Below are 72089 nucleotides of genomic sequence, written 5' to 3'. Positions count from 1 at the left end.
AGCAAAGATTGCCGCCATGTCCTGCATGTCGTTGGCCATACACAGTGGGATGTCGCTCCAGGACCTTTTGCTTCAGGACCTTTTGCTTCAGGCTAGTAAGATTCCCTATCCAATAAATAATTAAATGAATCTGTTGCTGTTTCTAGGCTCTCTCTTTGGTCTCGAAGCAGGGCAACTGCAGGGTTTGCAGGCCTGAGGGATGCAACCCAACACACATATATACTAAAATGTTTATAGATGAAATAATGTATGACATTTGTTTCAAAATAATTGGATGGTGGGTGAACTTGTGAAGTTATGAAGAAAATTAGATGGGTCATGCTTTGATAATTGTTGAAGCTGGGCGAGGTGTACGTAGAGATTCAAAATACTATTTATTATTGTGTAAGTTTGAAATATTCTATAATAAATAAATAGATAAATATTCTATAAATATTCTGGCTATAAAGTATAAACTTCTAGAACATGAAATTAGATAAGGTATTGTTTATATCAAATAATTCTGAAGAAAATTGAAGCTAAGTGTTTTGGTGGCATTAGACTGTATGCTTGTATAACATCTCAAGGTTCTTTCTATTGTTGGCTGTACTTCATTTCTTTAGAAAGCAACATTATATTTATCTAAGATTCTACAATGCTTTTAAAGATTTTAGTGCCAAGGAACATTATACTATAGTGACTTTGTTTTATTTTATTTATTTTTCTTTCTTTCTTATTAATTTATTTATTTTTTATACAGCAGGTTCTTATTAGTTATCTATTTTATACATATTAGTGTATATATGTCAATCCCAATCTCCTAATTCATCCCACTACCATCACCCACTCCCTGCTTTCCCCCTTTAGTGTCCATACGTTTGTTGTCTACATCTGCTATAGTGACTTTGTTTTAAGTGTGTCTTTGCTTTCAATATATCACTGCACTAGAGATAACTACACTTAAAACTACCCTACCCATTTAGGTCACTGAATATACTACCTTTCTTTCATCATATGGGTAGAGATCAAGATTATTTCAGTAGGACAAAAATCATAGATAATTTTAGCTTTCAGATATTAATAAACAAAGTTATTGAACTCATAATATTAATTGGCAGTTGCTTTTGCTTTTTTATGTGGGAAAATAAACTTGTTAAGAGTGAAAAAAATTTTTTTGACCTCAAGGTTGTATGTTGCCATATCATTGATTCCACAGCACTTACGTTTATTATGTTTTTAAAGGTCATAAAAATTATATTTATTCTTTATATATTTCTTAAGGAAGAAATACTATAATTATTTTGGCTTTATTTTTAAATGGTTTAATACACATTAAAATTAAAAAAATATTTTTTCATACATGTAAAGTAAAAGAAATCCAAGGAACATTTTCGTCCGAAATTAAGAAAAAGAATGTTACCAGTTCCTTTGAAGCCCCTTGTGTAATTTTTCCCATCCTTGCAGAGGTAACTGCTATTCTGAATTCTGCACTTATTCTCTCTTTTACTGTTTAAATGATATGCCCTCATCAATATATTGTTTAGTTTTTCAGGATTTTAAACATATATTAATGGAATCACGTTATATATATTCTTCTGTGACTTTCTTTTCTCGAAAGAAAAGACTATGTTGAAAAAGATTATTTCTAAGGTTTCTGAGGTTCACCATGTTGATGAATTTTGCTGAAGTTGCATCATTGCCATGTCATGAAATATTTTAATTTATAAATATAATCAATTTTATTTATCCATTATATTGTTGGTAGAAATTTGATATTTTAGTGTCTCCTATTAAAAACATTTTTGAGCATTCTTGATGTACATGTGTGAGAGCTTATTTATCCAGGTTTATGTCTGATATATATGAAAAATAATTTTTCTAGGAAATATGCCCAAATAAATATGGAATGATTGGGATACAGGGCAAGTGCATTTTCAGCTTTACTAGAAAGTGAAGAACTGTTTTCTCAAGTGGTGGTAAGCAATTTACATTTGTAACAGCAATACAAAAGTGTTCCAATTCCTGTACACTTACATTAGCAACTGATGTAACCAAAATCTATGCCAAACTGGTATATGTGAAATAGTATGCCATTGTGATCTTAATTTGAATTTCCTCAATTATAAACTTTATCCAGCATCCTTAAATGTTATTTGTGTATTTTTGTTTACATGGACTTGTTTATATTTTCCCCCATTTTCTAACTTGCTTTTTTTTTTTATTTAATCTTTTTCTTATAGATTTCTTAAGAGTCCTTTTATGTTCTGTCTTTTTATTCTCAGTAGGTGAGTTGCAAATATTTTATATTGGTTTGTGACTTGTGTTTTCATTTTATCTATAATGCCTTTTTATAAAGAGAAATTCTTAAGATGATTTGTTTTATCAGTCTTTTTATATTGTACACTATCAGTGTTTAGTTAAATTCCTTTCTTATGAAGAGATGGAAAAATATTCCATGCAAATGGAAACCAAAATAAATCAGTGATAGCTATCCTTATATCAGACAAAATAAACTTTAAGACAAAAATTATGAGACAAATATTATATAATTATACAATTATACTGTATAGCATAAAGGACTTGATTCATCAAGAGGATTTAACAGCTGTAAACATTCATGCACCCAACATCTGAGCGTGTAAATATAGAAAGCAAATATTAAGAGATCTGAAGGCAGGAATAGACAGCATTACAATTATAGTAGGGGACTTTGGTATCCCTATTTCAACAATGAATATATCATCCAGACAGAAAATTAATTTGGAAACATTGGACTTAAGCTGGGCTTTAGGCCGAATTAACCTAACATATATACAAAACATTCCAGCAGTAGAATACACATTCTTCTCAAGTGCACATGGAACATTCACCAGACTAGATCATATATTAGGTCAGAAACCAAGTCATTTGAAAATTAAGAAGACTGAAATTATATCAAGCATCTTTTCAACCACAATAATATGAAACTAGAAATTAATTGCAACAGGACAATTGGAAAACTCACAAATATGTGGAGATTAAACAACATGCTTGGGAATAACTAATGGGTCAAAGAAGAAATCAAAGAGCAACAAAAAAATATCTTGAAACAAATGAAAATGGAAAAACAAAACACCAAAATATACGAGATGCAGCAAAACCAGTTCTTAGAGGAAATTTTACAATAAACACTTATATTGAGAAAAAAGAAATATATCAAATAAACAACAGAATTTTATCTTGTTTTATTTTATAATTATTATTTTTAATTTAATTTTATTTACTTTTTTATACAGCAGGTTCTTATTAGTCATCCATTTTATACACATCAGTGTATACCTGTCAATCCAGTTCTCCCAATTCATCACACCACCACACCCACCTGCCACTGCTTTCACCCCGTTGGTGTCCATACGTTTGTTCTCTACATCTGTGTCTCAATTTCTGACCTGCAAACCAGTTCATCTGTACCATTTTTCTACGTTCCACATATATGCATTGATATACATTTGTTTTTCCCTTTTCTGACTTACTTCACTCTGTATGACAGTCTCTAGATCGATTCACGTCTCTACAAATAACCCAATTTCATTCCTTTTTATGGCTGAGCAATATTCCATTGTATACATGTGCCACATCTTCTTTATCCTTTCATCTGTTGATGGGCATTTAGGTTGCTTCCATGACCTGGCTATTGTAAATAGTGCTGCAATGAACATTGGGGTGCATGTGTCTTTTTGAATTATGGTTTTCTCTGGGTATATGCCCAGTAGCGGGATGGCTGGGTCATATGGCAATTCTCTTTTTAGTTTTTTTAAGGAACCTCCATACTGTTCTCCATAGTGGCTGTATCAATTTACATTCCACCACCAGTGCAAGAAAGTTCCTTTTTCTCCACACCCTCTCCAGCATTTGTTGTTTGTAGATATTCTGATGATGCCCACTCTAACTGGTGTGAGGTGATACCTCATTATAGTTTTGATTTTCATTTCTCTAATAATTAGTGATGTTGCTTTTCATGTGCTTCTTGGCCATTTGTATGTCTTCTTTGGAGAAATGTCTATTTAGGTCTACTGCCCATTTTTTGATTGGGTTGTTTGTTTTTTTGGTATTGAGCTGCATGAGCTGCTTGTAAATTTTGCAGTTTAATGCTTTGTCAGTTGCTTCATTTGCAAGTATTTTCTCCCATTCTGAGGGTTGTCTTTTCATCTTCTTTATGGTTTCCTTTGCTGTGTAAAAGCTTTTAAGTTTCATTATGTCCCATTTGTTTATTTTTGTTTTTATTTCCATTTCTCTAGGAGGTGGGTCAAAAAGGATGTTGCTGTGATTTATGTTATGGAGCGTTCTTCCTATGTTTTCCTCTAAGAGTTTTATAGTGACCAGCCTTACGTTTAGGTCTTTAATCCATTTTGAGTTTATTTTTGTGTATGGTGTTAGGGAGTGTTCTAATTTCATTCTTTTACATGTACCTGTCCAGTTTTCCCAGCACTGCTTATTGAAGAAGCTGTCTTTTCTCCATTGCATATTCTTGCCTCCTTTATCAAAGATAAGGTGACCATATGTGTGTGGGTTTATCTCTGGGCTTTCTATCCTATACCATTGATCTATATTTCTGTTTCTGTGCCAGTAGAATACTGTCTTGATTACTGTAGCTTTGCAGTATAGTCTGAAGTCAGGGAGCCTGATAACTCCAGCTCCATTTTTCTTTCTCAAGACTGCTTTGGCTATTCAGGGTCTTTTGCATCTCCATACAAATTTCAAGATTTTTTGTTCTAGTTCTGTAAAAAACGCCATTGGTAATTTGATAAGGATTGCATTGACTCTGTAGATTGCTTTGGGTAGTATAGTCATTTTCACAATATTGATTCTTCCAATCCAAGAACATGGTATATCTCTCCATCTATTTGTATCATCTTTAATTTCTTTCGTCAGTGTCTTATAGTTTTCTGAGTACAGGTCTTTTTTCTCTCTAGGTAGGTTTATTCCTAGGTTTTTTATTCTTTTTGTTGCAATGGTAAATGGGAGTGTTTCCTTAATTTCTCTTTCAGATTTTTCATCATTTTCATCATTGATTTGCGTATATTGAAGAATCCTTGCATCTCTGGGATAAATCCCCCTTGATAATGGTGTATGATCCTTTTAATGTGTTGTTAGATTCTGTTTGCTAGTATTTTGTTGAGGATTTTTGCATCTATATTCATCAGTGATATTGGCCTGTAATTTTCTTTTTTTGTAGTATCTTTGGCTGGTTTTGGTATCAGGGTGATGGTGACTTCATAGAGTGAATTTGGGAGTGTTCCTTGCTCCGCAAATTTTTGGAAGAGTTTCAGAAGGATGGATGTTAGCTCTTCTCTAAATGTTTGATAGAATTCACCTGTGAAGCCATCTGGTCCTGGACTTTTGTTTGTTGGAAGATTTATAATCACAGTTTCAATTTCATTACTTGTGATTGGTCTGTTCATATTTCCTATTTCTTCCCGGTTCAGTCTTAGAAGGTTATACCTTTCTAAAAATTTGTCCATTTCTTCCAGGTTGTCCGTTTTGTTGGCATACAGTTGCTTGTAGTAGTCTCTTAGGATGCTTTGTATTTCTGCAGTGTCTGTTGTAACTTCTCCTTTTTCATTTCTAATTTTATTGATTTGAGTCCTCTCCCTCTTTTTATTGATGAGTCTGGCTAATGGTTGATCAATTTTGTTTATCTTCTCAAAGAAGCAGCTTTTAATTTTATTGATCTTTGCTATTGTTTTCTTTGTTTCTATTTCATTTATTTCTGCTCTGATCTTTATGATTTCTTTCCTTCTGCTGAGTTTGGGTTTTGTTTGTTCTTCTTTCTCTAGTCCCTTTAGGTGTAAGGTTAGATTGTTTATTTGAGATTTTCCTTGTTTCTTGAGGTAGGCTTGTATAGCTATAAACGTTCCCTCTTAGAACTGCTTTTGCTGCTTCACATAGGTTTTGGATCGTCGTGTTTTCATTGTCATTTGTCTCTAGGTATTTTTTGATTTCCTCTTTGATTTCTTCAGTGATCTCTTGGTTATTTAGTAACGTATTGTTTAGCCTCCACGTGTTTGTGTTTTTTTACGTTTTTTTCCCTGTAATTCATTTCTAATCTCATAACGTTGTGGTCAGAAAAGATGCCTGATATGATTTCAATTTTCTTACATTTACTGAGGCTTGATTTGTGACCCAAGATGTGATCTATCCTGGAGAATGTTTTGCATGCACTTGAGAAGAAAGTGTAATCTGCTGTTTTTGGATGGAATGTCCTATAAATATCAATTAAATCTATCTAGTCTATTGTGTCATTTAAAGCTTCTCTTTCCTTATTTATTTTCATTTTGGATGATCTGTCCATTGGTGTAAGTGAGGTGTTAAAGTCCCCCACTATTATTGTGTTACTGTCGATTTCTTCTTTTATAGCTGTTAGCAGTTGCCTTATGTATTGAGGTGCTCCTATGTTGGGTGCATATATATTTATAATTGTTATATCTTCTTCTTGGATTGATCCCTTGATCATTGTGTAGTGTCCTGCCTTGTCTCTTGTAACATTCTTTTTTTTTAAGTCTATTTTATCTGATGTGAGTATTGCTACTCCAGCTTTCTTTTGATATCCATTTGCATGGAATATCTTTTTCCAGCCCCTCACTTTCTGTCTGTATGTGTTCCTAGGTCTGAAGTGGGTCTCTTGTAGACAGCATATATATGGGTCTTGTTTTTGTATCCATTCAGCAAGCCTGTGTCTTTGGTTGGAGCATTTAATCCATTCATTTTTAAGGTAATTATCGATATGTATGTTCCTGTGACCATTTTCTTAATTGTTTTGGGTTTGTTTTTGTAGGTCCTTTTCTTCTCTTGTGTTTCCCACTTAGAGAAGTTCCTTTAGCATTTGTTGTAGAGCTGGTTTTGTGGTGCTGAATTCTCTTACCTTTGGCTTGTCTGTAAAGCTTTTGATTTCTCCTTCGAATCTGAATGAGATCCTTGCTGGGTAGAGAAATCTTGGTTGTAGGTTCTTCCCTTTCATCACTTTAAGTATGTCATGTCACTCCCTTCTGGCTTGCAGAGTTTCTGCTGAGAAATCGGCTGTTAACCTTATGGGAGTTCCCTTGAATGTTATTTGTCATTTTTCCCTTGCTGCTTTCAATAATTTTTCTTTGTCTTTAAGTTTTGCCAATTTGATTACTATGTGTCTCGGCGTGTTTCTCCCTGGGTTTATCCTGTATGGGACTCACTGCACTTCCTGGACTTGGGTGACTATTTCCTTTCCCATGTTAGGGAAGTTTTCGACTATAATCTCTTCAAATATTTTCTCTGGTCCTTTCTCTGTCTCTTCTCCTTCTGGGACCCCTATAATGCGAATGTTGTTGCATTTAATGTTATCCCAGACATCTCTTAGGCTGTCTTCATTTCTTTTCATTCTTTTTTCTTTATTCTGTTCTGCAGCAGTGAATTCCACCTTTCTGTCTTCCAGGTTACTTATCTGTTCTTCTGCCTCAGTTATTCTGCTGTTGGTTCCTTCTAGTGTAGTTTTCATTTCAGTTATTGTATTGTTCATCTCTGTTTGTTTGTTCTTTAATTCTTCTAGGTCTTTGTTAAACATTTTTTTATCTTCTCGATCTTTGCCTCCATTCTTTTTCCGAGGTCCTGCATCCTCTTCACTATCATTATTCTGAATTCTTTTTCTGGAAGGTGCCTATCTCCACTTCATTTAGTTGTTTTTCTGGGGTTTTATTTTGTTCCTTCATCTGGTCCATAGCTGTCTGCCTTTTCATCTTGTCTATCTTTCTGTGAATGTGGGTTTTTTTTCCACAGGTTGCAGGATTGTAGTTCTTCTTGCTTCTGCTGTCTATCCTCTGGTGGATGAGGCTATCTAAGAGGCTTGTGCAAGTTTCCTGATGGGAGGGACTGGTCAGTTTTATTTTACAATTACACCTCAATGAAGCTCAAAAATTTTTTTCTTCTCTGAAGGTCATACAGATATTCACCTATATTGTCTTCTAAATGTTTGTAAATATTGCTTCATATATTTTAGTTATTAAATATTCTGGAATTGATTTTGGTTAAAATGTTAAGTTTCCATACTCAGTTTTCTTTTATTATTTATCTATTTCCACTGTCACTGTGTCACATTGTCTTATTTATAATAGCTTTAAAATAAATAAAACTATTTACCTCATAGGAAAGTGCTCCAATTTTTTTCTTATTTTTCTGAGATGTTCTGCCTCTTCTTTGCTATTATTCTTTCATATGAAAATTAAAACTGAACAAAAAAGCCCAAGCAAACAAATCTAAATCAAATATAATTGTGTTGACATTTTGATCAGAATTTTATTGCATTTATTGAACAAAATACAGAGTATTGGTATCTAAACAGTATTAACATTTCCATGAACATAATTTATTTTCCATTTATTTGTTTTCAAATGTTCTTCAATATAGTTTTAATTTTTTCACAAATTTTATGCATTTCTTTAATTGTATTTATTCCTGAGCACTTGTAACTTTGTTGTAATTTATAAACAGCTACTTGCATTTTAATTATATGCACTACATATTCATTGCTGGTGGATAGAAATGCAACAAATTTAAAATACTTTTCAAAAATAAAAATGATGAGTTATCTTTTGAGTCTAATCCTCATCCATAAATCCTTTCCAATTTTCTGTATAGGCAGTAATTTTCTTTGAAAATACCGATTTTATTCTCTATTTCTAATTCTTATACTATTCATTTTCTTTCCTTATATTTGTTTTCTAGCCAGGACTTTCAGCACAATGTTTAAAAGTAGCAGTAAAAGTAAGTGTCTATATCTCATGTTCTTAAAGGGAATACTAACTTTTCACATTAAATATGGTGATTGCTGTGGGATGGATATCAATTCCCTTTTTTAGATTAAGGTATTTCCTTCCATTGCTAGTTTGCTAGGAATAATGCCTACAGATATAAAAAGAGATATATAAAGATGATCTGGCATCCACTGGGATAATTTTATGATATATTTTGTTTGATAACATCTTGCTTAGAGTTTTTTCATCTGCAGTCATAAGTGTATATTTTGCAGATATATTAGACATTTCCCCCTTTAACTTTCTCCATCCGCTTCTGCTTTTTTTAAAGGCTAGGATAGCAGCATCATATTGCAGTATTTTTCCTCCTTTTCTATGTTCTGGAAAATTTTGTATAAACTTGGATTTATCTGTTCTTAGAACACTATCTGGTTTTAGCATTTTGTTATAAGAAGATTTTAATTACTTTTTCAATTACTTTTGTGGTTAAAACATTCAACTGATCTATTATTTCTTAATACATGGTGTACTTGTTTTAAATGTGAGCTAGAGTCCACAGATAATGTTTGACTCATATACACAGTACCATGTTCTTTTGTTGTTGTTGTTGTTGGTAATGAAGTTCCTGAATTTCATATTCCTTCACATTTAACTTGCTAATGAGGTACTCTAATTGTAATGTATGTCTCTCCACATATATTTCTTTTTGTCTGTCTCTTGACATATCATGTAATCAAAATTCATACTAGAGTACATGAAACACTTCATAGAAGAGCATAATTAAGATAAAAACATATTTACTACAAAACATATGTAATCAGCAAAGTAGCCTGCTCATTTTGCTGTTGATGAAATTATGATTCATGATATTACGCAAAACTGATGTTTAAGATAAATATTACAGGGGTTAGAATATGTAACTTTGAGTTGGAAAGTCTATAAATTGAAGCAAATGAAGGGCAAAACTGCCTGGTTAACATCTGCTGGGGGATAGCCTGGAAGATATAGCATATTAGAGCAGATTTTAGTGGTGCCTTTGCCATATCAATGGACAGAGGCCAGATTTATGACTGGCTTTTTTTGTTTTTTTTTTCCTAAAGGCTTTGTCTGGCCATTGGAACCTTCTTAGCCCACCTAAAAGACTGGCAGTGTCAGGAGATTAATGTCTCCTCCCCTTGCTGGGGTCCCCAGCTAAATGGTGGTTGATGTATAAATATCCCAGTTCTCTTTACTCTCTGATGGGATAACTCTAAAGTGAATGTTGTATAGTTGTTCCCAGAATTTCCCAGTTGTTGGAGGAGGTCACTCATAGCATATGACCACAGTTTGACTCATGAGTTGGACCCAGGCAATTGGATGTTTCTCACCCTCTCCTCTGTCCTTGGAATGTACGTTCTGCCCACAGTTCCCATAGTTTTCAAGGACTCAGCCTTGAGAGAGCCCTGTGTTACTGAGACCATCTGCACAGTGTATATGATTGAAGCTTGTTAAGGCCTCTATATGAACTTTTAAGATTTTGGCGGGTGGGTGAGGAAATCTACCTGTCTTGTGGCCGCCCAAGACAAGCCTCCTTTGTGAGTTTCCTTGTTTATTAAACCTGCTGACTACCAATATGGAGTGGCCTGCCTCTTTCTTTGGTCTCTCCTTGCCCTCTGTGTATGGGGCCGGTTTGCAAACCAACACCAGGTGGGATTAAGCTATTGTTTCCCTAAATGGTAAATTGATATATGCGTATGCTTTCTCGGCTGTCTTTCCTTCCCTGTCTCATTTCCCCAATCTCCTACCTGCATTACTGGACTTATATTCCAAATAAACTAATTGCACTTGAATACATTTCTCAGGGACAGTTTATTTGGAAATCTCCACAAAGCCAGAAATTTTCCAAGTAAGCAGGTCCTAAGGATATTTTTCTGTAACTGGACAACTGGCTGGCCAAATGACCATAGTAATTTGATTGCGGTCCTCAGTGACTATAATATCTGAAATGTTTTTGCATCACAATTATTAAGAATTTTCTCTGGAGTGAATTGAAATTGTATGCAGGTGTAAGAGGATACACTAATTTATACCATATTGTTAGCATTTGAGTGTTATTGAAATAACATTAATTATAAGGCCTGTAGAATTTGAGACCGTGAGGGCAAATTCTTAACCTGTCTCTACAATGGACATTATAATATTTCTTAAATATTAGAATTGTTATAAAGTCTATTAAATGAGATTGTATATGTAAATGGGAAAATGTAGTGATAGGGTTATTGAAAGCACTCAGTAAAAATTAATACTAATAATATAATGAAAAGAATGGAATATCAAAGCTTACTTATCTAGATAGTGCTTTAATCCTGCATTATTTTTCTGTAATCCTTTTTTTTTTCTTTGTGATTACTTGTGTAGATACTGAGGAGGCTATACTTTTGGAGATGTGTTTTCTTCTACAGTTGACCCCTTGAACAACATGGGTTGGAACTATGATGGTCCACTTATACCCAGATTTTTTTTCAGTAAATGCATATTACAGAACTACAGGTTACAAGTTTGGTTGAATCCTTGGATATGGAAGGGCAGATACAGAGGGCTGTCTGTAAAGTTATGGGCAGATTTTCAACTGCAAGGAGGGTTTGTATCCCTAACCCCTGTGTTGTTCAAGAGTCAACTATATTCCAGTAGATTTTCAGAAAAGTCAGTAAATTTTGGTGTCTGTTTACCATTTAATATAGATAGATTTAAAATAAAGAGCCAGTTTAGGAAGAAAGAACTCTCTGACATACTGTTAATCCTGTGAAGTATTAAGTGAGAAAAAAAGTGTAGATTAATACAGATGGCATGAACTGATAATTGTAAAGCAAACAACACAACATCATACCGCCTCAGCCAGTCTCTACCTAAAATAAGGGTGCATAAATTTACATGTGCATGGATAAATATCAAGTTTCTATAACTGCTTACCTCCAGAGTTTAGGCATGGAAGATTTTGGAGGAGAGATTTTTAATATATTTATGTATTTTTGCATTAGGCCACTAGTCACCATGAGGATATATTACTTTGATAATTTAAAATATATTTAATTTTTTTAGAGTGTGGAAAGATTGTCATTTCAATCATTCACGTGTATAAAAAGTGAACAAATGTTTTGTTTTTTTAATTTTATATTAAGAAAGTTAAACTTTAAGAAATCAAGAGGAAAGGCTTTATTCTCTAATATTCTTTTCTATGGCTTTTTTTTCTACTTCAATAGTTAAGACTGTTGGCATTTAGAAACTCAAACAAAGTTCCATGTCATAAACATTAATTTAAATACATGATAGTAATCATTTCAGGAAATTATTGGCTGGTAGCTAATATCTTTCTATGTGGCTTAGGCTATTACCAGCCTGTTTTTTTTTTTTTTCAAAAAGCGAACAATTTTCTTGTAGATATAAGTGCTGAAATGATGTAAAATACTTGTTTTGTTCCACATTTGCTTCAGAATTTCTTGGATTAGTGAGACCCACTAAAAGTAACTGAAATCATGAAAGTAGAGCCTCTTATCTGTCAGTTGCTAACTTATATGATTGCCATAAAGTAATGAGCCACATCCTTTAAGAGCGCAGATTTCATCCAAGAACTTAGTCATTGTAAATTCCATTAACATTTTGAGGTTCCTCCAAAGATGGGACTACACCACCAAATTCAATTTTATGAAAAAAAGTTGATAAAGTTGATGTAAAATGACATTTAAAAATGAAGACTATGGAAGTATTGATTTTTTATATTGTTTTAATACCCTGACTTAATCATTTAAAAATTCAACTAGTAGTGTATTTAGTGACATCCTTAGTCTCTGTCCACACAAAAAATACAATCTGACTATTTTAATAGCTCAATTTAATTTCTAAATGAAGTCTCAGAAAAAGAAAGTCGCATTGCTTCTTTGATTGAATTAATTTGTTATTGCTCATCCATCTGAGGTAGTCAAACTGGTGTATATGCATAGGTATGACCAGATTGTTCAAGAATTGTGTGTTAGGGAGGAGGCCTTAGGAAAATAATTTGCTCTATTCCCTCTTCCAGTTTTCTTCCAACCTTTACAGTTCAGGTTACTAAATCCTCAGGTATAGTCCCAGCTCTTTCACCAACCTGGGAGCAAAGCTTGTATTTACTGCCAAGTGTTGGAAGTCCAGTTGAGGGAGAGGTTTAAAACACCTTAGATTGGTGACCTCCGTGTGATAGACACCTTGTCAGTTGTCCTGCACGGATTTTGTGCTCTTATGTATTTACCATCATTCCAAAAATGTCAAAGTCATCTCTCTTCTATTGTCTGTATTTCTATGTACAATACCTTCCTGTTGGCTCCTTTCTGCTTCCATGCCTCATCTATTGCCTGGTTCTCAGTATTCTTTTCCGGTGCTCACTTATTGCTAATTCCCTCTTGCTGAATGCTCCTCTCACTAACTTGTTGGACACCATCACCTCTCAAAAAATTCAGAGACTCTTTCATTATTCCCACCGTTTTGGGCTTTTGAAAGTTTTACTTCCTTTTAATTTTAATTGCATATTCTACGTTTGATAGTTTCTGTTAACTATACAGAATCAATCAACGGTTATCAGCAGTAGCACCAAGAGCTAATGGGAATGACAAGAAGAGTTTGTCTTTTTTTGACTGAACTGTAAATAGTGCTTAGACAGTGGGATTATGGGTGTTTATAGTTTTAAAGTTCTTTAATATTATTTTATCCTTAGATGTACTCTGACACCTGTTCCCTTATTCATCTCCATGGCACCGAGACTGATCCTTATCTATGCTGTGCTTCTGTTTTAAAGTTTACCTTACTTTGATGTACAACCACTAGATCCTGAGCTCTCTTTATAAGGTTACTTGTGTTTCTTTGTGACTTTCAAAGTAGAGAAGACTGATAATAAAATTTAATGATTACATTTTTCCTTCTTTTATTTATTTATATATTCATACATTTGGGCTATGTAATAAACACTCAACCAAGCCTTGAAGACATAGGTTTGTGCAATATCTTTTCTCTTGGTATTCTCACAGTATAAAGGACAAAGGCTAACTTGCAAACAAATAATGAGGATACAGTGTGCTTGGTACTAAGGGAGAAAGCTATGGCATTGCTAATGGTGAGGCATTGCCCCCATCAGAAGCATGCTGTCAATTCAAGAGATTGGAAATGGGGTATAATTTGTTTACACAGATACTGATTCTACCTACTCCTCGGGGTTTCTAGGTTGTTTCTTTCATTGTATATCTCTTTCTTCCTACAGCAAGTTATCATCCAAAAGCTTGGCTCAACCACTTGCCAATAATCACATGTTTACATACAAAACAGAATAGAGAGGTTCCGTTCATTCAAGGTACGTTTAATGTCATGTCATCTGAAATTACTTCCAGGGCAGATATCTCTTCTTTCCTTCTCTTTGTGGTTCTTCTTTTTCTTCAATGGCTCTGCTTCTGCACCATAGTGTATACCACACAGGTGCTGAGTATATAAGTGTGGTAAGACAGCATTGGTTTAGAATCCTGACTTGACCATTTGCTAGTTCTATAGCTTCGGGTGAATTACTCAATCATTCTCAGCATCTTTTTATTCATGTGTAAAATGAGTTAATGTCAAATTTTCAGCTTCAATATGCAATTAAGTAAGAATACAGAGAATAGTACCTTGAAAACAGTAGGAACAAACTAAGTTATCTGAATCATTCCCTCCTATTCCACTGACTTACCAAAACAGCTTTGAAACATACTGGAACAAGTAGATGCAATATTCAGTGCACACATTATCTTGCAATTTGGTTGAACTACTTTAGGAACAATAATTGTAATGACACAGTAAAAATAAAGCTGGTGAGGAGAAGGTCAGAAAGTGATTCTGATAGCTTTTCAATACTTAGGTAAGTTAAAACAACAAAGACATATAGTAACAATCAAAGCATGACTGGGCTTCACAAATCTACAATATGTGTGTTTCTTCTTTCTGGAAAGTGCAAGTAAATAATGTCCTTTTTAGTATTTACTATGGGCTAGTTACATCCTATATGCTATCATTAAATGTTAGGCTTATTATTCCCATTATCATACAAGCTAAATTTGGTATTGAGCACATGCACACAGAGCAGAAGCTCTGGGGAAGTCAAAACAGACAGCAGGCGAGAACACCAGAATCACAACTAGCTGCTGGACAATCATCGACAGGAAGACACTGGAACTCACCAAAAAAGATACCCCACATCCAAAAACAAAGGAGAAGCCACAATGAGACGGTAGGAGGGGTGCAATCACAGTAAAATCAAATCCCATAACTCTTGGGTGGGTGACTCATAGACTGGAGAACACTTAGACCACAGAAGTCCACCCACTGGAGTGAAGGTTCTGAGTCCCATGTCAGGCTTCCCAACCTGGGGCTCCGGCAACAGGAGGAGGAATTCCTAGAGAATCAGACTTTGAAGGCTGGCAGGATTGGATTGCAGGACTTTGACAGGACTGGGGGAAACAGAGACTCCACTCTTGGAGGGCACACACAAAGTAGTGTGTGCATCGGGACCCAGGGGAAGGAGCAGTGACCCCATAGGAGACTGAACCAGACTTACCTGCTAGTGTTGGAGGGTCTCCTGCATACGTGGGGGGTGGCTGTCACCCACCATAAGGAAAAGGACACTGGCAGCAAAAATTCTGGGAAGTACTCCTTGGCGTGAACCCACCCAGAGTCCGCCATTAGCCCCACCAAAGAGCCTGGGTAGGCTCCAGTGTTGGGTCACCTCAGACCAAACAACCAATAGGGAGGGAACCCAGCCACACCCATCAGCAGACAAGCATATTAAACTTTTACTGAGTTCTGCCCACCAGAGCAACAATCAGCTATACCCACCACCAGTCCCTCCAATCAGGAAACTTGCACAAGCCTCTTAGATAGCCTCATCCACTAGAGGGCAGACAGAAGAAGCAAGAAGAACTCCAATCCTGCACCCTGTGGAACAAAAACCACATTCACAGAAAGATAGACAAGATGAAAGAGCAGAGGGCTATGGGCCAGATGAAGGAACAAGATAAAACCCCAGAGAAACAACTAAACAAAGGGGAGATAGGCAACCTTCCAGAAAAAGAATTCAGAAGAATGATAGTGAAGATGATCCAGGACCTCGGAAAAAGAATGGAGGCAAAGATCAAGAAGATGCAAGAAATGTTTAACAAAGACCTAGAAGAATTAAAGAACAAACAAACAGAGATGAACAACTCAATAACTGAAATAAAAACTACACTAGAAGGAATCAATAGCAGAATAACTGAGGCAGAAGAACGGATAGGTGACCTGGATGACAGAATGGTGGAATTCACTGCTGCGGAACAGAATAAAGAAAAAAGAATGAGAAGAAATGAAGGCAGCCTAAGAGATCTCTGGAACAACCTTAAACGCAACAACATTCGCATTATAGGGGTCCCAGAAGGAGAAGAGACAGAGAAAGGACCAGAGAAAATATTTGAAGAGATTATAGTCAAAAACTTCCCTAACATGGGAAAGGAAATAGTCACCCAAGTCCAGGAAGTGCAGTGAGTCCCATACAGGATAAACCCAGGGAGAAACACGCCGAGACACATAGTAATCAAATTGGCAAAACTTAAAGACAAAGAAAAATTATTGAAAGCAGCAAGGGAAAAATGACAAATAACATTCAAGGGAACTCCCATAAGGTTAACAGCCGATTTCTCAGCAGAAACTCTGCAAGCCAGAAGGGAGTGACATGACATACTTAAAGTGATGAAAGGGAAGAACCTACAACCAAGATTTCTCTACCCAGCAAGGATCTCATTCAGATTTGAAGGAGAAATCAAAAGCTTTACAGACAAGCAAAAGGTAAGAGAATTCAGCACCACAAAACCAGCTCTACAACAAATGCTAAAGGAACTTCTCTAAGTGGGAAACACAAGAGAAGAAAAGGACCTACAAAAACAAACCCAAAACAATTAAGAAAATGGTCACAGGAACATACATATCGATAATTACCTTAAAAATGAATGGATTAAATGCTCCAACCAAAGACACAGGCTTGCTGAATGGATACAAAAACAAGACCCATATATATGCTGTCTACAAGAGACACACTTCAGACCTAGGAACACATACAGACTGAAAGTGAGGGGCTGGAAAAAGATATTCCATGCAAATGGATATCAAAAGAAAGCTGGAGTAGCAATACTCACATCAGATAAAATAGACTTAAAAAAAAAGAATGTTACAAGAGACAAGGCAGGACACTACACAATGATCAAGGGATCAATCCAAGAAGAAGATATAATAATTATAAACATATATGCACCCAACATAGGAGCACCTCAATACATAAGGCAACTGCTAACAGCTATAAAAGGAAATTGACAGTAACACAATAATAGTGGGGGACTTTAACACCTCACTTACGCCAATGGGCAGATCATCCAAAATGAAAATAAATAAGGAAAGAGAAGCTTTAAATGACACAATAGACTAGATAGATTTAATTGATATTTATAGGACATTCCATCCAAAAACAGCAGATTACACTTTCTTCTCAAGTGCGTGCAAAACATTCTCCAGGATAGATCACATCTTGGGTCACAAATCAAGCCTCAGTAAATGTAAGAAAATTGAAATCATATCAAGCATCTTTTCTGACCACAACGCTATGAGATTAGAAATGAATTACAGGGAAAAAAACGTAAAAAAACACAAACACGTGGAGGCTAAACAATACGTTACTAAATAACCAAGAGATCACTGAAGAAATCAAAGAGGAAGTCAAAAAATACCTACTGACAAATGGCAATGGAAACACGATGATGCAAAACCTATTTGATGCAGCAAAAGCAGTTCTAAGAGGGAACGTTTATAGCTATACAAGCCTACCTCAAGAAACAAGAAAAATCTCAAATAAACAATCTAACCTTACACCTAAAGGGACTAGAGAAAGAAGAACAAACAAAACCCAAATTCAGCAGAAGGAAAGAAATCATAAAGATCAGAGCAGAAATAAATGAAATAGAAACAAAGAAAACAATAGCAAAGATCAATAAAACTAAAAGCTGCTTCTTTGAGAAGATAAACAAAATTGATCAACCATTAGCCAGACTCATCAAGAAAAAGAGGGAGAGGACTTAGTCAATAAAATTAGAAATGAAAAAGGAGAAGTTACAACAGACACCACAGAAATACAAAGCATCCTAAGAGACTACTAGAAGCAACTGTATGCCAACAAAATGGACAACCTGGAAGAAATGGACAAAGTTTTAGAAAGGTATAACATTCCAAGACTGAACCAGGAAGAAATAGAAAATATGAACAGACCAATCACAAGTAATGAAATTGAAACTGTGATTATAAATCTTCCAACAAACAAAAGTCCAGGACCAGATGGCTTCACAGGTGAATTCTATCAAACATTTAGAGAAGAGCTAACATCCATCCTTCTCAAACTCCTCCAAAAATTGTGGAGGAAGGAACACTCCCAAACTCGTTCTATGAGGCCACCATTACCCTGATACCAAAACCAGACAAAGATACTACAAAAAAAGAAAATTACAGACCAATATCACTAATGAATATAGAAGCAAAAATCCTCAACAAAATACTAGCAAACAGAATCTAACAACACATTAAAAGGATCATACACCATGATCAAGTGGGATTTATCCCAGGGATGGAAGGATTCTTCAATATATGCAAATCAATCAATGTGATACACCATATTAACAAATTGAAGAATAAAAACCATATGATCATCTCAATAGATGCGGAAAAAGCTTTTGACAAAATTCAACACCGATTTATGACAAAAATTCTCCAGAAAGTAGGCATAGAGTTAATCTACCTCAACTTAATAATGGCCATATATGACAAACCTACAGCCAACATTGTTCTCAATGGTGAAAAATTGAAACCATATCCTCTAAGACCAGGAACAAGACAAGGATGTGCACTCTCACCACTATTATTCAACATAGTTTTGGAAGTCCTAGCCATGGCAATCAGAGAAGAAAAAGAAATAAGAGGAATACAAATTGAAAAAGAAGAAGTAAATCTGTCACTGTTTGCAGGTGACATGATACTATACATAGAGAATCCTAAAAATGCCACCAGAAAACGACTAGAGCTAATCAGTAAATTTGGTAAAGTTGCAGGATACAAAATTAATGCACAGAAATCTCTTGCATTCCTATACACTAATGAGGAAAAACCTGAAAGAGAAATTAAGGAAACACTCCCATTTACCACTGCAACAAAAAGAATAAAATACCTAGGAATAAACCTACCTACAGAGACAAAAGACCTGTATGCAGAAAAGTATAAGATACTGATGAAAGAAATTAAAGATGATACCAACAGATGGAGAGATATACCATGTTCTTGGATTGGAAGAATCAACATTGTGAAAATGACTATACTACCCAAAGCAATCTAGAGAGTCAATGCAATCCCTATTAAATTACCAATGGCATTTTTTACGGAACTAGAACAAAAAATCTTAAAATTTGTATGGAGACACAAAAGACCTCGAATAGCCAAAGCAGTCTTGAGGCAGAAAAACGGAGCTGGAGGAATCAGACTTCCTGACTTCAGACTATAGTACAAAGCTACAGTAGTCAAGACAATATGGTACTGGCACAAAAACAGAAACAAAAAATCAATGGAACAAGATAGAAAGCCCAGAGATAAACCCACGCACCTATGGTCAACTAATCTATGACAAAGGAGGCAAGGATATACAATGGAGAAAAGACAGTCTCTTCAATAAGTGGTGCTGGGAAAACTGGACAGCTGCATGTAAAAGAATGAAATTAGAGCACTTCCTAACACCATACACAAAAATAAACTCAAAATTGATTCGAGACCTAAATGTAAGACTGGACACTGTAAAACTCTTAGAGGAAAACATAGGCAGAACACTCTGTGACATAAATGACAGCAAGATCTTTTTTGATCCACGTCCTAGAGTAATGGAATTAAAAACAAAAATAAACAAATGGGACCTAATGAAACTTAAAAGCTTTTGCACAGCAAAGGTAAACATAAAGAAGACGAAAAGACAACCCTCAGATTGGGAGAAAATATTTGCAAATGAATCAACAGACAAAGGATTAATCTCCAATATATATAAACAGCTTATGCAGCTCAATATTAAAGAAACAAACAACCCAATCCAAAAATGGACAAAAGAGCTAAATAGACATTTCTCCAAAGAAGACATACAGATGGCCAAGAAGCTCATGAAAAGCTGCTCAACATCACTAATTATTAGAGAAATGCAAATCAAAACTACAATGAGGTATCACCTCATACCAGTTAGAATGGGCATCATCAGAAAATCTACAAACAACAAATGCTGGAGAGGGTGTGGAGAAAAGGGAACCCTCTTGTACTGTTGGTGGGAATGTAAATTGATACAGCCACTATGGAGAACAGTATGGACATTCCTTAAAAAACTAAAAATAGAATTACCATATGATCCAGCAATCCCACTACTGGGTATATACCCAGAGAAAACCATAATTGAAAAAGACACATGCACCCCAATGTTCATTGCAGCACTATTTATAATAACCAGGTCATGGAAGCAACCTAAATGCCCATTGACAGGCGAATGGATAAAGAAGTTTTGGTACATATATACAATGGAGTATTACTCAGCCATAAAAGGGAACGAAATTGAGTCATGTGTTGAGACGTGGGTGGATCTAGAGACTGTCATACAGAGTGAAGTAAGTCAGAAAGAGAAAAACAAATATCGTATATTAACAACTGTGTGTGGAACCTAGAAAAATGGTACAGATGAACTGCTTTGCAGGGCAGAAGTTGAGACACAGATATAGAGAACAAACGTATGGATACCAAGGGGGGAAAACTGCTGGGGGGTGGGGATGGTGGTGTGCTGAATTGGACGATTGGGTTTGACATGTATACACTGATGTGTATAAAATTGATGACTAATAAGAACCTGCTGTATAAAAAAATAAATAAAATAAAATTCAAAATTATAAAAAGAAAAAGAAAATGGTGAAAACCTACCTCTTAGTGTCCCACATAAGAAATATTGTAATTGTATTCCAACGCTATCATTCATCTGGGTCATAAAAGAATGAGTAAGGCTGTACTCCACCCCATCTTTGGAAGAAGTTACTCCACTGACCTTAACCTTAACAGATGAAACTTACTTTATCTTCCCCTCTTAAGATAGAGGTGGAGTGGGACAGGAAGAGCAATTGCAACTGTCCAGACTTCTGAAAAAAAGAAAGAAATCTTACCAGCTGAGGTCTGATGAACTGTATGGGTAAAATCTCATTACTCAGTATTAAGTTGGATAAAAACAATAAATGAACTTTTGGTAAAAAGAAAAAAAGAAAAAAAAAAGGAAAAAAAAACCAGACAGCAGCATAAACATTAGCTTTTAAATATGTGCAGAGATGATTCAAAGAAAACTCGCCATAAGAACTGAACCTTGGGGAGTCACTTAATGACGAAGAAGCAGGTAACTCTTCAGAGAAGCAAGGGGAAAATTATTCCATGTGAAAAATCATAACCAGAAATAAAAAACCAAAGGAAAAAAAAATGTAGGCAAGAGGGAAGGCAGGGATAAGAGATGAGAGAAAGGAGATACTAAGTGGTGGTGGTGGGGGCAATTGGTGAATCAATGCTGCCGTTTGCTGAAGAAAAAGCAAAGAAAAGGCAAGTATGAGATACCGGAACTTAATTTCTATAAAAACTATGAAAAACAGTTGGAATTTGGACAGATCAAAGATCTGAGAGTTAGCTCAAGAGTTTGACAAATATTTATTACATCCCTACCCTTTACCTTATTATTATTATTATTATTTCAGGTGATGGAAAAGTAACATGACTAAAAACTGATTCTTATCTTCAAGGAGATCACCATCCTGTGAGACAGATATTCAGGTAAACACACATTGAAAATCATATTATAGTTCTGTACTAGAAGTGAGAACAATGTGACATAGGAAACAGAAGAAAGGACTTGTTCCAATTTGAGGACTTTGGGTAACTTTCTGTGGATATAAAAGATACATTTTGTTTTGATAGGATGTATGGAGTTATCCAAGTGTTGGTTAAGGTTTCTAGGCAGTGCAGGCACCATGAGCACAGTTTCAAAGACATAAACCAGCACAATATGTATAAAGAAATTAAAGAAATTGGTTATTGCCAGAGGCTGACCTGGAAGATAGGGCCTGAAGTTAATAGAAGTTAGGATATAAAAGATGTTGTATGCAGAGATAAGGAGATTGAAAAGAACAGGAAGCAGATTCTGCAGATCAAGTGTCAACCAAATTCTATAGATAGTCTCTATATTTGGTCCACACTGAATCAATATTAAAATTAGAGATTTTATACTAAAGTCAGATATTTGACTTCTCTTGCCAATGCTTTTATGGCAGGACCAGTTCTTCATTTTCTCATGGCAGTAAGCCCCTGGAGATGAGAAGGCTTCTACTCAGAGGATGCGTTCTCTGTTGTGCCATTGTGGCCACTCCTCACACAAAGTTTACATATACATTTACACTCGTCTAGCTTTATTTTTATCTGACCCAAGTAGACATCTAACTTTGCTAGCTTTACTCCTGACATTGGTTTTCCACATGAGAGAGAAAAATTGAAGTATTTTAATCTGTGGCATGACATGTAACTGGGGGAAGATTAAGACTGGATTCACAGGAAGGTCAGAATGGGAGTGAGAAACAGCCTCCCTGTAATCATCAATGTGAGGCTTAACTAGAACTTGCTTATATTGAGCAAATTTCAGTCATTTGTTGGATGTGAGGAAAAGAGGGGAATCTAGAATGACAGTGACGATCAGTTTTATGGTTTGGATGACTAGGTTGATGATGAGACCCATGATTAAGAAGTGAACACAAAATTTGGAGGAGAGAGTTAAGTGTTCAGTTTTGGACAAGCTGAGTTTGAAGTTCCTGGGGATGTCCCACCGGTCAAGTGAGCAGTCAGTAGTACACATAAGATAGGAGCTCAGTGGAAAGGCAATACTAGGATTATAGTTTGGGGCGTTACTATTTTGTAGGTGATGTTTGAAACAACAAAAGCAGGTGAAGTCATGAAAGTAACAGTAGAATAAGGGAAAAAAAACTGGAAAATGGGAAATAGAAAGAGGTGGATGAAAGCATGAAAAAATGAAGGACGAGGAGTCAGAGGAGTACAGATAAAATCAGAAAAAAAGGATTCTTCACCATCTGAATCTATTTGGTTCTTGAGTTTAACCAAGGAGTTTGGATGGCAAGGGTTATCATTAGCCTCAGAGATTCCAAGGGAATAAAGCATTTTAGGAATGAGTGCTTAGCACTTCCAAAGTCAATAGATTGGTCCAATGAGACAAGAACTGAAATGCATTCGTATAGAAATTAGAGTGATTTTTGTTTGAGTAGTTTCAATGTAGTGATGAGAGAGAAGCCAGAATTCAAGGGAATGAGGAGTGAATGGAAGGTGTCTAGAGTCAGTGAGATTAAACTACTTTCAAGAAGCTTGACCCAGAAGAGAAGGAAAATGACAGAGTGATGTCAAGAGTTAAATAAAAGATCTGGGAGAGAAGGTTTTCATGACATAAAAGACTTGAACATGCTCTTCACATATCTCTGATTATATATTTATGGACATCGTTTGCAAGGATTTAAAAAAATAGAAGACCAGAGTAGTACTAAATACAGTAAGGGATAACTCATTATCATTGCCATTATTGCTATTGACCATTTTTTAAAATCCAATGAAATATGCTTAGTAATTCCAACTCCTCCTTACCTTCCACACACATTCTTTCTGCTGAGATATGACAAGAGGTCCCTGTCTCTAAAGGCAACACATTCTGTTCTTTTCCAGCTCTAACTTGCCTCTTCTTCTTCTTAGATTCATTCAAAATCTGCTTCTCATGTTTCCACTTCTGTTTCTAGTTCTGCTCTTCAGATCCGCAATAGAGTAAGACTAATCTATCTTTCATAAGAAAATCCTTTGGATATTTGTAAAGTAACTTGCATGCCTCCTCTTTTATCTTAACTTTTTTCTGAGCTACATGAAAGTTTCTACATCTAACTCCCATTTGAGATGTTTTCAGATCTCTTACTAACCTCATTTCACATTTCTTCTTCTTCCTTTTAATTTAGTCTGGCTTATCGATATATATATTTATTTTATTTTATTTATTTATTTATTTATTTATTTATTTATTTATTTATTTATTTATTTATTTATGGCTGTGTTGGGTCTTCGTTTCTGTGCGAGGGCTTTCTCTAGTTGTGGCAAGCGGGGGCCACTCTTCATCGCAGTGCGCGGGCCTCTCACTATCGCGGCCTCTCTTGTTGCGGAACACAGGCTCCAGACGCGCAGGCTCAGCAATTGTGGCTCACGGGCCCAGTTGCTCTGCGGCATGTGGGATCTTCCCAGACCAGGGCTCGAACCCGTGTCCCCTGCATTGGCAGGCAGATTCTCAACCACTGTGCCACCAGGGAAACCCTGGCTTATCAATATTTAAATGATGTTGAATTGTACATAATATTCCAAGTTTAGTTTGTGTAGCAGAGTAAAGTTGGCCTGCTTTGTTTCACCATAGGGAGATTACCCCTTTATTTAAACTCCTAAGGTTGGCCAGCTATTGTAAGCAACCATCTGACACCTCTAGCTCATTAAGAAACTTACAGTCACAGATATTGTCACATTAACTCATGCCAAGAATTTTTTCTTCCTCCATAAACTTTTGTTGGTTATTTTTGAGCTTAAAAGCATAAGTGTACATTTTAGTGTCTTCATATTAGCCTAGGAATTTCGTTCCTCACTGTCGTATCAAATCTTGGTTTTGTCCCTATATTATTTGCTCTCTACCTACTTTGTTATCTTTTGAAATTATGATGAGTATACTCTTATGTTTTCATCTAATGCATAAGATAAAAATGATATTTTGACAGGTGAGGACAAGGCCACAAATTTGTAATGGTCCACTGGAGATTTATCACAAGGTTGAAATCAATGTCTTATTCAACATTATTTATGGTTACAAAAGCATTTATGAACTCACCTAGTAATATTACCCAACTCACATTTTAAAAAACATCTCATTAATGTATATAAATACTTTATTCAAGTATCCAAATATTTTGTCAAGCTAGTGAAAAACTATCAAAGGAGGAAATAATAATTGTACAGCAGACTTATTTTGGGTAAATCTTCATAGGTTTCTTAGGATTTCATGATTTTTGTCAAGTAATAGTAAATTGATATAGTGTTTGACTTTTCTAAGTGATTTGTCATGGAATTTTCCAGAGTGGAAGCATTATACAAAGTTCACAGGCATTTGAGTATAACAAATGAGTAGAATATCTGGCTTTGGTATGCATTAGCTCTATGTCTAAGGTGAATATTTAAACTTTTAGTATATAAAAGAGGTAATAATGGATGTTTCATAGGATTATTATGAAGATATAATGTGAATTTATACCCAGTCCAGAGCGTAGTTTACAGTGAGCATGACACATTAAATTTCTTACTTCCAGCTACTCAAGAGTAACCACACAGAATATTCAGATTGATATTATAGCTATTTTGAAGATGAAGAAAAAAAGTTCAAAGAGTTTTATTCATTCATTCAATAATTTTTTTAACAACTTTATTGGAGTATAATTGCTTTACAATGTTGTGTTAGTTTCTGCTGTATAACAAAGTGAATCAGCTATATGTATACATATATCCCCAAATGCCCTACCTCTTGCGTCTCCCTCCCACCCTCCCTATCCCACTCATCTAGGTGGTCACAAAGCACTGAGTTGATCTCCCTGTGCTATGCAGCTGCTTTGCACTAGCTATCTATTTTACCTTTGGTAGTGTATATAAGTCAATGCTACCCTCGCACATAGTCCCAGATTACCCTTCCCCCTCCCCGTGTGCTCAAGTCCATTCTCTATGTCTGCGTCTTTATTCCTGTCCTGCCTCTAGGATCATCAGAACCATTATTTTTTTTATTCCATATATATGTGTTAGCACACGGTATTTGTTTTTCTCTTTCTGACTTACTTCACTCTGTATGACAGACTCTAGGTCCATCCACCTCACTACGGATAACTCAATTTCCTTTCTTTTTACCACTGAGTAATATTCCATTGTATATGTGTGCCACATCTTCTTTATCCATTCATCTGTCAGTGGACACTTAGGGTACTCCATGTCCTGGCTATTGTAAATAGAGCTGCAATGAACATTGTGGTAAATGTCTCTTTTTGAACTATGGTTTTCTCAGGGTATATGCCCAGTAGTGGGATTGCTGGGTCATATGGTAGTTCTATTTTTAGTTTTTTAGGAACCTCCATACTGTTCTGCATAGTGGCTGTATCAATTTACATTCCCACCAACAGTGCAAGAGGGTTCCCTTTTCTCCACACCCTCTCCAACATTTGATGTTTGCAGATTTTCTGATGATACCCATTCTGACTGGTGTGAGATGGCACCTCATTGTGGTTTTGATTTGTATTTCTCTAACCACTAGTGATGTTGAGCATCCTTTCATATGTTTGTTGGAAATCTGTATATCTTCTTTTGAGCACTGTCTATTTAGGTCTCTTGCCCATTTTTCGATTGGGTTGTTTGTTTCTTTGATATTGAGCTGTATGAGCTGCTTGCGTATATTGGAAATTAATCCTTCGTCAGTTGCATCATTTGCAAATATTTTCTCCCATTCTGAGGGTTTTCTTTTCGTCTTTTTTATGTTTTCCTTTGCTGGGCAAAAGCTTTTAAGTTTCATTAGGTCCCATTTGTTTATTTTTGTTTTTATTTCCATTTCTCTAGGATGTGGGTCAAAAAGGATCTTGCTGTGATTTATGTCATGGAGTGTTCTGCCTATGTTTTCCTCTAAGAGTTTTATAGTGTCTGGCCTTACGTTCAGGTCTTTAATCCATTTTGAGTTTATTTTTGTGTATGATGGTTAGGAAGTGTTCTAATTTCATTCTTTTACATGTAGCTGTCCAGTTTTCCCAGCACCACTTATTGAAGAAGCTGTCTTTTCTCCATTGTATATTCTTGCCTCCTTTATCAAAGATAAGGTGACCATATATGTGTGGCTTTATCTCTCGGTTTTCTATTCTGTTCCATTGAGGTATCTTTCTGTTTTTGTGCCAGTACCACCCTGTCTTGATTACTGTAGCTTTGTAGTATAGTCTGAAATCAGGGAGCCTGATTCCTCCAGCTCTGTTTTTCTTTCTCAAGATTGATCTGGCTATTTGGGGTCTTTTGTGTTTCCATACAAATTGTGAATTTTTTTGTTCTAGTTCTGTGAAAAATGCCATTGGTAGTTTGATAGGGATTGCATTGAATCTGTAGATTGCTTTGAGTAGTGTAGTCATTTTCACAATGTTGATTGTTTCAATCCAAGAACATGGTATATCTCTCCATCTGTTTGTATCATCTTTAATTTCTTTCACCAGTGTCTTATAGTTTTCTGAGTACAGGTCTTTTACCTCCTTAGGTAGATTTATTCCTAGGCATTTTCTTCTTTTTGTTGCAATGGTAAATGGGAGTGTTTCCTTAATTTCTCTTTCATATTTTTCATTGGTAGTGTATAAAAATGCAAGAGATTTCTGTGCATTAATTTTGTATCCTGCTACTTTACCAAATTAATTGATTAGCTCTAGTAGTTTTCTGGTAACATCTTTAGGATTCTCTCTATATAGTATCATATCATTTGCAAAGAGTGACAGTTTTACTTCTTTTTCAATTTGGATTCCTTTTACTTCCTTTTCTTCTCTTATTCCCATGGGTAAAACTTCCAAAACTATGTTGAATAATAGTAGTGAGAGTGGGCAACCTTGTCTTGTTCCTGATCTTAGAGGATATGGTTTCAATTTTTCACCATTGAGAACAATGTTGACTGTAGGTTTGTCATATATGGCCTTTATTATATTGAGGTAGGTTTCCTCTATGACTACTTTCTGGAGGGTTTTTATCATAAACGGGTATTGAACTTTGTCAAAAGATTTTTCTGCATCTATTGAGATGATCATATGCTTCTTCTCCTTCAATTTGTTAATAGGGTGTATCACATTGATTGATTTGTGTATATTGAAGAATCCTTGCATTCCTGGCATAAGCCCCACTTGATCATTGTGTATGATCCTTTTAATGTGCTGCTGGATTCGGTTTCCTAGTATTGTGTTGAGGATTTTTGCATCTAGTTCATTAATTATATTGGCCTCTAATTTTCTTTTTTTTGTGACATATTTGTCTGGTGTTGGTATCAGGGTGATGGTGGCCTCGTAGAATGAGTTTGGGAGTGTTCGTCCCTCTGCTATCTTTTGGAAGAGTTTGAGAAGTGTAGGTGTTAGCTCTTCTCTAAATGTTCGATAGAATTCATCTGTGAAGACATCTGGTCCTGGGCTTTTTTTTGTTGGAAGATTTTAAATCACAGTTTGAATTTCAGTGCTTGTGATTGGTCTGCTCAAAATATTTATTTCTTCCTGGTTCAGTCTCGGAAGGTTGTGCTTTTCTAAGAATTTGTCCCTTTCTTCCAGGTTGCGCATTTTATTGGCATATAGTTGGTTGTCATAATCTCTCATGATCCTTTGTATTTCTGCCGTGTCAGTTGTTAATTCTCCTTTTTCATTTCTAATTCTGTTGATTTGAGTCTTCTCCCTTTTTTTCTTGATGAGTCTAGCTAATGGGTAACAATTTTGTTTATCTTCTCAAAGAACCAGGTTTTAGTTTTATTGATCTTTACTATTGTTTCCTTCATTTCTTTTTCATTTATTTCTGATCTGATCTTTATCATTTCTTTCCTTCTGCTATCTTTGGCGTTTTTTTGTTCTTCTTTCTCTAATTGCTTCAGGTGTAAGGTTAGGTTGTTTATTTGAGATGTTTCTTGTTTCTTGAGGTAGGATTGTATAGCTATAAACTTCCTTCTTAGAACTGTTTTTGCTGCATCCCATAGGTGTTGGTCATCATATTTTCACTGTCATTTGTTTCTAGGTATTTTTTGCTTTCCTCTTTGATTTCTTCAGTGATCTCCTGGTTATTAAGTAGTGTATTGTTTAACCCCCATGTGTTTGTATTTTTTACAGTTTTTTCCTGTAACCTAGTCTCATTGTGTTGTGGTCAGAAAAGATACCTGATATGATTTCAATTTTCTTACATTTATCAAGGCTTGATTTGTGACCCAAGATATGATCTATCCTGGAGAATATTCCATGAGCTCTTGAGAAGAAAGTGTTTTTTGTTGTTTTTGGAGGGAATGTCCTATAAATATCAATTAAGTCCATCTTGTCTAATGTGTCATTTAAACCTTGTGTTTCCTTATTTATTTTCATTTTGGATGATCTGTCCATTGGTGAAAGTGGGATGTTAAAATCCCCTACTATCATTGTGTTGCTGTCGATTTCCCCTTTTATGGCTGTTAGCATTTGCCTTATGTATTGAGGTGTTCCTACGTTGGGTGCATAAATATTTACAATTGTTATATCTTCTTCTTGGATTGCTCCCTTGATCATATGCAGTGTCCGTCTTTGTGTCTTGTAATAGTCTTTATTTTAAAGTCTATTTTGTCTGGTATGAGAATTGCTACACCAGTTTTCTTTTGATTTTCATTTGCGTGGAATATCTTTTTCCATACCTACACTTTCAGTCTATATGTGTCCCTAAGTCTGAAGTAGGTCTCTTGTAGACAGCATAAATATGGGTCTTGTATTTGTATCCATTCAGCCAGTCTGTGTCTTTTGGTTGGAGTATTTAATCCATTTACATTTAAGGAAATTATCAATACGTATGTTCCTATTACCATTTTCTTAATTATTTTGGGTTTGTTTTTGTAGGTGTTTTCCTTCTCTTGTGTTTCCTGTGTATAGGAGTTACTTTAGCATTTGTTGTAAAGCTGGCTTGGTGGTGCTGAATTATCTTAACTTTTGTTTGTCTGTAAAGTTTTGAATTTCTGCATTCAATCTGAATGAGATCCTTGCTGGGTAGAGTAATTTTGGTTGTAGGTTTTTACCTTTTATCACTTTAAATATGTCCTGCCACTCCCTTCTGGCTTGCAGAGTTTCTGCTGAAAGATCAGTTGTTATACTTATGGGGATTCCCTTCTATGTTATTTGTTGCTTTTCCCTTGCAGCTTTCAATGTTTTTTCTTTGTATTTTTTTTTTTTTGATAGTTTGATTAATATGTGTGTTCACATGTTTCTCCTTGGGTTTTTCCTGTGTGGGACTCTCTTCTCTTCCTGGACTTGATTGACTACCTCCTTTCCCAAATTAAGGAAGTTTTCAACTATAATCTCTTCAAATATTTTCTCAGACTCTTTCTTTTTCTCTTCTTCTTCTGGGACCCCTATAATTCAAATCTTGGTGTGTTTAATGTTGTCCCAAAAGTCTCTGAGATTTTCCTCAATTCTTCTCATTCTTTTTTCTGTATTCTGCTCTGCAGCAGTTATTTCCACTATTTTATCTTCCAGGTCACTTATCCGTTCTTCTGACTCAGTTATTCTGCTATTGTTTCCTTCTAGATAATTTTTACTTTCATTTATTGTGTTGTTCATCATTGTTTGTTTGCTCTTTAGTTCTTGTAGGTCCTTGTTAAACGTTTCTTGTATTTTCTCCATTCTATTTCCAAGATTTTGGCTCATCTTTACTATCATTACTCTGAATTATTTTTCAGGTAGACTGCCTATTTCCTCTTCATTTGTTCAGTCTGGAGGGTTTTTATCTTGCTCCTTCATCTGTTACATATCTCTGTGTCTTCGCATTTTGTTTAACTTACTGTGTTTGGGGCCTCCTTTTCACAGGCTGCCGGTTTGTAGTTCCCATTGTTTTTGTGTCTGCCTCCAGTGGTTGAGGTTGGATCAGTGGCTTCTTTAGGCTTCCTGGTGGAGAGTACTCCTGCCTGTGTTCTGATGGGTGGGTTTGGATCTTGTCTCTCTGGTGGGCAGGGCCATGTTTGGTGTTGTGTTTTGGGGTGTCTGTGAACTTAATATGATTTTAGGCAGCCTCTCTTCTAATGGATTGGATTGTATTCCTGTCTGGCTAATTGTTTGGCATGGAGCTTCCAGCATTGGAGCTTGCTGGCTGTTGGGTGGAACTGGGTCTTAGTGTTGAGAAGGAGATCTCTGGGGAGAGCTCTTGCTGACTGATATTATGTTGGGTCGGGAGGTCTCTTGTGGTCCAATGTCCTGGACTCGGCTCTCCCACCTCAGAGGCTCAGGCCTGACAACTGGCCTTAGCACGAAGACTCTCCCGCCACATGTCTCAGAAGAAAATGAAGGAAAAAAAGGAAAAATATATTATAAAATAAAAATAAATTAAAAATAAATTTAAAAAAGAAGAGAGCAACCTAACCAATAAACAACTCCACTTATGATAACAAGCACTAAAAGCTAAACTAAGACAAACATAAAAATCAGAAACAAATTAGTCGCAGAAAGCAAACCTCAAGTCTATAGTTGCTCCCAAAGTCCACTGCCTCAATTTTGGGAACACTCATTGTCTATTCAGGTATTCCACAGATGCAGGGTTTATCAAATTGATTGTGGGTTTTTAATCCACTGCTCCTGATGGTGCTGGGAGTAATTTCTCTTTCTTTTCTTTGTTCATACAACTCCTGGGGTTCAGCTTTGGTTTTGACCCCACCTCTGTGTGTAGGCCCTCAGGCATCTGTTCCCCACCCAGACAGGAGGGGGTTAAAGCAGCGGCTGATTAGGGCTGTCTTGCTCACTCAGGCTGGGGAGATGGAGGGGTATCGTAGTCATAATTGGAATGCGGGGCGAGCCTGTGGTGGCAGAGGCCAGCGTGACATTACAACAGCCTGAGGTGTGCCGTGTGTTCTCCTGGGGATGTTGTCCCTGGATCTCAGGACCCTGGCAGTGGCATGCTGCACAGGTTCCCAGGAGTGGGGGTGGGGTGGAGTGTGTGAGTAGTGACCTGTGCTTGCACACAGGATTCTTGGTGGCAGAGGGAGCAGTGTTAGTGTTTCATGCCCATCTCTGGGGTCCGATCTGATAGCTGCAGCTCATGCCCATTGCTGGAGCTCGCTTAGGTGGTGCTCTGCCTTGTGTGGGCACACGGGGAAGGAACCCCCTCTCCTCGCGCACCCCGAGACAAAGGTCTCTTGCCTCTTCGGCAGCTCCAGACTTTGTCCTGGACTCTCTCCCGGCTAGCTGTGATGCACTAGCCCCCTTCAGGCTGTGTTCATGCAGCCAACCCCAGTCGTTTCCCTGGGATCTGCCCTCCGAAGCCTGAGCCTCAGCTCCCAGCCCCCACCCGCCCCAGCGGGTGAGTAGACAAGCCTCTCAGGCTGGTGAGTGCTGGTCGGCACCTATCCTCTGTGTGGAAATCTCTCTGCTTTGCCCTCTGCACCCCTGTTGCTGTGCTCTCCTCCGTGGCTCCGAAGCTTCCCCCTGCCACCCCTTGTCTCTGCCGGTGAAGGGGCTTCCTAGTGTGTGGAAACTTTTCTTCCTTCACAGCTCCCTCCCAGAGGTGCAGTGCCCATCCCTATTCTTTCAGGCAGACTCCCAACCACTGTGCCACCAGGGAAGCCCCCCATCCCTATTCTTTTGTCTCTGTTTTTTCTTTTGCCCTACCCAGGTACATGGGGATTTTCTTGCCTTTTGGGAATTCTGAGGTCTTCTGCCAGCATTCAGTATGTGTTCTGTAGGAGTTGTTCCACATGTAGATGTATTTCTGATGTATTTGTGGGAGGAAGGTGATCTCCACGTCTTACTCCTCCACCATCTTGAAGGTCTCCCCCATTTCAATAATTATTGCATGCTTTCTAGGTGTTTGACACTGTTACTCACTCGATATAATTAATTATGAGTTACATGCATAGATACTCTGGGAACATAGAGAAAGTGTACCAAAACACCCTCAAAGGCTAGATAGTTAATTTTGAACACCATTCTGCTTAGAGTTGACATAGTGTTTTGAAAACTCAGTGATTGTCTTTATTAGAGACGTGACGTAAATATTAACAATAAATCTAATAATCCTTTTTTTTTTGGTAGGTATAGTCCATAATAAAATAGCTTCTTATATTCAGATCAAAAGAGTAATATGTTGGGGCAATATAGTGTGGCCCATTAAGACGCCTAAAAACCAGCTTTAATGAATCATTAAAGATTATTTATAATTAGCATATGAAATGTATACAATTATTTGCTCTATGGTATTCATGGGCTTCAAATAATTTGTTCTTTTATGGAGTAAAATGTTTCCCTTCTGATTAAAAATACTCTTTGTTAAGTTGATAATCCATTTTTATAGCTGGATAACCTTAACTTGGTCATAAATATAGAATTAGTAGAATTAAAATTAAAGTGGAATTAAAATTAATGATGTTGAATGTAATTTGAATTTGTCAAAATATGACCTTTTTCATAACAGTGAATTTATTCTATTCAAATCCTATAGTCTGAAAGAATGAATAATATTGTACAACTATTGAAAAATGTCAGGATAGCTAATAACTTAGTAGCTATACTTAATAGCACTGACTAGAAAGATGACTAAAAATATGGTTTAAACATGACAAATCTGTTTTGTGTTTTGCTAAATTGATCAAAACATACAGTGTTTTTCCCTTGGGATAATTTTTACTCATTTGAAATGAGGTTTTTAAAAAAAATGCTATGCTAATACAGGGCTTTTCATTTTGAGAGGAAATGCACTGAGTGCTTTCTATAAAGATGCTATGTGGATATTTCAGCCGTATTTAAAAAACAGTAAACACCAAAGTAGGACTCCCACCTATGCAGAGTGAATAGGTTGCTGATCCTGTACACACACACAGAACACTACACAGAATTACTCCCCAAAAGGCCTGGACACTGGGAAAATGATCAAAGGCAGAAGAGAAACTGAGAATCATTTGTTCTTGAAAAATTGCTACAGTTTCAGGTAAGAAAAATAGGAGTCTTTAGCCTTTTTGCCTATTGTTCTATTCCTTACCTACTCCCACTCTTAGTTAGTGAGAAATGTTAATTTATCAGCTTGGGGCTGTCTGCATAAACTTGCGGCTGTGCTGACAGAGGATGTGGACTCAGTTTTGTGCAGAATGTGAAAACACAAGATTTGTAGATGAAAATGGCAAATGCAGCAGGAAACAAATGAAGGAGAACAACATCTTTGATAGCCTGAGACTGCAGTCCTGTTTGGGGTGAATGGTGGACCAGCTAGAATTTATTGGGAGAAATAGATTAGTTAGATAAGCTCTCTGTGCATAACTGACTGTCTAGGAAACAAGGCACATGAGGCAGCCAAGTGGGAATTGAGTATAAAAAAGATTTGGGAATTGGCTGATCTTTGAATGCCCTCACCAGTCCACACACAGATTGATCATCGGAGAGAGGAAGTTCAAGATTTTTGAGCACAACATCTGCCAAACACATTAGCTGACCATTAAGCTACTGGAGACACAGAGGTGACCCCCTCAGAAACAAACCTTAAAGTTAAAAATAGAAACCCTGTAGAATCCTAGAGAAAAGAAGAAATAGGAGATACTGCCATCCTAACTCTACAGATTTATTATCTATGTGATTTGTGCTTGGTAAGAGGCAGATAATCATGACAACTACATCCAAGGACTCTAGAAGAAGTCATAGAATACAGTTAAAGTAATTAGGGCAATGTCTGACACATAGTAATTTTTCTATTTCTTTTTCCTTTTCATTTTTTATTGAAGTATAGTTGACATACAATATTGTATATATTATATTAGTTTCAATATTATATATATAATATATATAATATTATATATTATATTATGTACAACATAGTGATTTGACATTTATATACATTATGAATTGATTACCACAATAAGCATAGTAACCATCTGTCACCATAAAAGTAATTATAATATTATTGACTATCTTCCCTATGCTGTACATTACATCCCCATGATATTTATTTTGTGACTAGAAGTTTGTACCTCTTAATCCCCTTCCCCTATTTCATTAATTCCCCACCCTCTCTCCCCTCTGGCAACCACCAGTTTGTTCTCTGTCTCTATGAGTCTGTTTCTATTTTGTTTTTGGTTTGTTCATTTGTTTTGTTTTTTAGATTCCACATATAAGTGAAATCACATGGTATTTGTCTTTCTCTGTCTAGCTTATTTCACTTAGCATATATACAGAACACTCCATCACAAAACAGCAAAATACACATTCTTTTCAAGTTCACATAGAACATTCTCCAGGATAAATTACATGATAGGCCACAAAACAAGTCTTAAAAATTTAAGATTGAAATCATTATCAAGCAACTTTTCCAACCACAACAGTATGAAACTAGAACTCAATGACAAGAAGAAAACTGGAAAAAAGCACAAACACGTGGAGGCTAATTTTTCTATTATTCCTACAGAAAGCAGTAAGTAGGCTTTTGCAGAAACAATAGCAAAACTAGGAGAGTAGTTTTCATGCAGCTCAAGAGAGAACAAAAAGGAAAAAAAAAGAAAATAAAAAACAGGAGAAGCAAATGTAGAGGAATACAAATTTCCTAGTTAATTTGCTAAGTTTAGATCTCCTAAATTTTGCTATTCATGAATTTAGGGCATCTTTATGCATTCATTCAACAATGATGTTCTACTATGTGTCAGTCATTGTATAGGGTTCTGGAAGGAGAATAATGACTGATGTAAGAATTATCAAAACAGTGATACTACTGACTCAGATGTTTCAAACATAATGGTTTCATGTAACATGATCTCACTCTTAGTCACGTGGCAAGATAGGTTAGTGATAAGGGATGTCCTTCCTGTAAATATATAATATCACTCTGGTAGCTGGTGACTAAATCCAGTAGTCAAATATTGACCTAAGAATTAGGCTTATATTAAATTTAGCATTGCATGTGCCTTTATATTACTCTAAAGTCAATGTAGCTGATAAATATAAATGTCTACTAGAGTTGTTGTACCTTCTTTGAATTTGCTATTAGTTATTTCATTCTATGAATACAACTATTAGTTTAGAGAGCATTAAGATATTAAGAGCAGACTTCTAATTTGAGAACTTATTGAGAACATAATGCCAGAAGGAAATCCATTGTGATTATCTTGAGGAGTGGTACTCATAATTCCTTCTGACTTTTCCTCAATCAACACATGAAAAATTCATACATTTCAGATTTGACTTTTGAACGTTTATCTACAAGGAGTGGGCAGAACAGAGGTTGCAGTTTGTGTTGATGGTAATAAGTCATAATATCTTTGTTGCTGTACAGTTCTCCCCTGACCTTTAGACTCATATAGTTACTGGACTGCTTGACATTTTCAAATGGATGCTTCATAGATATATCAAATAATATTTTCCAAAAGGAACTCTTGATTTCATTCAAGAAAGCTGATCCTCTTCTGGGATTTCCTTGCTTCAGTAATTGTTAAAACCACCCACCAAGATGCTCACGCTGGCAACTTTAGTGTCTTCCTCAGTCTCCCAAGTCAATCAATCTGCCACTCCTATTGTTTCTGCTTTCTAAATATATCTTGTGCTTATTCATTTTTCTCTGTCTACACTATGACTATTTATTTTTAATTTTTTAAATTTAATTTTTATTTTATATTGGAATATAGTTGATCTACACTGTTGTGTTAGTTTCTGGTGTACAGCTAAGTGATTCAGTTTTACATATACATATATCCATTCTTTTTCAGATTTTTTTCCCATATAGGTTATTATAGAATATTGAGTAGAGTTCTCTGTGCTATACAGTAGGTCATTGTTGATTATTTTGTATACAGTAGTGTGTATATGTTAATCCCAAACTCCTAATTTATCCCTCCCATTTGGTAACCATACGTTTGTTTTTGAAGTCTGTGAGCCTGTTTCTGTTTTGTAAATAAGTTCATTTGTATCATTTTTTTAAGATTCCACATATAAGTGATTCATATGATATTTGTCTTTCTCTCTCTGACTTACTTCACTTAGTATGATAATCTCTAGGTCTATCCATGTTGCTGCATACACTATGACTATTTGAATCCAAACTACTTAAATTATATCTTTCCTGCTAACCAGTCTCATCTTTAAATCTTGCCCTCATTTAAATCCTTTTTTTTTTTTTTTTTTTAAATATTTATTTATTTATTTATGGCTGTGTTGGGTCTTCGTTTCTGTGCGAGGGCTTTCTTCTAGTTGTGGCAAGCGGGGGCCACTCTTCATCACGGTGCACAGGCCTCTCACTATCGCGGCCTCTCTTGTTGCAGAGCACAGGCTCCAGACGTGCAGGCTCAGTAATTGTGGCTCACGGGCCCAGTTGCTCCGCGGCATGTGGGATCTTCCCAGACCAGGGCTCGAACCCGTGTCCCCTGCATTGGCAGGCAGATTCTCAACCACTGCGCCACCAGGGAAGCCCTAAATCCTTTTTCAAACATAGCATTAGAGTAATCTTTTTAGATTATGAATTAGACAATATTATTCTCCTTAAAAATTTTTTCAATATATTCCACTTGTATGATGTCACCCAATTACAAATACAAATTCCTTACTGTGGCCTATCAGACTGTACATAATCAGGCCCCTTCACGCCTTTCAAATTTGTTTCTTTCTACTCTCTCTTCCATGTATGTTCTGGCCACTGTGGCCTTCTTTCAGTTTCTCATCTTTGTCCGTTCCTTTCTCACCAAGCTAGCCTTCGCCGCTAGCTTTCTGTCTGAAAAAGTCTTTATGCTATGGATCTCAGGTTAAACTTTACAAAGACCTTTCCCAAACTATGGTAAGTTGTGTAACCACTGTTTATTATTTTATATTATTCTACCCCCAGTTATCATTTAAGTACCTTGTTTATTAAATTTATTTTTTATTGAGGTAACATTGGTTTGTAACATTATATAAGTTTCAGGTGCACCCATATGTTTCTACTTCTGTATACAGTACAAGGAGCACAAGTTTCAAATATGCATTTTATATATTCATCTATATCGACATACCTTTAAGTTGCCACATAATTGCACTTAAGAGAAGTGTTAGGAAAGCATATTTAGCACCTATTTCTGCATAACTTTTAGAGACTATACCCCTCACACAAACAAAGCTAACCCACAAAACAAAAAATGTACGTCACTAAGCAATATGTGTTCATAATGCATAAATGAACACAAATAATTTGATAAACAATGCTGAAGTCATGCTCTATAGGTACTAGTGGCAGGTGTAGGCACTCAGCAAGGTGGCAAAGTACCCTCCCAACCCTGTCTGTGATGTCCCCTGAAATCCAATGCCCACACTTACCAACACAACACATTTCTGAGGAGTCTCTCCAAACACAAGGCTCACTTCAGAGTTTAACCACCAGCACAGGTGGATATTCTGAATTTTTGGAGAAATTACGTTTTTAAAGAACTGGGTTGAAATAGGAAAAAAGTAATATATCTTAATTTCCTTTGTAGATCTAGTCATTTTGTTAGATTTGAAGTATAAAAATTATATCTTGTGTACTTGATTTACTCATGAAATTAAAATGGTTGGCATATTAAATTTAAAAGGATAGTTTGTGTAGACCCTAATTTCAAATTTACTATTGGGATTTAGGTATATTTGTTGTTACAAATGGCACTGAAAGCTGCTGTGCTTAAAAAATTAAACACCTTTTATTTTTTTGCTTATTTATCTGAAGCAGTAAATGACAGAGAAAATAAGAAACCAATATTATAATTAACCAAACCAAGTCATCATATTTTGTGGCCATATTATCCACCATGTTTTCAAATGGACGTAGAAATACACAATTTCAGAAAAAGAGCTAAGTTAACATATATGTAATATATATTATAAGTTAATATATATATTCTCACACAAACAAAGCAAACCCACAAAATAAAAATGTACATTACTAAGCGGTAAATATTCATAATGCATAAATGAACACTAATAATTTGATTAAAGAATGTTTTAAGTCATGTTCTGTTGATACTATCAATAGCTGCAAGCATAGGAAATCAGCAATTTGGCAAAGTACCCTCCTAATCCTGTGGAAGACACTAAGGCTGAGAATTTAAATATCATGATCAATTGCACACTGGTAAGCAGGGAAGTCGGGATTTGAGACTTTCCCTATAATTTTCCTAGAACAGCAAAGCACAAGTTCTTTCTGTTGCTGATGCTCGGCAGATCCCAGACTAAGTTCCTGGAGCAACCCCTGAAGGAATGCCTTTTTTCCTCCAGCACTTTAAAGTTTCTGACATCCAGGCTAACTGCTGCTTATTTTGTAATCCAGTCAAGTGCAGCAGCAGTTTTATATTTCTGCCTTTGAATCTCAGATCCAAGAAACTGGCAGCAGCATGAATTCCTCATTGTAAAAGAATTGTAATGATCTGACTTTGTTGATGGGTTGACACCAATTTCAAGTTTTAGTCACATAAGACTTTTTTTGGTTAGAAATAAAAATAGTTGCAGAGGAGTGAATTTGAGGAGTAATATAAGAACATTTTAACTGAAACCAGATTTTTTATTAAAGATTTATAAAATATGTTTAATTTTCCATTACTAGAGACAGCCACCAAAAAATATACCTCCTTTGATTTTTATTCCCATCACTTCCCTCATTTCCCCTCAAGTCTGCTCTAAAATAATGTTCATAATCTGCTCCAGACTGTATTGTCCTGCACTTCCTCTTCTGAGAAAGGGACAGGGAAGAATCTCCTCACTTGGTGATAATTGGTTCATACTCAGAGATAAACTAATTAAGGGGAAATGGTTATATTAATAACACCTGTTTTTACCCCACATCTTAGTTTTTCTAATTTACATAAACTTATTTTATACAACTTAAAAAGAAAGAATCAATGGAATATTACTCAGCCATAAAAAGGAACGAAACTGAGTCATTTGTTGAGGCATGGATGGATCTAGAGACTGTCATACAGAGTGAAGTAAGTCAGAAAGAGAAAAACAAATATCGTATATTAATGCATGTATGCGGAACCTAGAAAAATGGTACCGATGAGCCAGTTTGCAGGGCAGAAGTTGAGACACAAATGTAGAGAATGGTCATATGGACACCAAGGGGGGAAAACTGCGGTGAGGTGGGGATGGTGGTGTGCTGAATTGGGCAATTGGGTTTGACATGTATACACTGATGTGTATAAAACTGATGCCTAATAAGAACCTGCAGTATAAAAAAACAAAAAAAAAAAAAAAAAAAAAAAAAAAAAAAAGAAAGAATAGCAAACTTTATATAATGTTTATAATCATTCAGTTTAGTTCAATAGTGAGGACTTAGTATGGGCTATGGCTAGAGAAACTACTCTTGAGGAATTTATAGTATATGGAAGAACAAACATACAAAGAGAAAAAAATTACATCATAAGCTACAAATGCCATGAGACTCTCAAGACAGTAATTTTCTCGACTTGATAATTCAAAGAAGACTTATTGGTGGGTATAAGTAAAGCGGTCCAGGTGAATATAAAGGGAGAGAGATTTCTGACAGAGGAAACTGCTTGAAATGAGGCAATCTAGGGTGTCAGGTATTGCTAGTTAGTATTCTGCTTCCCACTGTTTCTTTGAATCCCCAACACATGAGTGGGGCCCGGTGAAAAGCTGAGCCTCCATCATTTTGCCATCGATAAGGTGAAACAATGTGGTGGAAGGTGGGGGTAGTTGACATTCTGCCTTCCTCTCTTAACTGTGATGTAGGTCTATGGAGGCGGGGGTTTCCAACGAGGGGCTGAGTTTCCATTCCCCCACTACATGCAGGAACTGGTACCTACGTTGATGCCCCTAACCACAATAAAATCTGTCAGTCTCCTTTTCCTGCTACTTCAAGTGATATCTGGATTTGCTTGGGAATCTGCTATGCTTTTTCCGGAAAATGTCATTATGAGAGGAATAAACCTTTTCTTACCTCCTTTGTGCATGTTTGGCACCATCAGTCTCCAAATCTAAATTTTGGATGGGGTTTCCATCTCATCTCTTGGATGCCTAAATAGATGTATAGAGTGACAACAACTCAAATTGATTGAATCAGATTTCTCATCTGAAACTATGAAGGCCATTTTTTATGTACTGGAAAAAAAGGAATGTCAACCATAAATTCTACATATGGTGAACTTAGATGTAAACATCCTCAACAAAATATTAGCAAATCTAATCTAGAAATGAATAAAAATAATTACTGAGGCTGATCAACTGGAATTTATTCCAGGTACGTAAGTCTGGTTCAGCATTCAAATGTCAATTAATGCAATGCACTATACCAGCAGGCTAAAGAAGAAAAAGCACATGATCTTATCAACTAATTATGAAATAACATTTGACAACATACAACAAATCTTCTAACTAGGAATGGGGTAGAGGAAGGAACTTCTTCTACTTGAAGAACATCTACCAAAAACTTACAACTAATAAAACCCTTAACTGTGAATGACTGAGTGTTTTTCACCTAAGATCAAGAGCAAGGCAAAAAAATCCACTCTCACTACCTTTATCTAACAATTGCTGGAAGTTATTGTCAGTACAATGAGGCAAGGAAAGGAAATAACAGGTATGTTGATTAGAAATGAATAAATAAAGCTGACCTACTTGTAGATGAAATGATTGTCTACATAGAAAACTCCAAGGAAACTATAAAAATCTATAACTAATAAATGAGTTGAGTATGATTGTAATATAGAAGATCATCATGCAAAAATCAATATAGTAGTTCTTTATACTAACAATAAACATGTAGAAACAAAAACAATTTACAATTGCTCAAAATAAAATAAAGTACTTAGGTATAAATGGAAAAACACGTACAGAATCTGCATGCCTAAAATTACAAAATACTGAGGAAAGGAGTCAAAGAAGATCTACATAAATGGAGAGTCATACTGTGCTCATGGATGGGAAGACTCAACATAATAAAGATGCTAATTCTCCCCCAATTTATATACAGGTCTAACAAAATCTCTACCAAAATCCCATCAAGATGTGTTGTTAATATGAAAAAGGATTATTGCACAGATTTTATGGAAACGCAAAGGAACTATAGTAAACATATTTAAAAAAATAAATCTGGAGGAATCACTATACCCAGTTTCAAAACTTTTTTTTAAAAGAATATCACTGTATTTATTCTCATACAGGCGATTTTTCTACAGCTTCTACATTTTCCTCTTAAAAATAGAAGAACAAAAGATTCCCAAAGCTTAGAACTGGATCACTTGGCCCTTTCTCTTCTTATCTCCTCCGAGTTCAAAATCTTGCAGCTCTTAATAGCCAGCATCCTCTTGGATCTGCAGTTGGGCTCAAGACATTCAAGACTCAGCACGATCTTTTTTGTGGTTTTAGCCTTCTTCCGGAAAATTGGCTTTGTTTGCCCACCATAGCCACTCTGCTTCTGATCATAACGCCTTTTTCCCTGGGCATACAGGGAATTTTTGCCCTTCTTATACTGGGTCACTTTGTGAGGCTGATGCTTTCCACATTTCTTACAGAAAGTCCTTCGGGTTTTTAGTGCATTGACCATCTTTGCAGTTAGAGGTGTCTTCAAGGTGAAAACCAGAAGCCCGACGTCCACGTTCCTGCCTCGTTCCGATTGCGCATCACAGGAAAGCTCAAGACATATCCCATAGCTACTTTAACCAAGACTGTGAGGTATTAGTAGAGGGATTAGTACTTCAATGACACATAATAAAAACCCAGGAATAGACTCACAATATAATTTTTTAAAAACTTGCCAAAGCAATTCAATGGAGGAAGGATAGACTTTTCAGCAAACTGTGCTGAAGCAAGTGGACATCCATAACAAAAAAATGAAACTTGCCCTATGTCTTATACCTTGTAAGAAAATTACTGCAATAGTTCATGAACTTAGGTGTAAAATGTGAAACTATAAAAGTTTTAGTAAGAAAACAAAACAAGAAAAAACCATAGAGGAAGATCTTCAGGATCTAAGCAAAGAGGTCTTAGACTTGACACCAAAAGCTCAATCCAGAAGAAATAATCATTTTGACTTCATCAAAATTAACAACACTGGCTTTACAAAAGAATTTGTTAAGAGGATGAAAAGATGATCTACAAACTAAGAGAAAAATATTTGCAAACTAGTTATCCAAGCAAAGAATTAGTATGTAGGAATATAAAGACATCTCAAAGCTCAAGAGTAAACAAAAAGCAATATAATTATAAATGAGCAAAAGGTATGAAGAGGTATATCACTAATAAGGAAATGCAGATCACAAACACATGAAAAGAAGTTCAACATCATTAGCAAATAGGGAAATGAAAATTAAACCGTACTTAGATAACACTACACACCTATCATAATGGTTATAATAAAAACTAGTAACAACACCAAGTAGTGATGAGGCTGCGGAGAAACTAGATCATTTATACATTGCTGGTGGAAACATAAAATGATAGAGTTGTTGTGAAAAGCAGTTTGATAGTTTCTCTTGATTTTTTCTTTTTCTGTTTTTCAAAAATAGACTTTACTTCTAGGTCACTTTAAGTTCACAGCAAATTTGGGGAGAAGGTAGAGAGATTTCCTGTATACCCTCTGCCTTGACATATGCAGAGGCTGTCCCATTATTAAACAAATATTAAACAAAACAGTGGTACATTTGTTACAACTGATAAACCTACATTGACACCTCATCATCACCCAGAATCTATAATTATACTAGGGTTTGCTCTTGGTGTTGTACATTGTATGGGTTTGGACAAATTTATAATGACATGTAGCTGCCATTATAATATAGTATAAAGTAGTTTCACTGGTCCTTAAAAATCCTTGGTGCTATGCCTATTTATCCCTCTCTCCCCCAACCCCTGGCAACCACTGATCATTTTATCATCTCCATAATTTTTTTTTCTAGAGTATCATATAGTTGGAATCATACAGTATGTAGTCTTTTTAGATTGCCTTCTTTCACTTGGTTATATGCATTTAAGTTTCCTCCAATGTCTTTTTATAACTTGATAGCTCATTTTTTAAAAGTACTGAATAATAGTCCATTGTCTAGATATACCATAGTTTAATATCCATTCATCAGATGTTAAAGGACATCTTGGTTCCCCCAAGTTTTGATAATTATGAATAAAGCTGCTACAAACATCTTTATGCAGGTTTTGTGTGGCCATAAGTTCTAAACACTTCTGAGAAATACCAAGGAGTGTTGTTGCTGGAATTTATGGTAAGAGTATTTTTTATTTTGTAAGAAATTGCTGTACTGTCTTCCAAAGTCACTGTACAATTTTGTATTTCTACCAACAATGTATGAGATTTATTGTTGCTTCACATTCTTGTCAGCATTTAGTGTTGTCAGTATTCCAGATTTTGGCCATTCTAATAGGTGTATAGTGGTATCTCATTGTGGTTTTAATTTGCATTTCCCTCATGATGTATGATGTGGAGAATGTATTTCTGTTTATTTGCTATCTGTAAATCTTTGATGAGGTGTCTGTTAAGGTCTTTGGCCCATTTTTTATCCAATTGTTTCTTATTGTTGAGTTTTAAGAGTTTTTGTATACTTTGGATAAAAGTCCTTTATCAGATGTGTCTTTTGCAAACATGTTCTCCCAGTCTGTGGCTTATCTTTTCTATCTCTTAACATTGTCTTCTGCAGAGCAGGAGTTTTTAATTTTAATGAAGTCTAACGTAGCAATTCTTTTCTTTATAGATCATGCCATTTGTGTTTTATCTAAAAAGTCATTGCCAAACCCAAGGTCATTTAGATTTTCTCTTATGTTATCTTTAGGAGTATTATAGGTTTGTATTTTACATTTAGGTCTGTGATCTATTTTCGAGTTAGTTTTTGTGAAGAGTGTAAGGTCTGTGTTAATATTCTTTTCTTTTCTTTTTTTTTTTCTTTTTTTGCCTGTGATGGCCAGTGTTTCAATGCCATTTGTTGAAAAGGCTATCTTTGCTCCATTGTATTGCCTTTATTTCCTTGTCAGAGATCAGTTGGCTATATTTATGTGGGTCTATTTATGGAATCTCTATTTTGCTTTATTTATCTATTTGTCTATTCTTTTCCCAATATTACACTGTCTTAATTACTGTAGTTTTATTGTAAGTCTTGAAGTTGAGTAGTGTCAGTTCTCCAACTTTGTTCTTCTCCAACAATATTGTGTAGGCTATCCTGGGTCTTTTGCCACTGCATATAAGCTTTAGACTCAGTTCATCAATATCCACAAAATAACTAGCTAGGATTTTCATTGGGATTGCACTGAATTCATAGATCAAGTTGTGAAGAACTGACTACTTGACAGTGTTGAGTCTTCCTGTCCATAAACATGAAATGTTTCTCCATTTATTTAGTTCTTTAATTTTCTTAAACAGAGTTTTGTAGTTTTCCTCATAAAGATATTATACATATTTTGTTAGATTTATACCTCAGTATTCATTTTTGGGGTGTGGTATAAGTTGTATTATGTTTTTAATTTCAAATTTCATTTATTCATTGCTGGTGTATAAGAGAACAGTTGGCTTTTGCATGTTAACCTTGTATCCTACAAATTTGGTGTAATCAATTATTAGTTCCAGATGGCTTTTTGTGGTTCTTTCAGATATTCTACATAGAGCATCATGTCATCTGTGAACAAAGACAGTTTTATTTCTTCCTTCCTAATCTGTATATCTTTTATTTCCTTTTCTTGTTTTATTGCATTTGCTAAGACTTCCAATAGAATGTTGAAAAATAGTGGTGGGAGAGGACATGCTTGTTTTGTTCCTGGTTTTAGTGGGAAAACTTTGAGTTTCTTATCATTAAATATGATTTAAGATGTAATTTCTTTGTAGATAGTCTTTATCAAGTTGTGGAAGGTCTTTTATATTTCTAGTTTCCCAAGAGATTTTAATGATGAAAAATGTTGAATTTTGTCAAATGCTTTCTCTACATCTATTGATATGATCATATGTTTTTCTTTTTTAGTCTGTTGATGTGATAAATACATTAATTGATTTGTGAATTTTGAATCAACCCTTCGTATCTGGGATAAGTCTCACTTGGTTTAGGTGTATAATTTTTTTCATATCAATACATGTTTGATTTATTTTGCTAATGTTTTGTTGAAGAATTTTGCATTTATGTTCACAAAGGATATTGATCTGCAGTTTCTTTCTTGTAATGTCATTGTCTGGTTTGGATATTAGAATAATGCTGGCCTTTGAGAATGAGTTAGGAAGTATTCTCTCTACTTCAGTCTTCTGAAAGAGACTATAGAGAATTGGTATAATATCTTCCATAAATATTTGGAAGAATTCACTAGTAAACCCACCTGGGTCGGTGCTGTTTTGAAATGCTATTAATTATTGATTCAGTATTTTAAGGGATATAAGTCTATTCAGGTTGGCTATTTTCCTTGTGTGAAATTTGGCAGATCGCATCTTTCAAGGATTTAGTCAATTTCATCTAGGTTGTCAGGTTTGTAGGCGTAGAGTTTTTCATAGTATTTAGTTATTACCCTTTTGATATCCATGACATGTACAATGATGTACCTGTTTTCATTTCTTATATTAGTTAATGTGTCCTCTCTTTTTATCTTAGTTCACCTGGATAGGTACTTATTGATTTTACTGATACTTTCAAATAATCAACTTTTGGTTTTGTTGAATTTCTCTATGGATTCCCTGTGTTCAGTTTCATTGATTTCAGTTCTGATTCTTCTAATTTATTGTTGTCTGCTTACTTGAACTTAATTTGCTCTTCTTTTTCTAGTTTCCTTGGGTGGAAGTTTAGATGATTGATTTTCAATCTTTCTTCCTTTCTAGAAATGTTTGCTTTCAATGCTATGCATTCTCCTCTAAGCTCTGCTTTCACTGTACTCCACTAATTTTGATAAGTTGTATTTTCATTTTAATTTAGTTCAAAATATTTTTAATTTCTCTTGAGATTTCTTCTTTGACCCATGTGTTATTTACTATTATTATTTACAAGTGTTTTGAGATTTTCTAGCTATTATTGGTTTCTAGTTTAATTCCATTGTGGTGTAATAGTAGACATTATATAATTTCTATTTCTAAAAATGTGTTTAGGTGTGTTTCATGGCCCAGGATGTGGCCCAACTTGGTGAATGTTCCATGTTATCTTGAGAAAAAACTATGTTCTGCTGTTGTTGGATAAAGCAATGTTAGATGTCCATGATACCCAAGTGATTGATGATGTTATTGAGTTCAGTTATGTCCTTAGTGATTTTCTGCCTGCTGTACTATTTCTGATAAAGGAATGTTGAAGTCTCCAACTATAATAGTGTATTCATCTATTTTCCTTGTAGTTCTATCAGTTTTTCCCTTATATAGTTTGATGCTCTCTTGTTAGATCTTAAGGATTTTTATGGCTTCTTGGAAAATTGGCCTTTTATCATTATGTAATGATCCTCTTTATTCCTGTTAACTTTCCTTGGTCTGAAGTCTGCTCTGTATGAAATAATATAGCTACTGCTACTTACTTTTGATTAGTGTTAGTAAGATATATCTTTCCCCGACCCTTTGATTTTAATCCATATGTGTCTTTATATATAAGTGCATTTCTTATAGACAATAGATAGTTGGCTTTTGTTTTTTGATCCATTCTGATAATCTCTTTTATTGGTGGATTTAGACCATTGATGAACAAAATGATTATTGATGTAATTGGATTAATATCTACCATATTTGTTACTATTTTCTATTTGTTGCCCTTGTTCATTGTTCATGTTTTTGTCTCCTGAATGTGTTCCCCCCTACCTCTTTTTTTGTTTTGTTTTAAATGAGCATTTTATGTGATTCCATTTTCTCTCCTTTCTTTCTTAGTATATCTCATTTATACTTTTTAAAAACTTTTTTTAGTGGTTTCTCTAGAGTTTGCAATATATATTTACAACTAATCTAATTCTACCTTCAAATAATACTATAATACCTCAGGGGTAGTGTGAGTACAGTACTTTATAGTAATAAAATAACCCTAATTCCTTTTTCCTGTCCTTTGTATCATTGTTGTCATTCATTTCACTTATACATAAGCATATATCAGCATTTATATGTATATCGTATATACATAAGTTGTATACGTAAGTATGCATGATCAAATACATTTTTGCTATTATTATTTTGAACAAACTGTTATCTGTTAGATCAATTAAGAATAAGAAAAATAGGAAGGGCTGGGCGCCGGGCCTCTGCGTGCCTCACCGTGTGAGCCAGTGACAGCGGACGAAGCAGAAAGGAGAAAAAAAGATGCAGGTAATAGAAAAGGTTTTTCTTCTCTGTCATCACCTCGTGGCTGAAGACCTGTAGTCTACTTCACCGTAAAGACCCGTAGTGGCTGGTATGGACTGAGCCTGACCCAGCACGCAGCAGACACCTGTGGAACTGAGCTCCTTTGCGCTAAACATCTACCACGGTTGTGGGTTCTGTGGAGACAGCTGTGAGCAAGGGGCAAAGCACCGGTGCCCCAGCTCCTTCACTGAGTGGAAAACCACGAAGGTCCACACGACAAAGCCCACATTATTCACAACCGAACCTGGCTTCTCTTTCCGGAACATTGGAGAGTGGATGCTCTTGACGGGCACCGGCTGCTGCAGCCGTGTGGATGAAAGGCTCTTGGTGCTCCAGCCAGGCATCAGGGCTGTGCCTCTGAGGTGGGAGAGCCAACTTCAGGACACTGGTCCACAAGAGACCTCCCAGCTCCACGTAATACCAAACGGCGAAAATCTCTCTGAGATCTCCATCTCAACATCAAGACCCAGCTTCACTCAACGACCAGCAAGCTACAGTGCTGGACACCCTATGCCAAACAACTAGCAAGACAGGAACACAGCCCCATCCATTAGCAGAGAGGCTGCCTAAAATCATAATAAGGCCACAGACACCCCAAAACACACCACCAGATGTGGACATGCCCACCAGAAAGACAAGATCCAACCTCATTCATCAGAACACAGGCACTAGTTCCCTCCACCAGGAAGCCTACACAACCCACTGAACCAACCTTAGCCACTGGGGACAGATACCAAAAACAATGGGAACTACGAACCTGCAGCCTGTGAAAAGGAGACCCCAAACACAGTAAGATAAGCAAAATGAGAAGACAAAAAAACACACAGCAGGTGAAGGAGCAGGTTCAAAACACACCAGACCTAACAAATGAAGAGGAAATAGGCAGTCTACCTGAAAAAGAATTCAGAATAATGATAGTAAAGATGATCCAAAATCTTGGAAATAGAATAGACAAAATGCAAGAAACATTTAACAAGGATGTAGAAGAACTAAAGAGGAACAAAGCAATGATGAAAAACACAATAAATGAAATTAAAAATACTCTAGACGGGATCAATAGCAGAATAACTGAGGCAGAAGAACGGATAAGTGACCTGGAAGATAAAATGGTGGAAATAACTACTGCAGAGCAGGATAAAGAAAAAAGAATGAAAAGAACTGAGGACAGTCTCAGAGACCTCTGGGACAACATTAAACACACCAACATTCGAATTATAGGGGTCCCAGAAGAAGAAGAGAAAAAGAAAGGGACTGAGAAAATATTTGAAGAGATTATAGTTGAAAACTTCCCTAATATGGGAAAGGAAATAGTTAATCAAGTCCTGGAAGCACAGAGAGTCCCATACAGGATAAATCCAAGGAGAAACACGCCAAGACACATATTAATCAAACTGTCAAAAATTAAATATAAAGAAAACGTATTAAAAGCAGCAAGGGAAAAACAACAAATAACACACAAGGGAATCCCCATAAGGTTAACAGCTGATCTTTCAGCAGAAACTCTGCAAGCCAGAAGGGAGTGGCAGGATATACTTAAAGTCATGAAGGAGAAAAACCTACAACCGAGGTTACTCTACCCAGCAAGGATCTCATTCAGATTTGATGGAGAAATTAAAACCTTTACAGACAAGCAAAAGCTGAGGGAGTTCAGCACCACCAAACCAGCTTTACAACAAATGATAAAGGAACTTCTCTAGGCAAGAAACACAAGAGAAGGAAAACACCTACAGTAACAAACCCAAAACATTTAAGAAAATGGGAATAGGAACATACATATCAATAATTACCTTAAATGTAAATGGATTAAATGCTCCCACCAAAAGACACAGACTGGCTGAATGGATACAAAAACAAGACCCATATATATGCTGTCTACAAGAGACCCACTTCAGACCTAGAGACACATACAGACTGAAAGTGAGGGGATGGAAAAAGATATTCCATGCAAATGGAAATCAAAAGAAAGCTGGAGTAGCAATTCTCATATCAGACAAAATAGACTTTAAAATAAAGACAATTACAAGAGACAAAGAAGGACACTATATAATGATCAAGGGATCGATCCAAGAGGAAGGTATAACAATTGTAAATATTTATGCACCCAACATAGGAGCACCTCAATACATAAGGCAAATACTAACAGCCATAAAAGGGGAAATCGACAGTAACACAATCATAGTAGGGGACTTTAACAGCCCACTTTCACCAATGGACAGATCATCCAAAATGAAAATAAATAAGGAAACACAAGCTTTAAATGATACATTAAACAAGATGGACTTAATTGATATTTATAGGACATTCCACCCAAAAACAACAGAATACACATTTTTCTCAAGTGCTCATGGAACATTCTCCAGGATAGATCATATCTTGGGTCACAAATCAAGCCTTGGTAAATTTAAGAAAATTGAAATCGTATCAAGTATCTTTTCCAACCACAACGCTATGAGACTAGATATCAATTACAGGAAAAGATCTGTAAAAAATACAAACACATGGAGGCTACACAATACACTACTTAATAACGAAGTGATCACTGAAGAAATCAAAGGGGAAATAAAAAAATACCTAGAAATAAATGACAATGGAGACACGACGACCCAAAACCTATGAGATGCAGCAAAAGCAGTTCTAAGAGGGAAGTTTACAGCAATACAAGCCTACATCAAGAAACAGGAAACATCTCGAATAAGCAACCTAACCTTGCCCCTAAAGCAATTAGAGAAAGAAGAGCAAAAAAACCCAAAGCTAGCAGAAGGAAAGAAATCATAAAGATCAGATCAGAAATAAATGAAAAAGAAATGAAGGAAACAATAGCAAAAATCAATGAAACTAAAAGCTGGTTCTTCGAGAAGATAAACAAAATTGACAAACCATTAGCCAGACTCATCAAGAAAAAAAGGGAGAAGACTCAAATCAATAGAATTAGAAATGGAAAAGGAGAAGTAACCACTGACACTGCAGAAATACAAACGATCATGAGAGATTACTACAAGCATCTCTATGCCAATAAAATGGACAACTTGGAAGAAATGGACAGATTCTTAGAAATGCACAACCTACCGAGACTGAACCAGGAAGAATTAGAAAATATGAACAGACCAATCACAAGCACTGAAATTGAAACTGTGATTAAAAATCTTCCAACAAACAAAAGCCCAGGACCAGATGGCTTCACTGGCGAATTCTATCAAACATCTAGAGAAGAGCTAACACCTATCCTTCTCAAACTCTTCCAAAATATAGCAGAGGGAGGAACACTCCCCAACTCATTCTACGAGACCACCATCACCCTGACACCAAAACCAGACAAAGATGTCAAAAATAAAGAAAACTACAGGCCAATATCACTGATGAACATAGATGCAAAAATCCTCAACAAAATATTAGCAAACAGAATCCAACAGCACATTCAAAGGATTATACACCATGATCAAGTGGGGTTTATTCCAGGAATGCAAGGATTCTTCAATATATGCAAATCAATCAAAGTGATACATCATATTAACAAATTGAAGGAGAAAAACCATATGATCATCTCAATAGATGCAGAGAAAGCTTTCGACAAAGTTCAACACCCATTTATGATAAAAGCCCTGCAGAAAGTAGGCATAGAGGGAAGTTTCCTCAACATAATAAAGGCCATATATGACAAACCCACAGCCAACATTGTCCTCAATGGTGAAAAACTGAAACCATTTCCACTAAGATCAGGAACAAGACAAGGTTGCCCACTCTCACCACTATTATTCAACATAGTTTTGGAAGTGTTAGCCACAGCAATCAGAGAAGAAAAAGAAATAAAAGGAATCCAAATCGGAAAAGAAGAAGTAAAGCTGTCACTGTCTGCAGATGACATGATACTATACATAGAGAATCCTAAACATGCTACCAGAAAACTACTAGAGCTAATCAATGAATTTGGTAAAGTAGCAGGATACAAAACTAATGCACAGAAATCTCTTGCATTCCTATACACTAAAGATGAAAAATCTGAAAGAGAAATTAAGGAAACACTCCCATTTACCACTGCAACAAAAAGAATAAAATACCTAGGAATAAACCTACCTAAGGAGACAAAAGACCTGTATTCAGAAAACTATAAGACACTGATGAAAGAAATTAAAGATGATACAAACAGATGGAAAGATATACCATGTTCTTGGATTGGAAGAATCAACATTGTGAAAATGACTCTACTACCCAAAGCAATCTACAGATTCAATGCAATCCCTATCAAACTACCAATGGCATTTTTCACAGAACTAGAATAAAAAATTTCACAATTTGTATGGAGACACAAAAGACCCCGAATAGCCAAAGCAACCTTGAGAACGAAAAATGGAGCTGGAGAAATCAGGCTCCCTGACTTCAGACTATATTACAAAGCTACAGTAATCAAGACAGTTTGATACTGGCACAAAAACAGACATATAGATCAATGGAACAGGATAGAAAGCCCAGAGATAAACCCACACACATATGGTCACCTTATCTTTGATAAAGGAGGCAAGCATATATAGTGGAGAAAAGACAGTCTCTTTAATAAGTGGTGCTGGGAAAACTGGACAGGTACATGTAAAAGTATGAAATTAGAACACTCCCTGACACCATACACAAAAATAAACTCAAAATGGATTAAAGACCTAAATGTAAAGCCAGACACTGTCAAACTCTTAGAGGAAAACATAGGCAGAACACTCTATGACATAAATCGCAGCAAGACCCTTTTTGACCCAGCTCCTAGAGAAATGGAAATAAAAACAAAAAGAAACAAATGGGACCTAATGAAACTTAAAAGCTTTTGCACAGCAAAGGAAACCATAAACAAGACCAAAAGACAACCCTCAGAATGGGAGAAAATATTTACAAATGAAGCAACTGACAAAGGAGTAATCTGCAAGATTTACAAGCAGCTCATGCAGCTCAATAACAAAAAAACAAACAACCCAATCCAAAAATGGGCAGAAGCCCTAAATAGACATTTCTCCAAAGAAGATATACATATGGCCAACAGACACATGAAAGAATGCTCAACATCCTTAATCATTAGAGAAATGCAAATCAAAACTACAATGAGGTATCATCTCACACCGGTCAGAATGGCCATCATCAAAAAATCTAGAAACAATAAATGCTGGAGAGGCTGTGGAGAAAAGGGAACCCTCTTGCACTGTTGGTGGGAATGTAAATCAAAATGGCCACTATGGAGAACAGTATGGAGGTTCCTTAAAAAACTAAAAATAGACCTACCATACGACCCAGCAATCCCACTACTGGGCATATACCCTGAGAAAACCATAGGTCAAAAAGAGTCATGTACCACAGTGTTCATTGCAGCACTGTTTACAATAGCCAGGACATGGAAGCCACCTAAGTGTCCATCGACAAATAAATGGATAAAGATGTGGCACATATATACAATGGAATATTACTCAGCCATAAAAAGAAATGAAATGGAGGTATCTGTAATGAGGTGGATGGAGTTAGAGTCTGTCATACAGAGTGAAGTAAGTCAGAAAGAGAAAAACAAATACAGTATGCTAACACATATATATGGAATCTAAGGAAATAAAAAAAAAAGGTCATGAAGAACCTAGTGGCAAGATGGGAATAAAGACACAGACCTACTAAAGAATGGACTTGAGGATATGGGGAGGGGGAGGGGTGAGATGTGACAGGGTGAGAGAGAGTCATGGACATATATACACTACCAAATGTAAAATAGATAGCTAGTGGGAAGCAGCCGCATAGCACAGGGAGATCAGCTTGGTGCTTTGTGACCACCTAGAGGGTTGGGATAGGGAGGGTGGGAGGGAGGGAGATGCAAGAGGGAAGAGATATGGGAACATATGTATATGTATAACTGATTCACTTTGTTATAAAGCAGAAACTAACACACCATTGTAAAGCAATTATACTTCAATAAAGATGTTAAAAAAAAAGAATAAGAAAAATAAAAGTGTTATTTTACCTTCACTTAACCTTTTTGATGCCCTTCCTTTTTTTATTTGAACTGGATTTCTGACCTATATCATTTTCCTTATCTCTGAAGAACTTCTTTTAATATTACTTGCAAGGCAGGTCTACTGGCAAAAAATTCCTTCAATTTTTGTTTGTCTGAGAAAGTCTTCATTTCCCCTTCACTTTTGAAGGACAATTTTTCAAGGTACAGTTCTTGTGTTTTGTTTGTTTGTTTGTTTTGGTTTTAGTCTTTTTTTTTCTGTCTGCTTTTCATTTTTGGAGGTTTCTATTGAAATATTGTCAAACTCAGCAATTCTTTCATCAGCTGTGTCCTATATAATAAGCCCAAAGAAGGCATTCTTCATTTCTGTAATAGTACTTCTGACCTCTAGGTTTTCTTTTTGGTTCTTTCTTAGAATTTCCACCTGTCTGCTTTACATTGCCCATCTGCTCTGGCATGCTGTCTACTTTATCCATTAGAGCCCTTAGCATACTATTCATGGTTGTTTTAAATCCTCAGTCAGATAATTTCAACATCCCTATCATACATATCTTAATTTTGTTCTGAAGTTTGTTTTGTCTCTTCAAACTGTGTTTTTTGTCATTTAGTACATCTTGATGCCTTGTAACTTTTTCTTGATAGTTGAGCATGATATACTGAGTAAAAGAAACTGTCATACATAGGCCTGTAGTAATGTGGTGGTAAGATGTTGGGGAAGGTGAAGCATTCTATAATCCTATGAGTAGGTCCCAATCTTCCAGGAAGCCTGTGCCTGGAGCATGAACTTCACCAGTGATTTTCATTTCCCTCACCATAACCTTAGGTGGGACAGGATGGCCAGAGTGAACTGAAGTTGTGTATTTTCCTTCTCCCACATAGAAGGCTAGGTGGGGCTGGAGCGGGGTATTTCCCTTTATCCCTGTGGAAGATTAGAGTCAGCTGAGGTTGGGTATTTCCCTTCCCTTAGGTCAGTTAAGTTCTGATAAAACACCTGCAGTTTAGGCTCTGGTTAAATAGTTTCTCTTGAGGGTAGACCTTGTTAAGAAGAACAGAGTGCTCTCGGGTATTTCAAAATGGTGGATCTTCCCTGCCTCTTACAGCAGCAGCAGGGGATTTTTCTCTGATGTTCTTGTGAGAACTTGGTACGAGTCTAGAAGGTGGAACCCACAAAAGTTCCCCCCACCCCATGAATGAGTTCTCTGGAATTTGTTACTCTCAGAGTTGTCTACACTGAGCATCCTGCAATGTATCAATTACAGTTCTGGTTTCCCTACCACGGTGCTGATTGCTGCAGAGGTTTCAACTTGTGATTTCTGCTCTGGTAAGTTATGATTCTTTGTATTCACTTGTTGGTTTCTCCAGTTTTGGTGACAGTGGTTTGCCTTGTGACCTTACGTCTCTTAGTTAAGTTGAGACCACTGGCAAGCATTTCTCAACTGCACTGTTTTTATAAAATGTCATTTTTGTATTACCTATCTGCACTAGAGAGATAGGTTAATGCAGTGCTAAAACTTGAAGCAGTTAGGATGCTTTAGTTTGCAAATAATAGAAAACTCAATATTAAAAATGGCCTTAATAAGAAGAGAATTTATTATCTCACGTAAGAAGAAGCCTAGAAGTAGGACGTTAATTGCAGAGTAGTTTAGTTGAGAAGCTTACAAGGTCATCAAGTGTCCAAGTTTTATCTTTGTGCTTTACTACCTTCAAGAGGGAGTTTTAGTCCTCAGGGTCTATCAATGTCAGTATCTTGTTTGTGGTACTGTACTATAACTCTGGAAGATTATAGTACAAAAATTTTGAGACACCTGGGCAAAGAATACAAGGGATTTCTCTGTATTATTTCTTACAATCCCATGTGAACCTACAATTTGAAATATAAAGTTTAATTTAAAAAATAAAACCTAGGAAGTACAAGTAGTTTAATATTATCAGAGAGTAAGTGCTTATCCGAAGGTATTGGAAGATGTGAATAAAGAAATTGGTAGGATGGGGGCCTGGAGGGAATTGAAGTTTATGGTAGAAAGTTTGGACTTCATCTTGTCAGTGATGTTATACCATTATGTTAGTTTTATATTGCCACTGTAACAAATTATCATAAACATAATGGTTTAAAATAACACAAATTTATTATCTTACAATTCTGTAGGCCAAAAGTCTAAAATGGGTTTCACTGAGCTACAATTAAAATGTCTGCAGGGCTGTATGTGTATGTTTTTTTTCTGGTAGCTATAAAAGAAAATCTGTCCCTTTGCTTTTTCCAACTTCTAGAGACTGCCTGAATTCCTTGACAACTAATCCTTTCTTCCATTTTCAAAGCCAAGATTGTAGCATCTTCAGGTGTGTCTGGCTCTGAGCCTCCTCCCTTCCTCTTACTTATAAGGACCAGGATAATCTCCTTATCTCAAGATTGGTCACTTAATTACACTGGCAAAAACCCTTTTGCCATAAAAGATAGCATATTTACAGGTTCTAGGAATTAGGATTTGGACATGTCTTGTAAGGGTATTATGCATAGGCATTTACTGAATATAACTTCTAAGACAGCTAAAAGAATTGAGGGTTAAAATTGAGTACACTTAACATTAGGTGTTTAAGCAAAGCATGTCTGCAATTGTGCGTAGTGGTACAATTTGCCTGTTCTCCTAAGTCTTCCAACCCTGTGCCCAAAGCTGGACTCATAGTTTAGATAATGATCTATTATTGCTCTAGATTGATGTTACGGATCCTGGATATTCTTTTAGTGACTCCTGTGGCACTTGTCTTGTATTTTTCTGTGTCCCAATTTTTGTTGCCCATTCAAAAGGGAATTATTTCAAAGATTCCAAACATGCAAGATGTGCACATCAGTATGCTTAATAATGTCTAATTCTCCTGGTCCTCTTTAAACAAGGTCTATGCTTCAATGGTTTGTCTCCTATGAGACCATTGTATTGAAAAGGCCGGTGTTCCTTAATTCTCACTGGCTTTTTTATTCTGAAGATTCATTCAGAAAAGTACGTGCCAATTCCAATGGATTGATCTGTTCTATCTTGCTTGGGTAGCCATTAATAACAAAGTTGAAAACATTCTTGTGCAGAACAAATTTTACTCTAATTGTTCAAAATGAAGGAAATTCAGTACGACTTTTACTTGTCTTTAGTCAGGGAAAACAGTAATCTTACTGAAATTTTCTGTATGCAGGCTGTCATCTATTCTCTTCTTTCATCTCTGAAGATGAAATATCCATAGACATGACTTTAAACATTGTTCTTTAGAGGTTTGTACAAAGGACTTATATAACCAAATTTGTAATTTAGAAATATCACTTTCACTGTATTGTGAAGGATGTGCAATTTGTGGAGTAGAAGCGACTTGTATTAATCTTAGTTGGCTTTTCCTAGTATTTTTCTATTTCAGTGAGATTAGAGCTCATATGAGATTGTCCTCAGATATTACTTAACAACACAGATATTAGTTAAAGCAACATAAGCATGCATTATATTTACTTAATGTGTGGTGTTAAGTGTTTGGTGCGAAGGATTTCTACAAAGATATTTCACCTGATCAGAAAATGGGAAACTCCAGCAAACTAAGTTGTCTCCATGGCTTAACCAATTTTACTGTCATTTCATGAAATTTTAATAAAGTTAACAATAAATTGTAAATGAGTTCAGTGTTATAACTGAAGTAGCAAAAAGAGGTAGAAATGGGAAATGCAAAACCAGTGAAATTAACATTTAAAACAGCAATCAATGAAAGTATCCTTCAGAATCTCAATATATGCTAGGCTCCTAGACAAGAAATTCATCAAGCAGAGCTCCTAAAATTTTGGCAACAATTTCTGACTACTTGAAAGGAACACTGATATCAACTTGCTGACACTGTTTTAAATTCTTCTTTCAAAAGCTGAATAGAAATCATTACCTTTACCATCATTACTTTGTAACTATTTGACATGATTTATCCCTGAATGTCAAAGAGCTTTAATATAATACCTTATCATAAATTTAATAATTTCCTAGCATCTTTGGGATAATATGGCGTTTTCCTCAAGTCAAATGCAATGTGAATGGCAGAGTCAAAATGAAAATTCACTTCTTTGTTTCCAGGTCCCTGAACTAACAGGTATATTCTCTTTTGGACAGTGCAAAAATTACCTGCCCACTACTAGATAGTGAGATGTTTCTGTACTTGCAGGAGGGTATATTTTGTAATCAAGTTACTAATTAGAGCTTATCTAGAGGAGAAGATAAAGTATAGTGAAGGGACACCAAAAACTACCACATCTACAATTGCTGAAAGATTTGGAAAACAGAGAGAGATGATGTGGAAGGGAAACTGATAACCATTCAGATGTCTAAAGGTGGCTATCATGTCTAGCTCCTGAAATTCTAACATATGGAATAAACATGGAAACATGCTTCAGTCCAACATAAAGTAAAACAGAAATATCCAGTGATGGACTATGTTTCCTTGTTAGGTGTGAGCTCCCCATCACTGAAGTGCTGAAGTAAAAACTGGATCACCAGTTTTCCAATATGTTGTTAAAATCATTGTTTGCATTGTACACGAGGGTAGATTAGAGGAATATGATCCTGTTCTACTTTATATTTCTATGATTACTCAATATAACAAAGGGAGATGCTAAGGTAACCAACTGCCTGGTGAAAGGTAGAATAGCCTGATGCCATAGGAGGAAATCCTATCAAGATTCACAACAGACAAATCTACTTGAGGTCAACTCAATGAGAACCCAAGACAGACTCTAGTTATTCATGGCAAGTTATTCTCTGTTTGAACACAAATATCTCAAAAATACATCCTAGGCCATAATAACAACTCTTTGTACTGATCTTGCTTTTGTAATGTATACTCCTAAACATCTCAGTATTCCATATCTTTTTCCTTTATGCACAATATACCAATTCTTTAAGAATCTTAGTCTTGTGAGTTTTAGATGGGGTAACTTTTAGCAAATTCAAAATAATGACGAAAACAGTTTAGTCCTATTTTTTGTTCTGGGGAAATGTCCTGAATTTGTTCCATAGGCCTCATTCTTAGAAGGTTGTCTCTGATAATGTTGACTTCTCCTTGAATTCTAGTGAAGTTTACATATTGGCTGTACTCTCTCCAACATGGGAGAGCTACCATGGGGGTAACGAATTTCCTAATCCCTTTAAGAATTCAAGGAAGGATATAGCAGTGATAAGACTTACTGTTTTATGGGATGCTGTCTGAGTGATCTGTGAACTACAAGTACCAGAATTTTGACAGAAGTGTCAGTCAGAGACTATCCAAATCAGAGATATCCAAAGCTTGGTATTTATCTCCTAAATTAAAAAATACAACATATTTGTTTACATTAAATTAATGGAATATTTCAATGAATAAGAAATGTGATTTTTCTAGAGTTTATGTATAAAGATACATACATAGATCATGAACATACATACAGACATGCACACATGAACACAAATATTAATTACTAAATACTAATATTAAACTTATGCTAATATTAAATTCCAAATATGACATGCAAGTTAATTAATCAGCATAATCAGACTGTGGGAATTTCCACATCCTATATCTGTATCCCTTTTTTTAATTTTTTGAATTATCCAGTTCTGTGGGGTCTAATAATCCTCTTCTTCCAATGTTAAATACTATTTTTTTCTCCTACCATTTTCTGTAATGAATGCTTTTATGTGTTAAAGCATTTAAAATACACCAAATTCTCATCTCATTGCTGAGACTGGCTCTTAGTTTGGGCCTTAAATATACATAAGATCAAGTAAGTTAGGAACACTTATATCCTTCAATATCCCTTTTCTAAAGCATGCTTCCTGTTTGTCCAGGGAGAGAAGGCAGTAAACCTTTTTTCCTCCCTCCCTTCCTCCCTCCTCCCTTCCTCCCTTCCTTCCTTCCCCCCTCCTCCCTTCCTCCCTTCCTCCCTCCCTCCCTCCCTTCCTCCCTTCCTCCCTTCCTCCCTTCCTTCCTTCCCCCCTCCCTCTTTCTCTCTCATTTGAAAGATTTGAATTTAATCTTTTGGGTATCCCACAGTGGTGGTAATGGTAGAGGAGTGGGTGATTAAACATCTATCTAGCTGTTATCACAGAAGTGATATTTAACCATTAAGATAGGATTGTGTTCATTACATAGGTTGATTATACAAGTAGAACTTGCTGAATATGTAGTGGAGGCAATGTTCAATCTTGATAGTAAAGTGAACCATATGGCCTTTAAGTTTTTTGCAATACCTAAGATTATCCAGTTGGGTCTAATATGGCCAGTATGAAAATTTGAGGGAGAAAAGTGGTCCATCCCAATTCTAATCAGAAGTAGAGTACCAAAACTAAATAGAAATGTAAGGCTATGCACTTCAAAGAAACATCCAAACACAATCATTTTGGGGGGAATCATGTCAACTATTCAAGCCTACCATTTCTCTGGAGGATAATATTCAAGGAGTTCCTCAGTTTAAAATGAGTAATTGATCTCAAGTATTTAAATCTTTCTCTTTCAAACCAGAGATAGGCAATCTAAGAAATGATTGTAGCTATTTTCTGAGGAAATGAGCAATGGAAAAGAAATCCAATAGGAATTTTGCTGTTCCCATGAGATTGTAGCAAACTTTTTTCCCTATAGCTTTCAAAGATTTCAGATTCTGAGGGTGAACTACCTCATTTCTTCTCAGAGGTACAAACTAGAAAAGTAAACAAACAAATACACAAAAAATCTTTAGGGATAGAATGGGCACCTGTCGATGAAAACCAGCAACTGATGAAAACCGAGCTTATTGTGCACTAAATCATAGGAAAAGCACCCCTAGAACAAGTGGGGAATATTTAGCACTGAATAAGTAAGTATTCACATTTTCCCTCTCTATAAGAAGATCAGACATATAAATTTAACCTGACAGCATGGCAGGACTCATGTTTTTCTGTTGCCTTTTATTGCAAATATTCATCATTTCTGTTTTCCTCATAATAGCGTACATTTTATACACATGGGGCATAACTTAAAGGCCAAAGCTATTCAGTTATCCCACTAGCATGATAAATGGTGATTGTGGTGAAAAGCTATTTCATGTTGCAAGCATGGCATGGAATTGTACATTTTGCAATATTAGAATTTCAGAATTTTACACAAAAATATTTGTCATGGATGAAGTAAAGGGAAGCAAAGAATTTCTTCTTAATAAGAGCTACATTGTAATGATATTTGTAACTTTAAGCCTAATGGATAGGAAAACAAAGCAAAATGGAAGTTTTTGAACTGAGATGTTAAATGGTGTTTCATCAGTGAGGAATGTAATTTTTACTTATTTTATTCCCTACTTCAATTTCATCCTTTCCTTGCTGATGTGTCTTCCATTAGATACTGACTCAGTGGGAGAGTATCACATATAACCCAGTCAGACAGAGTCTTAAAACAGACAAACAAGATAAGGTCAACGAAACAGCTGAATTTAGAGTACATATCTTCTGGATTTATATTATGGACTTTGAGAGATGGAAAAGCTTTCTTCAGTTTAATGAATTGAATATGATTTTGTTCTGGATTGAATCACTATGTGTCATTTGACCAGAAGTTCAACTTATTACTGCACCTGATTCCAGTTAAATTTTTTATGAGACAGGCAACTGGGGAAATTTGAAGCTGCAACCGTAAGAGTAAAAGCCAAAACACCTCCAGAGACTATTTTATGCAACACCATTTTCACCCTGTTCAACTGAAAATGCTATCAAGGATTGTAAGACTATTTTAATCTAGAAAATAAAATAGAAAAATAAAGCAGATATTTACTGCCATATTCTCTTTTAGTTGTGTGACCATACTCAGATACATGTAAATCTAAGGACAAAAGAAAACCAGCTTGGGCATATTTATCTATATGCCACATGCATATCTTATAGTATCTGAAAGTTTTCAAGAAGCCAATTTTGATATTTAATGTTTTAGAGGTAAGTGCTGTTGTTGTAGTTTTTTTGAAAAACTGAAAACAACGTAAATGAACATAATAAGCCTCTCAATTATTAATATAAAACAACAGTTGTAGACTACAAAGACACCAAATCACTATTCTTCCTCTTCTGTATTTCTCCTTTATTCTATTGATCTTATTTCTGGTTCAGTTAATCTGGACATGACCAAAAGAACTGCTGAGTGTATGTGGTTGATGGATGGTCTAGTGATGCAAAATTAGTTTAACTCTCTTTCTAAATCCTATGTGTAGAATGTTTTTCTTTCTCACCTCCATGAGTACCATAGAATAAAATAAAATGACCCTGTTATAGGATAGGTAAGGTTTAAAATATATGTTAGCATAAAGTTTATTTAAAAGTACTGTGGATTTTATTATTGGTACATCTAACTTTTGCAGTTTCAACTGTCCTCTCATGCTCAAAATAAGGTGTGACTTTACTAAGAAAAAGAGTGAATGACAAGAGCTAATGCATGTGAGTTTCACTTACTACTGAGGAACATCTATCTGCAAAACTGATCCCTCTGTTTTTCTTTAGTCATTTCTAAGCTCTGAATATAGTAAGGTGATTAAGGAGCCATTTTTGGATGAAAAATGGCCTTTAAAAGTAAGTCAAATTTTCCTACTGATAACAAATTGAAGCTATCTAAGCAAGTGTTGACATTCCTGACTTAGCTGATTTGTGAGATCCAAGGGATTTCTGTAGCTCCTAAGGAAAGATGTTTGTCTTCTAAGGGCCAACTCAACTGTTAAATTCAGTTTACAGTAGACACAGTGCCTCACAATCAGAGTAATTTTAGGGACTCATTAAAATGTTTTAATTAAAAAAACTTCATTCGAAAAAAAACTTTTAGGTAGAAGAAAATGTTGTAATATGTAATTAATATATGTGTTGTATACCAATGCACTTTAAAAAATGAAATTTTAATATTTTTATAGAGAAAGGGGCCTAGGAAGGCAAAAGGGCCGAGGGCCCATGAAAGCCATAATGTGTCCCTGATTACTTTAACCTATTATCATAATGAGAGAGAGGGGGGATAGAAAAAAACATATTGTGTGCAATGGTTTAATGTTAGGTTTTTTAGATTCTGGATATTCCAAAATTAAATTTCAGCCAATTTATCAATCATTCACTGAGTGGGTTCTAACTTCCTTCAAGCTGAAGTAATAGCTATAATGTGAATATGTTGCATCACGTTTCAATTGGAGGCCAAACACGGTTCTTTATTGCATTCGAGTGAAAATTGCCATTTCACGTGGCCCTGCTTTATCAGCCAGTTACTCATTCAAGACAGCACGAGTTTTCCACTTTACTGCATTCTAGATTGGATGGTCTGTGATAATATGATTCTACTCAAATGTGTGAGTAGAATTTGATTCTACTCAAATATTTGAGCAATATGTGTTGCTCAAATATTTCATCTGAATGTAGCATCTGGTCCCTCTTCAATATTTTATGGAACAGAAAACTCATGAATGAAGACACACTACCACTAGCAGGTGCCAAAATACTTTCTGAGAAGATTATATGTACTTACATATGGATTTCTGCAAGACGGTTATTGTTACTATGTTGTTAAGGGCAGAACTTTGAACTGGGCATGAGAAAACCTGATTCTTGCCTAAGTTATCTCTTATGTCTCTGACTTTGAGCAAGAGATGTGCTCTATCTTGGATTTCATCTGTTCAATTAAAAAGAAAAAGGGGCTGATTTCTAGGACCCTTTGTACCTCTAAATGTCAGTAATTCTGTAAAGCTATTCTATTGGTCTCCAGCACATTTTTATATGATGTCTGCTCATAGCACCTGGGATCTGAACCACTCATCAGCAGTTTGCTAGGATCTCCTCCTGACAATGAGTCCTTTAAATTGTCTGCAGACATTTATAACAAGCATCACTTCCAGGCTGGAGCATCCTTGGCTGCATTCCGGGAGGCTCTTTTATAGTTGCTCTATGTCAAATTTCCACAGCTCATATTCATGGGAAGGTTAGATATTATCATCTTGAATAAGGACTGGAGTCTGAATTAACTTGGTCTTAATCTGTGAAGCCTCATGGAAGTCAAGCTGACTTCTCTGATTTGTTTTTTCACCATTTGGTTTGCCAGGAAGGAGGAGAATTCAAGGGGAAGGCTTTCCACTTTCTAATGATGAGGGAAATTGTTAGCTATTTATAGCATTTACTTGGTGCTGGTTTATATGTGATTTCAATTTCTTACCAAATTAATGATAAATATCCAGATCTAGGTATCTAGTAAAGTGATCATGAGGTCTTACCATATTGTAAATGTGGATAAAGATAGAGAAAAGAATTTGTATTTTTACACTTTTTGCAAAGTGTTTAATGGAAAATAACTATATATTAGTGTGGTTTTGTTTACTTTGAAAAGCACACAGCTTAAGTTGATATATTTGTATATGATTACATTTAGTTTAAACTAAATAGAGGTATTATTTTCCTTTTACAAAAATAAGTGGCTGAATCACAGTTAAAGAAAAAATACATATACATACTCTAACATACTAGCTGGGCCTTCTGGTACAATGATGAATAGAAAAAAAGTAATACTGGATCATCCTTATCTTACTCCCAACCTCAGGGAAAAACATTCAATATTTCATCATTAAGTAGGTTGTTAGCAATCAATATTCTGTAAATTTATTAGTTAGAACTGAGGTAGTTGATGTAGTTCCCTTATATTCCTAGTGTGCTAAGCGTTTTAATCATGAAGGATTATTCAAAGTTATCAAGTGATTTTTCTACCTTTAATAAGATAATTATATATTTTCATTGTTTCATAATGTTTTAAATTACATTGACTACTTTTGATGACCTGTTTTCACACCTAGCATCATATATGCTGTCCATATTACCATCTAAAGCCAGTTTCTGAAACTATCCTCTCTTGCCTACTCAAGGCTCCTTTGTGGCAAAATTCCATCTAAGTGGTGTCTATATTCACAGTCTCTAATTTTTGCCTTTCTGTTTTTCAAATTTTTCTTAAGAAAATATTCAAGCACAAAGAGAATTTGAAAGAGCTTACAGTGAAATCATGTGTACATACAATCTAGATTCTACAATTAATCTTTTATTATCTTTGCTTTATCACTTATCTATATCTACATTAATCTCCATCTTTTATTTGAGGTATTTTGAATTAAGTTGCAATCAACAGTATACTTGACTATAGATACTTTAGCATACATATCATGAGTTTTCCCTTTTTGTTCTCTGAAAGAGAAGATTAAAAATTGGTGTTCTTTCTTTCTTAAGTGGCTGGGAAAATTCTCTCAAGTCATCCAGGTTTTGAGCTTCCTTTGTGGGGAAGTTTACACTTACTGATTAAATATTTTCAAATAGACATAGGACTCTATGTACATTTTCCATTTCCTCTTTATTATATATATATATTATATATAATTTTTACATATATATAATTTTAAGATAAGTGTAGATTCACAAGAGGGTGTAAGGAATAATGCAGAAAGATCCTGTACACCCTTCCTTCAATTTCCCCCAATAATAATATCTTGTAAAATTGTATTACAATATTGAACCAAGAAACTGATATTGTTAAAATCCACTGATCTTATTCATATTTCATCAGCTTTACATGAACTCATTTGTGTGTGTGTGTGTGTGTGTGTACAATTGATTGTTGAACAGCATTAGGGGAACCCACCCTCTGCTTAGTCCAAAATCACAGTGTAATTTATAGTTGTCCCTCTGAATCTTCGGTTCCTCATCCACGGGTTCAACCAACCTTGGATGGTGTAGTACTGTAGTATTTACTGTTGAAAAAAATTCATGTATAAGTGGACCTGCACAGTTCAAACACATGTTGTTCAAGGGTCAAGTGTAGTTAGTTCTATGCAATTTTATCTCATGTGTAGATTCATGTGGCCACAACAACAGTAAAAGCACAGAACAGTTTCATCGTCCCTCATGCTACCCCTTTATGGAAACAGTTATTTCCTTTCTTTCTTCCCTAGCTCTGAAAAACACAAATTTGTCCTCCCTGCTATAACCTTGTCATTTCCAGATTATTACGTAAATGGAATTGTATAGTATCTTACCTTTTGGAATTGGCTTTTTTTCAGTGAACATAATTCCCTTGATACCAGTTGTTGGATGTATCAATAATCTCTTCCTTTTTTTTTTGCTGAATAATAGTATGTGTGTAACACAGTTTGTTTTAACCATTCACTCACTGATAGATATTTAGGTTGCTTCCAGTTTGGGCCTATTATGAATAAAACTGTTATAAATATTTTTGTACAGGTTTTTGTGTGAACATAAGTTTCTCTCCAACTTGCACCATAATTTCCTCCTATTAATGGGTCATTGCCAATAGTACTATAAATAATAATTTTATATTCTCTATGCTCTCAAGTTCTCTTTAAAATCCCCACACCTCTATACCTATTTCCTCATTTGTCTGTTCCTCTATCATATGGAAAATTACCTTGAGGCAATGGTAGCTTCCAAGGATACCACTAAGCAAGCTCTCCTAGATGTCATAGAACAGAAATGCTCAAAGACCAACTTAAAATGCCTTAAATATTTGCTTTACTAAATCAATATGAAATACACGGTTAGACCCAAAAGAAAGACTTGGGATAAGCTGACAAATTTAGGATAAAGTATAAGCAGGATAGAAGACACACGCTCTCTGACTCTTGGATCATATTTCCTTTTTCTCCCTTGTCTATCTCATTAAAATACAACGAGCTGGAAGCTACCCTTAATCTATTTCACCACCCATATCCAAAGCTTGTGGTATCTACATACAAAATGAATCCTGACTGTAAATATCTCTCAGTATCTCTATGTCTACCACTCCATTCAATACCACAATGAACTTTTTCATTCAAGACTTGCATAATATTAGCTTAAAACATTTCAGGGGCATCAGTTTCTCCATAAACTTTCCAGAGTTATCTGTGAACAGTGAAACTTCTGAAAATCTTCTATTTGCTTCCAAGCATACTTGAGACCTTCACAGTGTGGCCCCTGCTTGCATCTTGAACCAACACCCCCCAACTTATTTTTTTTTTTTTTTTTTTTTTTTTTTACTACTGAGTCAATCTCTTTTCTGACCATTTCTCAAACACTTCCACTGTATCCCAGGGACAGTTCCTTTGCTCTCCTAATCCTCTGACTACCAGTTAGTCACAAGGGTTCTCACCTCACTTAGGTGTTTGCCGAAGTATCATTTCCTCAGAGGCTGTTTTCCTGACCACCTTATTGTAAAGAACCAGATTTATCCTCACCACATATCATTCTCTGTATACTTTTCTACTATTTTTTCTTTATAAAACTCAAAATTTCCTAAACTTTCAGAAATATGAACATAAATGTTTATATATACACACATTATATATACATGTTTTATACACACATTATATATACATATATCTGTTATATGTGTTATATGTCTACATATATATATATTTTTTCTTTCTCTGAAACCCTGATTTTATCATTTCCTTTAGCAATTAAATTCTAAGATAGGAACTCCTAGATTAGGGACTGAAACAAAATAGACATTGACTAAATATGGATTAAGTATATGAATGAATGTGAACAGCAAACATAGGATAATTTTGGCCTTTATAATTCAGTTTTCTCTTGCCTTTTCTTTCAAATTATCCCATAATTGTGTCCTTTGTAAAATAAACCTTGTACCAAAGTGCACATTAAGCTCTTGATGTTTCTGAAATTTTTCAAATGTTGTGAAAGCTGAGGTAAGACATCAAAGCAATGAGGGAATCATTTTTGCCATGGAATCAGGTACACGTTATGCAGCTTCCAAGTCTCTCCTCCATTACTATTAGTTCTTTTGAATTGTACTGCAGTTTATATGGTGTTTTTCGGTTCATTATCTTAACTTAATCTCCAAAATAATCCTGTGACTTAGAGAAATAAGATTTTTTAATATCCTTTCTTATAAACAGATTTGGGGAGATTAAGTGAGCTACTTAACAATACAGAATTAGTGACAGAACTAGGATTTGAATTCCAAATTTTGTACTCATTCAAATATGTTACTGTCTCATCAAAATATATTAACATGTAGGAAATTAAATTTTTAGTGTATTTCAGCTTGCTAACACTATAAAAAATTTTTTTTAAATAATAACTGTGCCTGGTCAGGCTATTTTGACCTCCTGTTCATCACTGAATAAAAAGATGTTAAGTGCTATATCCACTGGACCCCATAATTTTTCATTAATTTTCAACTATTCAAAGAGTATCAGTCTAGTTTTAACTGAGAATGAGTCCTGTTCATTTGGAAACTTCAGTATCTTATTTTGATTTAAAGTTTTTCCCTTCCCATCTTTCCAGAACTCCTTGACTTAATTCTTCTGAAGGAAACTTCTCTGGTGGTGTAACAGCCAAGATTGGTAGGAGAAACAAAAGATAAGTCTCTGCTTCTGATTGGGAAACATTGCCTCTCCTGCAAATTAACTGTCTCATCCTCTCTGGTCATTCCCACTTCCTCTGTGTAAATGTGGCCAAATGTTGCCTCTTTCATGGAGTACATTAATGTTTTCTTCTGAGGACCCTGATTGTCCTCTCTTTCTTGATGCATTTTCCAGGAATGGGATTCCTAGCTTGCTTATGTAACCTTCCCCATTTACTTTAGTTCCTATGAGAGAGGTTTCATTCTGACAGACTCGAGCTTCTAAGGTCCTGTAGCCCCTTGGGGGACACTTGCCCAGTCACTTTTTTGTAAACCAGAACAAATGGTAGAAGTGCAGGATGATTCACCCTATTCCAGGCCACCATCCTCCATGTGCCAGCAAAATCAAGTGCTACATTGGTCAAGAGGTTCAGAAAATGTACAGAAAGGATGTTCATAAGTTTCCAACCTAGTAGAAACAGGGTGGTTCAGACATGTACATTTAAAAAAATAACTTTATTGAGATATCATTGCTTTATCATTGCTTTATCATATAAAATGGTATATATTTAAGGTGTACAACTTGATGTTATGATATATGTATACATTGTGAAAGGATCACCACAATTAAGCTAATTAACATTCTATCGCCTTTATATTTTGTGTGTGTTTGTGCATGTTGAGATTTAAGATATATCTTCAAAATTTTCAAATATTAAGTATCATTACTATGCTGTATATTAGACCTCTAGCACTTAATTATCTTGCATGACTGAAAATTTGTATCCCTTCACCAACATCACCCCATTTCCCCCTCCCACTAAGCCCTGGCAACCACCATTCTAACTCCCTGATTCTGTGAGTTGGGCTATTTCAGATTCCACTTATAAGTGAGATCATGTACTGTTTCCGTTTCTGTGTCTTGCTTATTTTGCTTAGCATAATGTCCTCCAGCTTCATCCATGTTATTGCAAGTGGTAGCTTTTACTTCTTTTTTAGAGCTAAATAATATTCTATGTATATATGTATGTACATATATATGTCTGAGTGTATATATGTATATATACATATATATTCTTTATCCATTCGTCCATTGAAGGACATTATCTTATTGATTCCTTCAAAGCATGCCTTGCTTGTCTATAAGGAGGAAAAGCAGCCTCACCTGTTCCAAAGAAGTGTGTTCATGCATAAGGCATTCCAGACTCCACAAAATGTTGTACCTTTCTGCAAGCCCTATGGAGAAACGTCTTGCCCCAACAACTGGGAGCCCTTTGGATGCAGAGGTTTCTTATTGCCCATTATTCACAGGCATGATTCTGAGCTGCAATGCCTGGATTAGGGAAAAATATCACAAAGAATAAATATACTGTAGTATAAATTATGATAGTTTTACATATTGTGTTTTGACTTGAAACACATGATAAACTTCCTTCTCAAGTCACATGGGATTCAATTTGCTGGGTTGTTATGTTAAGAATGGAAAGATATAGATAGATATAAACTCAGACTAATTGTATTTGATGGTAAAGAAGATGCATCTTGATTTAGTGGCAACTGATTCAGCGGAAAATGTCAGAGATGAAAGAGGTGGCTGGAATGTTTTTTTCCTATTTAATAAAGGTGACATTGAATACAAAATTATACACAAAATCAGCTACTTTGGGGAAGAAAGATAACTGCAGGGAGCATTGATAACTCAGAGAAAAATAGGAAAATGTGATTTTTTAAAATAAAAGGTGTGAAATTGTAATCTAGTTTTTTGCAAAGTCATATATGGAGTTCATTTTATTTAGTGCTTTTTTGCCATAATAACTTCAAGGTTTCATTAGTTTGTGGGTATATTAAAAAGTTATACATGTACATTAATTAAGAAAATTGGAAATTTCATTTAAAATTTTAAAATATTTGATAAACTGGTACATGAACAGTGGTTTCTAGGAAAGATATAAAACATATATTGCCAAAGATAGGACTAATTTTTAGGTATTTGAGAGAACATCTTCAACAAATCTAATTTTTTTAATATCAGTTTCTAGTTTGCCTTCAAGAATTCTTATGATTTGAGTAGGCTTTGAGCAATGTTACTATAATAGAAATGAGATCCAGAGAGCCATTCAGAGATTAAGTTTTATGGAATCATGAATGCTCTCCTCAGTAGTTCTGGTTTTAAGACTGATAACATGATAGCGATATAGAAACTTCACTCTCAAATAATAAGTCAGTGAAATTTTCCAAGTTAATCTATCTTTATCCACTTGTTTCCAGATTTATTGAGATATAATTGCCATTAACAGTATGCAAGTTTAAGGTATACAATATGTTGATTAAATGCAATTATATATTGCAAAATGATTACCACCATAGTGTTAGCTAACACCTCCATCACGTAACATATTTACCACTTCTTTCTATTGGTGAGAACATTTTAGATCTAATCTCTTAGAAAATTTAAGTATATAATACAACATTATTAACCATAATCACCATGTTATACATCAGATCTCAGAACCTTTCCATCTTATAAATAGAAGTTTGTACCCTTTGACCAATATCTCCCCATTTCTCCCACCCTCAGCCCCTTGGTAACTACCATCCTACTGTTTCTATGAGTTCAGATTTATTAGATTCCACATATAGATGATATACACTATTGAGACAGATTGTCTTCCACTATCTGACTTAATATTACTTAGTATAAAGCCCTCAAGCTCCATCCATGTTGTCCCAAATGGCAGGATTTCCTTCTTGTTTATGGCGGAATAATATTCCATTGTGTGTGTGTGTGTATGTGTGAGATACATTTACTACATCTTTATCCATACGCCCATTGATAGTCACATAGTTTGTTTCCATATCTTGACTATTGTGAATAATGCTGCAATGAACATGGGATTGCAGATATCTTTTCGAGATACCATTTTCATTTCCTTTGGATATATACCAAGAAGTAGGATTGCTGCATCATATGGTAGTTCTATTTTAAATATTAAGGAATTTCCATACTGTTCTCCATAGTGGCTGTACCAATTTACATTCCCACCAACAGTGCTCAGGGGTTCCGTTTTCTCCACATCCTTACCAACACTTCTTGTATCTTGTCTTTTTTATCTTTGCTATTCTAACAGGTGTGAGGTGATATCTCATTGTGGTTTTTGTGTTTTCCTGATGATTAGTGATGTTGAGCACTTTTTCATGTACCTGTTGGCCATTCATATATATTTTTTTGAAAAATGTCTATTCAGTTCCTCTGCCAATTTTTTAATCAGATTTTTTTGTTATTGAGCTGTATGAATTAAAAAATATACTTTGGATATTAATCCCTTATTAGATATGTTTTCCAAATATTTTCTTTCATCTTGTAGGTTGACTTTCCATTTTGTTGTTTTTACTTTTGCTGAGTAGAAGTCTTTTAGTTTGATATAGTCTCACTTGATTTTTGCTTTTGTGGTCTGTACTTTTGGTGTCATACCCAAAAATATTGTTGCCAAGAGCAATGTCAAGGAACTTTGTTCTATGTTTTCTTCTGGGAATTTTATGGTTTCATTTCTAGTGTTTAAGTCTTTAATCCACTTTGAGTTAATTTTATGAGTGGTTATGATAGAGGTCCAATTTCATTTTTCTGCATTTGGTTATCTAGTTTTATGAACACAATTTACTGAAGAGACTATCCTTTCGCCATTGAGTATTTTGCCTCCCTAGTCAAATATTAGTTGACCACATATGTAAGAGTTTATTTTGATTATCTTCCATTTGCCTGTGTCTCTTTTTATGACGGTACCATATTGCTTTGTTTAGTATAACTTTGTAGTGTAGTTTGAAATTTGGAAGTATGATAC

The 72089-nt window shown here is 35.5% G+C and overlaps 1 protein-coding gene across 1 annotated transcript; it reads right to left on the bottom strand.

The window, feature by feature from the left end:
* Positions 1–41768: 41768 nt before the first annotated feature.
* LOC118897254 (60S ribosomal protein L36a-like) lies at positions 41769–42240 on the bottom strand. Its single transcript, XM_036856289.1, has one exon. The coding sequence runs from the start codon at positions 42177–42179 to the stop codon at positions 41871–41873; it is 309 nt and encodes a 102-aa protein (XP_036712184.1). The 5' UTR covers positions 42180–42240; the 3' UTR covers positions 41769–41870.
* Positions 42241–72089: the final 29849 nt, after the last annotated feature.

The sequence above is a fragment of the Balaenoptera musculus genome, chromosome 6 (genome assembly GCF_009873245.2).
Source record: "Balaenoptera musculus isolate JJ_BM4_2016_0621 chromosome 6, mBalMus1.pri.v3, whole genome shotgun sequence".
Lineage (NCBI taxonomy): Eukaryota > Metazoa > Chordata > Mammalia > Artiodactyla > Balaenopteridae > Balaenoptera > Balaenoptera musculus.
The sequence above is the reverse complement of the archived record's forward strand: the minus strand, read 5'-3'. Positions and strand labels throughout refer to the sequence as shown.

Excerpts from the sequence above, each read along its gene's own strand:
- LOC118897254 (XM_036856289.1), bottom strand. The coding sequence starts at position 42,179 with ATGGTCAATGCACTAAAAACCCGAAGGACTTTCTGTAAGAAATGTGGA.